Source organism: Miscanthus floridulus, chromosome 1 (assembly GCF_019320115.1).
Source record: "Miscanthus floridulus cultivar M001 chromosome 1, ASM1932011v1, whole genome shotgun sequence".
NCBI lineage: Eukaryota > Viridiplantae > Streptophyta > Magnoliopsida > Poales > Poaceae > Miscanthus > Miscanthus floridulus.
The window spans coordinates 60,060,801-60,132,889 of NC_089580.1; the positions used below are offsets into that span (position 1 = coordinate 60,060,801).

A 72,089-nucleotide genomic window follows, 5' to 3' on the forward strand; every position below is an offset into this window, starting at 1 on the left:
GGCAGTTACTGCCCATTTTCTGGATGAAGATTGGAAGCTTAAAAGTTTTCTTATTAGGTAATAATAAATCACATTATTTTGTGTTTTTGTGGACAGCAAACCACCAGAGAAAAGTTTTCGTATTAGCTAAAAAGTTTTCTTATTGTTGTAGGTTTATTTATGTTCCGGCACCACATACTGCAGAGGTTCTTCATGAAGTTCTCCTAGATTGGCATATTGAGAGGAATCTGTCCACTATAACTCTTGACAACTGTAGTGTCAATGATAGCCTCATGAAGACCTTGATTGGCACTGATGGTGATGACCTTGCAAAGAACAAGGCTGCTGTGGAAGGCAAGTTACCACTCCTCTCTTGTATGTTGAAGGGCAAATTAATTCATATGCATTGTGCTGCACATATTTTAAATTTGATTGTGAAAGATGGAATGAGTGTAATGGAGAAGGGAATTGATAATGTGCGTGATAGTGTTGCATACTAGTCGGCCACTCCTAAAAGACGAGAAGTTTGAGAAAATGGCAGCACAAATGAAAGAAAAATATGAGAAAAGAATTGCTCTTGATTGTAAAACTAGATGGAACTCTACTTATATTATGCTTAGCACTGCACTAGTTTACCAAGATGTTTTTGAGCGCCTTGCTTCTCGTGCTCCTTGTGTTCCATCTCAAGATGATTGGAAGTTTGCTAGAGAGCTTTGTGATAGGTTAAAGATGTTCTATGATGTAACTGAGCTACTATCAGGAACTAAATATGTCACAGCCAACCTTTTCTTCCCCAAAATATGCAACATTTTTTTAACAATTAGGAAGTGGCAAAGCAGTGAAATTCCTAAGGTAGAAAAAATGTCTATTAAAATGAAAGAGAAATTCAACAAGTATTGGTCAGATGTGCATGGTTTGATGGCTGTTGCTGCTGTCCTAGATCCTAGGTTTAAATTACAATTGTTGAATGCTCTTTTTCTCAAAATTCATGGGTCAGAAAGTGTAGCTATGGAAGCTGTCAACAAAGTGAAAGACTTGTTATACAATCTGGTTTTGGAATACCAAGATTGTATGGAGGATGTTGCCACAACAGATGGTGCTCAAACTAGACCAAGTGCTCCTTCTCAGATGGATGATGAAGATTGGATTGACACTTTTGATGATTACATGTCCAAACAGTCAGCTGTGACCTCCACCTATGTGCGAACAGAGTTAGATTTGTACTTGGAAGAGCCACTGCTGCCTAGGACACAAGAGTTAGATATCATTCAGTGGTGGCAACATGCATGGCTCAAATACCCAACATTACAAAAAATTGCACGTGATGTCCTTGCTATTTCTGTGACAACGGTGGCATCCGAGTCAGCCTTTAGCACTAGTGGGAGAATAATTAGTCCACATCGTAGTAGGCTTGCACCATCAATGATTGAGGCACTTATGTGTATGCAAGCATGGTCTCATAATGACATGTTAGGTAAGTGCAGTTTCTATAAGTATGTGGTTTTCATTCCATATAAGTTATATAACTAATTTGTGAAAATCACATCAATGCAGGGTCTCACTCTACTTTTGTTGGTGCTTTGATGACTTGTCTTGATGAAAAAGATGAAGAAATGGTAGTGCTGTTGTTTCCTTGTATATTCAATTTGTGAATTTACAATGCGTTGAACATTCAAGTAATGAGCTACTCTCTATTTTTATTTCACAGGATGAAGATGACTCCACCATAATTGATGAATGATGAACTCTATAATAATCTAGACAGTGTGTGTACTGTTATTTGTTTGGACTGTAATATGTGAATTGTACTGAACTTGGGTTGCTTCTCCAATTCTACCTTTGTGGCGCTGCAATATTTGTTTGGACTGTAATTGATGAATGTTTGGACTGTAATATTTGTTTGGATGTTTGGACTTTGCCACTTTGGACTAACTTCTGTACCATGTACGTCTGTATATGTGTGTAATATCTTTTGTTTGGACTTTGCCACTTTGGACTGTAATACTATTGTTTGGACTGTAATATTTGGACAGTGTGTTCTGTTAATGGCTGGACACAAATGTAGCTGCTACTTGCATGTTCTGTACAATATCCTCAGGTTTCGGTTAATCCGTCGGGTTTCGGGGATCCGCGGGTTTCGGTTTTGGGGATGGATTTTCACCCGAATCGATTTTCGGGGCGGATTCAGGTTTCAGGTTCGGGTTTCGGTTTTGGGTGCCCAGACACTCCACCCGATCCGAACCCGCCCCGTTGCCATCTTTACGCACACCACCGCACCCGGTAACCAACGGTGCAATAGCAATAGAACTCGGATCAATCGTTGAAGATTTATCGTATACTAGGCCGTGTGTCCATTGCTACAGAATAACTAAACTTTTTTAATAAAAATACACGGATCACACGATAAGATAACAATATTATAAAATTAAATTAGACGTTAAAGTGATATTTAATCAAAAAACAAAGTTCGTGAAATTTTCACGATCACAGAGAGCGTCACATGCTCACCAACTCTACTGTATAGACTTTTCCACGCGTTGCAATGAGAATAAATAATACCCTGAATAATTTGAGCATGAACGTGTTGTGTTGTTAAAAAAACGTTCGGAATGTTAATATTACAATTGAATTTTATGCATGGCTAAAATTCTCATTGATGTTTGCAATCATCAAGGTATGCATTTATAGTATTATACATTTGTCGTGTGGGTATATAAAGAATTCTATGATACTGTGTCACACGAATAAAACATATAAAAATCTTATGACGTACAATCTCTGGACTCATGACAACTAAATGTACTCCCTCCGTTCCAAAAAGACCGTTGTTTTAGAAATGAATCTAGAGAAGTAGATTGAAAAATTGATGTAACCAAGATCTAGCAATTAATTTCATCTTTATGAAATAGTAATGTGGTTTAAATTACCAGCACAAAAACTCAGGGAAGTCCACCCAACTTCTTATACCGAGTAAAAAAGTTCACTTCATATGTTAGAAATTGATCTGGCTATCTAATTCACTTTCAAAAAATATCAATACAGAACGCAGGCACCATGGAGTTGATATCAGAATACTGTTAGTAAATTGGAGCAATAATGGTAACAATGCGGACATATTTATATCTTCAACAGCACCATGCTTAATTAGTGCTTGGTGTCTAATTGGGGTCTTCTTGCATACGCGGCGCTGGTGGCAGCCTACGCGGCCGCGCCGAGGCTGGGCCCAGGTTGCCGTTCTCGCGCCAGGGTAGAGTCAAGGGCCAGGGTCATTTGGTGCCCGTGCCCATGCCGGCACCTAACCATTGCTAGGCACCCGCGTCATGGTCTCCCGCCGCGCGATGGCTTCGACAACTAACTGGGGTGGAGGAAAGATTTGGATTAGGTTGAAAACCGAATTAAACCTTAGAATAAGGAAACCATTCTTCTCCTATTTTGATGTTGCTGGTGGCCGCTGCCACATGATAAGGTAACTTCAATTTCATCATCAGCATGCCCCTAACGCAGAGTTCTAAAATCAGCACGTAAGCAAAATTTCTTGAGTGGGAAACTTTCAGTGCACAGAACATTCAGTGCAACGCACACAGAACTGCAAGCGCAGATGTAGTAAAGGGCATGGGTGTGCACATGTACGCATGATAATCTTTGAAACGGAACGAAGTTAGTAGGCTTAAATACATGTCCGACCACCTTCGTGTGGGCCGACATCATGTTGCAAGGGTGATACATCTATGTGATGTTATTAAAGAATCATCTTAACCATTCTCTACTAAAAGGATCAAGATGCCCAAGAGGGAGGGTGAATTGGGCTAATTATAAATTTCTTTGCAATAATCAAATTCTATGGTTAGCCCAATTAACCCCTTTTGCCTAGAAAATATTTCTATTAATCTAACACACAAAAGTTTAGCATCCTAAGTTCCAATCCTACTCTAGCATGGCAATTCTAGGAATATAAAAGACAAGTATTGAATTACTCAAAGTAAATGCTTAAAGTAAAGAGAGAAGAAGGAACGTGACGATATTTTGCTAAGGTATCAGAGAGTCGCCACTCCCTACTAGTCCTTGTTGGAGCACCCGCGCAAGGGTGTAGCTCCCCCTTGATCCGCGCAAGGATCAAGTGCTCTCTACGGGTTGATTCTTTGACACTCCGTCACGGTGAATCACCCACAACCGCTCACAACTTGAGTTGGGTCACCCACAAGCTCCGCCGGATGATCACCAAACTTCCAATCATCACCAAGCCATCTAGGTGATGGTGATCACCAAGAGTAACAAGCACGAACTCTCACTTGACCATGACAAGCCTAATGAGAAGGGTGGATGCACACTTTGCTACTCTTGATCTCACTAATGAGGGCTCTCTTTGGGATTCTCAAATCTTAATCACCTCACTAGGACCTTGCTCTTCTTGGCACTCTTAAACATGTTTCTCAGCTGTTGGAATGAGCAAAAGTACCCCTATACACGAATGGAGATGGTATTTATAACATGAGCTGAAAATGAACCGTTATGTGCCTCTGTGGAGTGACCGGACGCTCCGGTCATATTGACCGGACGCACCGGTCAGTTCACCCCGAAACCCAGTGTTTACAGTGTGACTGGACGCTGGCCAGCGTTTGGTCAGTACTGACCGGACGCGTCCGGTCACAATTTACCCTCACTGGAACCTTACTGATGTCGACCGGACGCTGACCTTCAGCATTCGGACACTTCACTTCTCAGCGTCTGGTCACTTCCAGACGACTTCACCTTGATCAAATGAACTGACCGGACTCTGAGCCAGCGTCCGGTCACACTGAAGCCAGCGTCCGGTCAGTATTTGACCCTCCATTCACTTCCAACTCTCGATCATATGTGAATGAAGTTTGCTCCATTAGATCTAAGAGCTATTTTGGAGCTACCTAGCGCTAGTTTAAGCAAGTGTGCACCACACCTAACCCACTAGACTCACCTAGGTCAAGCTATCTGTTCGTGCCCCCCTTAATAGTACGGCCAAAGGAAAAACAAAGTCCTAAACTACTCTAAGTGTCACTCCAACTCCAATCGACACTTAGAACTAGTCCATCCTTAACCTTGTCGTCCATCCTTTGAAAACCAAAATGATTTTTATCATAGGGGCATGACCATCATGATAGCCCAAACGATCTCTATTACCGTGACCTAACATAGTTACCTCTGCAAAACACACGTTAGTCATAGTAATCACGTATTATCATTAATCACCGAAACCCAACTAGAGGCCTAGATGCTTTTAATCTCCCCATTTTTGGTGATTGATGACAATACCACCTCGAGTATGTGAAAGAGATGAGGTTTTTAACATACTTGGTTCATATAAGCTTTTGGCAATAAGAACAAAAGTGTTAGGCAAGCTTATATGACCCAAGCCAACATGATGTACTCAAAAGATATGAAATAAGCATGAGTACAAGTAATAAAGCTCATTTGCATCGAAGTAAAAACGTGGAAGCAAGGCAAAAGAGCATAGCACAAGTGATATGACATATAAATGATTCAAAGTAGAGAGCACACATGTCACATATCACGATCATGTAGATATCACTATCACATAGATATAGTTTAATGCATAGAAGTAAACACACGACAAATGCATAAAAGTGTATCACACATAAAACTCCAAATGTACTAGATAATAAGCTACTAAGTAAGCTAAGCTCCCCCTAAATAGTCGCTCCCCCTAAGACTATCATACTCGAACCCTCTCCCCCTTTAGCGTCAAACACCAAAACCTAAGGGTCGGTCAGTGGGGCTGCAGTGAATGAGCCAGACGCTGAGGTACGAGGAGCAAGCTAGAACTAGGCACCATCATCATCTAACCCTGAGCTCTGAGCAGTCTAACCCTCTATAGCTGGAAGCGATGCTGAAGCAGTCTGGGTTGGATTAGGAACATGAGCTGCTATAGGTTGTGCTGGTATGACTGAAACAGCTGGCTCTAATGATGCCACTGATGAAGGGAGCATCTCTGTAGTCTCGGTAATAGGTGCAACGATAGAAGGACCCGGGACATGTAGATATGGAGGAGTAGGCTACCCTGTCAACTCACTGAAGGATGCACCAAGCCTCCTAGACACTATAGTCTCTAGCACTAGCAGCGAGGACGTCTCAGCCGATGTGAAGCCCGTCTGAAGAGGTGTGGACTGCGGGGCTATCACTGGTGAAGCAAAATACTGGGACACCTGCTCTGTAGGTGAAGCAAACTATGCTAGTGGCTGTCCCTGACTCTAAAGCCCACTAGGCTGTAATATTGGAGTCATCAAAGTGGTGGTAGGCTGACCAAGCTGGGGCGAAGGCTGTGGCGGTGGAGCCCCAATCGTTGTCACTACATGCTGCATAAATCCAAGTAGCTGTTGCTGCATGAGGATCTGTTGCTGATGCATGGCTTGCTACTGCTGCTGTAGAGTCTACATCTGCTGCTGAATAGCTAGCTGTTGTTGCTGAAATTCGTCCTACCGAGTTTGGACCTATGCAAAAGTGGCAGCGGTCTCCTGAGCCTGGCGTGTCTAATCCTGCCTCATCCGCTCAAGTATAGCAAGGAGAGGGGGATCTATCTACTGTGTAGGTGGAGCTAAACTAGAGCTATCGGCCTCATAATCATATCGACGTGTAGGCATCTGAGGAATGTCCTGGTAGTCCTCGTCTAAGCTGTCACTGGGGTCGCTCTCGACCATCCCCTCCTGCTGAGCAAGTTGCTCCTCCTTAGTAGCTGCAATACCTCTGATAATAGCATCCTACCGGGCTATAGTCTCTAGTACATGTGCCTGTGGTGTACTATGGCGGATCATCTGAGTCAGGTTGTATATAGGGAACTCTATAGTAGCACCACTATACTCAGCTAACATCTCAGGCGACCTCACTATAACTGCCCTGTGAATAAGAAATGTGATCCAATGGGCATAGGGCAACTGTCAATGACCTCTGAACCCCTCAGCAATAGTATCCTCCATCTTTGAAAGGATATCCTAAATGTTAAATATGGTCTGCTGCATCAAGGAGTTGAGAAGCCATAGCTGCAAGCGAGTCAAGCCCTCGCGATACCCCATCCTCAGAATCAAGGTCCTCCTCATAATGGCATCCAGCACTCTAGCTATAGGAGTGAGATCACTGGGAGTCCTGCTCGACCCTTGGCCAAAAGGCTCCTTGAAGCAATGGTGAACCAAATCTATGGCAGGCACCATACCGCCATGAGGGCGTCTGGGAGGCGCTGTTTGTCCATAGCAAACATCATGTAACCTGACAGGCTGCTTCTAAAGCCTGAGTATCTCCCTAACTCTAGTGCTCATTAGCCTATAATCCCTACCTCCAAATGCAAAGTGAATGTATCTGTGCTGTGGGTCAATCCATAGAGTAGCATAGAATTGATGGACCCAAGATGGAACATATAATCATGTCCATCCAATCAAGTCTGTCAGCCCTAGCAGATATGTAAGGTAGGGGCGAATATGCTCTCCAACTACTACAACTATAGACTCAATGTGGCACACCTTCTAAGGTCTGAATACAACTCCACTGTTAAGATATGCATTGTAGAAATCCACCTGGAGTGGTGTGTAGAAATCCTCTAATGCTCTGTCATCCCTCCTCAGCGGGAACCACTGCTCAAACTCCACAAACCTGAGCTGCTGCACCTGCTTGGCCGTGGCGGCCCCCAAGTCCAAGTGTGTCACAGGAGGTGGACCCTATGGTCTGGGCGGTGGACAAGAACCCCTCTGCTATGTATCCACCCTCGGCGTGACTAGAGCATGGGTACGACCAGAGCGGCGAAGCTATGGCTGAGGTGCCTGCTCGGTCTCCTTGGCCTAATGTCCCTCCTGAGTCTGCTCTGCTAATGGTGCCTACTGCTATGACTCCCCCTGAGGCTAATCCTCATCGATGGCAACACACCGTCCTCCAATCATGAGAGTCCTAGGTGGACCACCATGAAGGCGCTCAACCCGCTCAAGTGTAGCCCTTGCTTCTAGTGAAAGCTAATCTGCAATCCAGACTCCACTGCGAGCACCTCCTCTCTCGGCATGCTCTGCAGCCTCTGCAACTACAGCTGCTCTAGCTGTCTCTGCATCTGGGTACTTGCGCTTCTTTGTTGCAGTCTTCTTCGTCGCCTTGCCTTTAGGATCTACAGGCAAGCGAGGTGAATGCCTTGGATCCTCATCACCTAGACTACCCCCAACATTCTTGATGTGAACCATTGATTGGATATGAAGAGAACAACTGCCGCTGACAAGAGACAACTACCGACTGTCACTTCTGAGGCTTGGCCTCGATCCGTACTCACGAGCTTGGCCCCGAGTTAACTAACAACTGCCATTGAGACCTCAACAACACTGACTCGCTGCATGATAGAATAGATAGGATATACAAATAGTTTTAATTATGCATCTAGAGATACGAAACCCTAAGAAAGCAAGCAATTAGGTATGAAATTTAAACATGGGCTTGCTACCTGACGAACCAACAATCCGAGAAGAGAAGAGAAGCGACACGCGGGGAACCACCGGGTCAGTGATAGATTAGGGTTGCAATGCGGCGAGGATTGGTGATGGAGGATGCAATGAGGGCACTATCGCGTGGAGAAAAGTGGCAAGGGAGGCACTAGCGTGAGCTAGGGTTATGGCGGCAAGGATTGGCGATGGAGGATGCAATGAGGGCACTATCGTGTGGAGAAAAGTGGCAGGGGAGGCATTGGCGTGAGCTAGGGTTATGGCGCTCGGTGGCTGGCTCTGCGGTGGCACAAGGCATGGAGGTAGGGTGGAGTTGCGGTGGTGCATGGGAACGGTGGCGCGGCGGCTTGGTGCGAGCAGGGCATGGTGCCTCGAGCAGTGAAGGCATAGGGAGACTAGCATGGCGGCGTGGGGAGCTACGGGTGGCGTGCGAGCATGGGCACAGGAAGTCATAGCTACGGCAGCTAGGGCAGAGGTGAGCTCAAGGCGATGACGACGGATGCGACTAAGATCGAAACACCAGCGATTAAGTAGTGGCCCCCAGTAGATCAGAATAGGAAATGGGAAAAAAGTTCTGAAACCGCACGCTTTCTACTGACCGGACACTCCGGTGGTAGCAACCGGACGCTGCCACCCAGCGTCTGGTCGATTCTAGAGAGGTCCAAATCCTCTGGAATTGTGACCGGACGTGTCCGGTGGACACCGATCGGACATAGCCAGACTCCGGTCACCTTGCCTTGACGCCTTCACGCTTGACCAGACGTTGGACCTCCAACTGACCGGACGCTAAAACGTAGAGTCCAGTCACTCCTTTGCAGTGAGTTCACCTCCTGTGAACTGACTCGACGCTGGACTCTAGAGTCCGGTGCAGCATCTGGTCTCTCCTTTTCCAGTGAATCTTCAAAGTCCTTCGTGCTGCCTGTTCTTAATCAAGTCCCAACTTGAATAAGATCCAAATAAACACCAATTGGGACTGATGTGAGTGACCTCTCTTAAACCCTCAAGTTTTTAAAATATTTTGCCTTAGGCTATAATTCTTTTTAAGAAAATAGGCAATAAGAGGGCAATTTGAAGACAAACGACAAACAACAATCATGCATATGCAATGCAATACTTGAAAATAAATCTAGTTGCTTGTCAAGTTTGATCCAAGGTTAAGCTTCTTCACACGCTTTTTGACAGTTATCTTAACCATGTTAGACAAGCCCTATATGCATTACAAAATATTAAACATGTTGTATATTACAATGCAAGGCAAGGGACAACACAAGCTCATTTTTTTGTGAAGTTACTAAAATCAAGCACATTGAGCTCATTCTGCAATCTACAAAAGTTGTCTCATCTAGCGGTTTAGTGAAAATATCTACCAATTAATCCTCGGTCCTTACACTTCTAGTGATATATCATTTTTAGCAACATGATCTCTAAGAAAGTGATGACGGACATCTATGTGCTTGGTGCGAGAGTGTTGAACCAGATTATTTGCAAGTTTTACCGCACTTTCATTGTCGCACAAAAGAGGTACTTTTTCTAGAACTACACCATAGTCTAGCAAGGTTTGTTTCATGTAAAGTATTTGTACACAACAAGCACCCGCGGCAATGTATTTCGCTTCGATGGTGGACAAAGCCACACTATTTTGCTTCTTGGAGGACCAAGACACAAGTGATCTACCAAGTAAATAGCACCCTCCGGATGTGCTTTTTCTATCAACTTTGCAACCGGCATAATCTGAATCGGAATAGCCAACTAACTCAAATATAGCTCCTTTGAGATACCAAAGACCAATGCTTAGTGTGTGCTTAAGATACCTAAAGATTCTTTTAACGGCAATCAAATGAGTTTCCTTAGGATTAGCTTGAAATCTAGCACACATACACACACTAAACATGATGTCGGGCCTAAATGCGGTCAAATATAACAAGCTACCAATCAAAGAGCGGTAGAGAGTTTGATCAACCGGGTTACCTCCCTCGTCTAGGTTAAGATGTTCATTAGTTGGCATTGGTGTCTTAATTGGCTTACATTCATCCATCTTAAATCTCTTGAGAAGATTATTTGTATATTTCTCTTGAGAGATGAAAATCCCTTCTCTCATTTGCTTGACTTGAAAACCAAGAAAGAATGTAAGCTCTCCAATCATTGACATATCGAACTCCTTCGACATTAATTCACCAAACTCTTTGCAAGAATCTTCATTTGATGATCCAAAGATGATATCATCAACATACACTTGACAAATGAAGATATGCCCATCAAGCTTCTTGGTGAATAGTGTGGTGTCGACATTCCCAATGGTGAAGCCCTTCTCAATGAGGAAGTCCCAAAGGCGCTCATACCAAGCTCTTGGGGCTTGCTTAAGCCCATATAAAGCCTTGGACAACCTATAAACATGATTAGGATATCTAGGGTCTTCAAACTCAGGAGGTTGATCAACATAGACTAGTTCATTAATAAAGCCATTTAAAATGCACTTTTCATATCCATTTGATAAAATTTTATTTTATGATATGATGCATATGCAAGGAGGATATGGATGGCTTCTAATCTTGCAATCGGTGCAAAGGTCTCTCCAAAATTCAAACCTTCAACTTGGGAGAACCCCTTTGCTACTAGTCTTGCCTTGTTCCTCACAACAATGCCTTGATCATCTTGCTTGTTTCAGAACACCCACTTTGTTCCAATGACTCTTGCACCTTTGGGCCACTCTTCAAGAGTCCAAACTTTATTGCGGGTGAAGTTGTTCAACTCTTCATGCATTGCATTTATCCAATCTGGATTTTGAAGAGCTTCTTCTACCTTAGTAGGCTCAAAGCAAGAGACAAAAGAGTGATGAGCGATAAAGGAAGCAAGTTTTTATGAGCGAGTCATTACACCCTTTGATAGACTCCCTATGATGAGATCTTGTGGATGATCTTGTACTAGAGGGGTATTTCTTCTATTGACCACTTGAGGAGGAGGTTGTGGAGCATCAACATCTTGTACTTGTACCATCATTTGATCATGGGAGACATGAGTGTCTTTATTTTCTACTCTCCCATCTTTATCACCATCTTGTGGCACACTTGATGAAGAAGGTGGATCAATCACTTGTACATCATCTTTAGGCTTGATGTCTCCAACCAGAATGTTCTTCATAGCCTCCCTCAATGGTTCATCACCTACATCATCAAGATTCTCATGTGCTCTTTAGGAGCCGTTAGATTCATCAAATTCCACACCATATGTTTCTTCACCCAAGCCGGTGGCATGATTAAATGCTCTATATGCTCTAAATGCTCTATAAGCAATAAGAAAACTAATATCACAACATCTTTGAAACTTCTCTAGGTGTTGTCGCTTCTTGTAGATGTAGTATTTACAACCAAACACCCTAAAGAAGGAGATGTCTAGCTTCTTTCCATTGAGCAACTCATAAGGTGTCTTGCCAAAGAACTTTTGAAGGAATAGGCGGTTTGAAGCATAGCATGCGGTGTTGATAGCTTCCGCCCATAGAGCTTTGGATGTGTTGTACTTATCAAACATTGTTCTTGCAAGAGTGATCAATGTCCGGTTCTTCCTCTCAACTACACCATTTTGTTGAGGAGTATATGTTGCGAAGACCTCATGCTTGATCCTAACTTCATCATAATAGGCTTCTATGTTTGTGTTATCAAATTCCTTCCCATTGTCACTTCTTATCTTCTTAAGCTTCACTTCAAATTCATTTTGTGCTCTCTTGGCAAACTTCTTGAAACAAGATGCAACTTTGGATTTGTCATAAAGAAAGAATACCCATGTATACCTTGAATAGTCATCAACAATCATAAGACAATAAAGATTTCCTCCCAAACTTTTGTATGTTGTTGGTCCAAATAAATCCATATAAAGGAGTTCTAGCACTCTTGCGGTTGACGTGAAAGCTTTTGTTGGATGGGTATTTGCAACTTGCTTGCCGGCTTGACATGCACTACAAAGCTTGTCCTTCTCAAACTTCACATCCTTCAACCCTCTCACCAAATCATTCTTCATTAGCTTCTTGAGTGAGCTCATCCCAACATGAGCAAGTCTTCTATGCCATAGCCACCCAAGTGTTGTTTTGGTGAATAGGCATGTCTTCAAGTTTGCATCTTCAGAGGTGAAGTCTACTAGATATAGATTGTTGTATCTAAATCCTTTGAATATCACATGATCATCATCCTTCTTGGATACAACAACCTCCTTCTTGGTAAACAAGCATTGGAAGTTAAGATCACATAATTGTCCAACGGATAGCAAGTTGAAACTCAATGAAGCAACATATAGCACATTAGAGATAGAATGATCATTTGATATAGCCACTTTGCCCAATCCTTTGACCTTGCCATTTGAGTTATCTCCAAATGTGATTCTTTCTTATCCATCTACTTCTTCATCTAGTGAGGTGAACATACGAGGATCACCGGTCATATGTTGTGTGCAACCACTATCAATAACCCAATGACTTCTACTGGTCTTGTAGTTCACATACACACAAGAGATAAAGCTTTAGGAACCCAAACTTGTTGAGGGACCTTCACCTTCTCAACAAGTGACTTTGCAACCCAAATTTTTTTAGGCCTATTCTTGTTGGGAGGACCTAAGAACATGACTTTCATCTTTCCACTAGAATCCTTTCTAAGCATGTAGTGAGCATTAAAAGCAAAAGGTCTAGCATGCTTGGCCAAGGGTTGTGGTGGTGGAGTTTGGCACTCATGAGCAAAGTGGCCTTCTTGTCCACACTCAAAACATCTCTTTGGCTTTGGCTTGGACTTATGTTGTTGTTGAGCTTGAGCCTTCTTCTCTTGGTTTGCCAAGTACCCAATGCCACTTCTATCCATCTTCATGACGGTGTTCATTAGTAGCTCACTTTGAAGATGCTTGCCTCTAGTGAACTTGCTCAATCCAATCTTAAGATGCTCTTTCTTCAACTTGAGCTTCTTGTTTTCTTCCTTAAGAGCATCATTATTTTTCTCTTCCTTGAGCTTCTTGTTCTCATCTTTGAGCTTCTCATTCTCAAGGATCAACCCATCATCATGAACAATAGTTTCTAGCACAATAGACTTGGTGGTTTTGAGTTCTTCAAGATCTTTCTTGAGCTTTTCATTGTCATTCTTGAGCTTGACAAACTCATCATAATCATCGGCTTCAACCACTTGCTTGCCCTTGCTACTAGAACTTTGCTCAATGCTCTCAATAATCAAGTCATCACATGATGTAGCTATATCAATCTTAACAACATCGTTAGTAGCATCATGTGGCTCATTAGATAAGAATTCTTGAGTAATAACAAGATTATCATGATTAACCTTAAGAGTAGTATATTCTTCTCTTAGCTTGTTGTGGCTAGTGATGAGCTCATTATGTGTCCTCTCAAGTTTATCATGTTTTTCTTTAAGCTCTTTCTTAGAAGATTTGAGCTCCTTGAGTTTGGATGATATAGCATCATTTGCTTTTTTAAGCTCTACACTAGCTTTTTCCGCTATATCACATTTGGCTAAAAGAGAATCATTTTTAGCTTCTAGCTTTTCATTTTTTGCTCTAGTTTTTATAATGATCTTAGTGTATTGTTTTAGTAATCTAGCAAGATCATCATAAGAAGGTGATTCATATTCATCATCATCACTATCGCTATCATCATCACTAGCATGCTCATCATCACTACTATCATCATTGTTAGATACCTTGCGGTCACCCTTGGCCATAAGGCATAGGTGTGTAGTGGATGATGGCGGTGGTGGAGATGAAGATGATGAAGAGTCGATAACAATTGCGGCCACCTTCTCGTTGTCACTATCATCATCGGATGAGGCACTAGATGAATCAATGTCCGTGAGCCAATCACTAACAATGTATGCCTTTCCACTCTTCTTCTTCTTCATTACTTGAGTCATCTTTCTGGCCCTTGTATTTGTTCTTGAACTTATCTTTCTTGGGCTTAGTGCATTGGTGTGCTAGATGACCAAGTTCTCCATAATTGAAGCAATCCATCTCGGAGATTGGCTTCCTTCTAGAGCTAGTGAAGAACTTCTTCTTGCCATCAAACTTGATACCACTCTTGTTGAGCTTCTTTAGCATCTTGGCGGTCTTCTTCACCATGAGAGCAAGACTTTCATCATTACTTGAGCTCTCATACTCAAGTCTTGCTTTACCCTTCTCTTGGCTAGCTTTGAATGCTAAGTCCTTATCTTTCTTCTTGGTAGAGGATGAGCCATCTTGTGGCGTGATGTGTATGTACATCTCATGAGCATTGATCTTTCTCAAGATTTGTGTCGGTGTAGCGGTGGAAAGATCACCTTGATGAAGCATGGTCACAATATACCCATATTTATCAATGGGGAGGACACTCAAAATCTTTCTTACAACATCGGATGGTTGCATTTGAGTGAGTCCAAGCCCATTGACTTCCTCTATAAGAACATTCAAACGTGAATACATCTCATTAGCACATTCTTTAGGAAGCATTTCAAAAGAGTTGAGCTTTTTCATGACAAGATGATAGCGTTCCTCACACTCACTCTTAGTTCCCTCATGGAGCACACAAACGTCCGACCATAGTGCATGGGCGTCTTTGTGGTTCCTCACCTGATTGAACATATCTTTGCAAAGGCCTCTAAAGATGGTGTTTCGAGCCTTTGCATTCTACTTCTCATAGTTCACCTCATCGCCTTGTAGGTGAGTAGCATCCTGAGGTTTTGGGAAGCCATTTGAGGCGGCTCTAAGAATACCAACATCTAGAGCTTCTAGATACGCCTCCATGCGAATTTTCCAATAAGGAAAATCATCTCCCTCAAAGATATGAGGAGGTCCATCCCCGTGAGACATCTTGCTCTAGTAGGTTAAGCCTAAATATGTGAGCATGAGGCTCTGATACCAATTGAAAGGATCAAGATGGCCAAGAGGAGGGGTGAATTGGGCTAATTACAAATTTCTTTGCAATAATCAAATCCTATGGTTAGCCCAATTAACCCCTTGTGCCTAGAAAGTATTTCTATTGATCTAACGTACAAAAGTTTAGCACCCTAAGTTCCAATCCTACTCTAGCATGGCAATTCTAGGAATGTAAAAGACAAGTATTGAATTGCTCAAAGTAAATGCTTAAAGTAAAGAGAGAAAAAGGAACGCGGTGATGTTTTGCCGAGGTATCAGAGAGTTGCCACTCCCCACTAGTCCTTGTTGGAGCACCCGCGCAAGGGTGTAGCTCCCCCTTGATCCGCGCAAAGATTAAGTGCTCTCTATGGGTTGATTCTTTGACACTCCATCACGGTGAATCACCCACAACCGCTCATAACTTGAGTTGGGTCACCCACAAGCTCCGTCGGATGATCACCAAACTCCCAATCATCACCAAGCCGTCTAGGTGATGGCGATCACCAAGAGTAACAAGCACGAACTCTCACTTGACCATGACAAGCCTAATGATAAGGGTGGATGCACACTTTGCTACTCTTGATCTCACTAATGAGGGCTCTCGTTGGGATTCTCAAATCTCAATCACCTCACTAGGACCTTACTCTTCTTGGCACTCTCAAACGTGTTTCTCAGCTATTGGAATGAGCAAAAGTACCCCCACACACGAATGGAGGTGGTATTTATAACATGGGCTGAAAAACAAACCGTTATGTGCCTTTGCGGGGTGACCGGATGCTCCGGTCATGTTGACCGGACGCGCCGGTCAGTTCACCCCGAAACCCAGTGTTTATAGTGTGATCGGACGCTGGCCAGCATTCGGTCAGCACTGACCGGACGCGTCCGGTTGCAATTTATCCTCACTGGAACCTTACTGATGTCGATCGAACGCTGGCCTTCAGCGTCCGGTCACTTCACTTCTCAGCATCCGGTCACTTCCAGACAACTTCACCTTAATCAAATGAACTGACCGGACTCTAAGCCAGCGTCTGGTCACACCGAAGCCAACGTCCGGTCAGTATTTGACCCTCCATTCACTTCCAACTCTCGATCATATGTGAATGAAGTTTGCTCCATTGGATCTAAGGGCTATTTTAGAGCTACCTAGCGCTAGTTTAAGCAAGTGTGCACCACACCTAACCCACTAGACTCACCTAGGTCAAGCTACCCTTCCGTACCCCCCTTAATAGTACGACCAAAGGAAAAACAAAGTCCTAAACTACTCTAAGTGTCACTCCAACTCCAATCGACACTTAGAACTAGTCCATCCTTAACCTTGTCATCCATCCTTTGAAAACCAAAACAATTTCCATCGTAGGGGCATGACCATCATGATAGCCCAAACGATCTCCATTACCGTGACCTAACATAATTGCCTCTGCAAAACACATGTTAGTCATAGTAATCACGTATTGTTATTAATAACCGAAACCCAACTAGGGGCCTAGATGCTTTCATCTACATTTATGTATGTTACCCGCTGGAAGAAAGGGATCATCATCGCCACCATCCGCTATGACCGGCACTGCTAAGTGTTGCCATGATGCACTCTGTTCCCATCATTACTGCATCAAAGAAAGGCACTTTGATCAGCAAACCAAGAGGTACGGTGAAACTAAGATGGTTAGAAACAAAAGAGATAAGCATATACAAATGCTTACTGTTAAGCTACCAAGGCAGCCAGGAAACATCAATATAGTTAGCGTCTTTTTTCTGATGCAACGATTTGCATGGCATATTAGTTGGAGACAGGGTACAACGTTAACTCATTATCGTATTCATATTGTTCCAAACCAAATCATTGAAATGATGCAACGGTTTGCATGTTGTGTTAACTGCAGATAGGGTACTGCTCACCTTCATTTGACACACCATTGTACCTACACTGAATCACCCATCTTCAACACGTCAGCCATTACAGTATAGAAGGTTGCAATCGTGATGTTTGAAACATCAATATTACATGTCTATAATAAAGATTCAAAACACATGCAGATCTGAACTTTTTTCTTCAGATTCAAGCCAACTAAATCACATGTAGCCAAACTATTGTATTCTAATATCGTTCAGGGATAAACTATGACTCAGAAGTTCATAAAGGTGAATTCATAATCACTGGAATGGTATAACTGAGATAGTGCACAGCTACCCACTTTGCGTTTTCATTCAGAAATAAATTAGAACATGTCAATTTGATATTCTCGATTATCTATTATATTCTTGTTCACATCATAAAAAATGGTCATTAACCTTCACAATTTGCGTGACAAGTAAGCAACTTCTAGCTTTGTGTCCTGACCGTCAGTAAAACATAAGTTCGGTGACTTACTGCCAAAAGAAAGCTGACATATCTGAAAAAAACCTAAGCACCTGAACCTCATCAAACTTATCTGCTACTTCATAGTGGATTTAGAAACAGGTAAGCACAGGGGAAAATAACTCTGAGTTTTCCCTACCTGACCATATCGTTTAGTAACTGATGGATGAGCTTTCTTTATTTATCTTATATGCTTTTAAGTAGCTGATGTTCTTCTGTTTATCTTGAACAACTCAAGACATGTACTAATTCATCAACTGTAATGTAAATGTGCAAGCATGATCTATGACTAAAAATTTAGAACAAATTGAGTACTCTTAATTTTATCCAATATTTATGGTTTATCATTGTTTTTTTCTTATAAAGAAGCCAATATAAAATCATGCTAAATAATTAATGTTTATACTTTGGTTCAAGAAAAAAAATGTTTATACTTACATGCATCTTAGTTGAATATAACATGAATAGAACACTTGCAAAAAGCTCAAAAAAATGTTGTACAATAGGAAGATGTTAGTGGAGAAGATGCAAGCTCATGGAGAACATAGTGCAGATACATCAGACATGTATACATTCAGACAGTGGGCAAGCAGAAAGAAAATAGTAATGAAACTCTCAACTCTGTAACATTAATCTTTATAAACAGCATGTGATAATTAGTTAATCGCAGAACATTACCTCTGCACAGTCATATTCTTGCAATCTTCAGTCAACCTTCTTCACATCTCTGCAGCTTACGCAAAATTGTGTCGACTTTATTCCTGCAAGAATTATATTCACATTTCATATTTATATTCAAAATTCAGATTAAATTATTATTTCAAACTTGATGAAAACAAGAAACAATAATATTTCAAACTTCTTATTGTTACGATCAAAGAAGAGCCGACTACGGCTTGCATATCTATATAATATTAGAACCCAAAGAAGAAATGTCCTCACCTATCTATATGCTCAGAAGCACCATTGAAGAAGCAAAGTTCAAATTTCGGCAAACTGAGCAGTCATCTCTAGATAATAAAAAAGTGCCATCTCTACAACTCTACCTGGGCGCCGCGGAGGTCGGGTGCAGCGTCATCCAAGAGCTCCTTCCGAGTGAAGACCATGGCGAGGAAGATGTTGACAGCGTGAGCAATCCGAGAGTCCGCCGTGATCGATGACCAGATGGAGGCCGTGATTGGACGCTAAAATGGAGAACACTTGTAATTGGATCAGATCCCAATAAACATAATCTGCAAAGCATATCAAAGCACACACAACTGTAGGCACGCATCCAATAAAGGACATTTGGTGTGCACATGAACGACTGATAATCTTTGAACGGGATCAAAGTTAGTTCACAGCGAAGAGAAGGGGTGGCATACCTATTGGGCGCTCGTTTCCGCCTAGCGATTGGCGCCCGACGGCGTGGAGCAGCAACGGCGCGAAGCAGCGAGCCAGCGATAGCAGGGCAAGTCGTGGAGGTGGTGGTGTTTTTTGACTGGACAATGCACATAAAAGTAAATTCTTCAGGAAGCCCCATTCATTCCTAAGCTAAGAGCAGGGGCACTACAAGTAAATTCTTGGTGCAGTGGCAGTGTGCCACCAAGGATAGCCAGTGGGGACATGAAGTGGTTGTCCATTAAGCGATCTAAACATGACAGTTTGATTTTGGAGAAAAGGGTTAACTTCTATCTAACATATTATTATCTATAAAATATTTGTCCAATGGAACTTACAGAAATGTCATGGACAGAGTGCTGGTTTTGGTGGCTTTGCCGCTGCTATGTCCAAGCTTCCATATTGGGTAATGAATGTTGTTCCTGCAAATCACAAAAAAAAGAATGTTGTTCCTGCAAATACAATAGAAAATAGTCATGATGTCATCTATGAGTGTGGTTTGATTGGAACATACACTTAATGGCAATGTTAATGAAACCTTTTTTTCTAGAAATAAATTGATACTTCGTAACTATACAGTCAGATATACAAAATAACTCTACATGTTGCTTCTTAATATAGTTTCAGGTGCCTTCTCTGATTATCCACGAACATAACATCTTATACATGGTAATGGAATCTTCAGCACGCACTGCAGTAGCCGCCGAGAAAGATTTGGGATCTAAGGAACACATTAGTGAACCGACACCATGGGACGAGACCAGGGATCCACGCGGACAGAAGGGATCCCGGCTCCACGGCGAGCGATCCGCGAGAAGGAGAGAAGGAACGCAGAGATCTCGGCGAGGGAGCGGGTTTACCAGATCTGGATAGCCAATTTATAAATACTTACAAATCGGTGACATTGAGGTCGTCCTTAATTAATTTCCAGAGCGTTGTATCAAAATTAGATATGTCAGCTAGCTTAACTACAATTGAGACGCAGTAATGTCAGCGATTTGCACTAAATAGAGAAGAATCAGATAAGGGCATGAGAGTTCCTAAAACAACGACTAAGTAAAACTCGGACATGAAAATTGATTCTTCAAATAGCTAGCAATTAGTCATCCATACATTGAGAGAGCAGGACTTTGTTTCGAAGCCTAAATGACATAACGCAAGAGCCCAGTCCAACCAACCATACCTAGTGACACGAATGAGCTAAGTTTAGTGATGGATTTGGGTAACAATGAAAAAATATACAGGAGACGGACACATACGATTTGATATTTCCATACAAAAACAGTAGGGTTAGATGATAGAGATGAAGAAAACAGCTACAATGCAAAATCATTGTAAACTTGGTAACCTGTTTATCAATCTGTGGCGCTTTTTTCTTCATACATACCCCACACCAGCCTTATGTGGAATCGACACATCCAGACAAACCCTGCTGAACTAAACATATCCACGATCTTGTTCTCTGTAACCTGCAATTCACACACACACACACACACACACAATTGGCTTATCTGCTCTAGAGAAAGAAAAAGAAATCGGAACAGTGACCGCTTAACCAAGCACTCTCTGTACTGTATATAGCTAAACTCAGAAACTCTATAGCTTCTCATATTGCACCCCTTAAACGATTTTTCGGAAACTATTAAAATTAATGCCCTGTATATTTAGAAAGTATTTTTGGCTTTCAGATTGTTGTTGCCACTGACATTACAAAATGCAGAAGGAATAACCAGGATACGAAGCAAAATTCTCCAAAGGTGCAATAATGTGAATGTCTGAACATTGAACCAAATCAAACAAGAGTTGAATGACTAGCATTGACTATCCCTTTTTGCTAACTGAAGCTGAGAACTTGTTCAATGACTATTGTCGTGTGCATAATTCTGAACACGGATCATCAACCAAAACCAAATTAAATTGCACAAATTTGTACAAACAAAATCCCTATTATTAGCTATGATGGTAAGAATACGTCATTGCAGTCCACAATATTTTTTTCTCCAAGTAATTGTATGTGAGTTAATTAGAGTACATCTCTCTACTGAGATGGGTTTCATGTTGGCAAAAAAAACAAGAAATCAAATAAAGTTCAAATTTAAATATTTATCCACTCATGACTATTGCACAGCTCCACTCATCCTCTGGTTGTCCTAGAACAGAGATCACAGCTTTTTCATGCCTAGCTATGGGATGCAAGAACACTAACCCTGATGAAGACGTGTATTTTCCATGTCACAAAAAGACTCGTTAATGTTATGACCTCTCTCCTACATATGATACAATATGTTCTTCTTCACAAACTCATTTATACACATCTTTTCTATCCACTTTCCCTTGCCACATGGAAAATGTGAAAAGCATAAAGTGCATATCAGCCTGTGTAATATTGACACATTGTCATGAGCTTTGTGTCCAATCTGCGTGAAGTAGCATGGGGTCTGTCTAGATGCCCAGGTTTTGTCTGCACTGCTGAGCTAATTGTTTATTTAGGTGAGTTCTCTTGATCATTTATCATGATGCAACTGTGTGCCTAAACATTTAGTCTAGACTTTCAAAGTTGCAAGTATGTCACCTTCATTAGTTTATTTCATATAAAAATATATGAGAGCTGGTAGTAGATTTTGCTAAAAACATGTATAATCACCTAGCCTCTTCAGCATAATAGCTATAACTCAATAACCTATTATCTTTATATTTTTTTCAGGATGCAATTGTGTCTATGCATTTAGTTGAGATTTGCTTTGGATAGTAGGTCCATCTCGAAATACTCTTGTTCCTTTTTGATAGAAGAGTATGGATGATGCTCCGATTGCTAAACTTATTGATTGTAAATAACCTTTTAAATATTCAAAGGCACCAGATAAGGAATAATAGTTTTTCCTTTTAGTATCCATGTACTTTCCTGTCATTTAAACACTGACATTAGGCTTCTGCTTTGTGATTGTTGAGGCCAACTATTGCAAAGAAATGATAGTGTAGGGTCTTTCATGTCAAGTTCGTTGCACGGTGGTTATGCTATACTGCTATTTCTTATACGTCAAAGGAGTACTTGGTGAAAGCATCCTTGGTGGACACAACAATATTTTTAGTTGTATAATTTGTCAATTACTTATGCCTAATGTTTCATATCAGTAAGGCAATTTTGCTTGTGCAGAGTGTAAAAACTATAAGGCATGTGATTGAAGGAGACAAGTAACAAAATAAATGGCAGCAGGAAGGGGTTGGCACACCTGGTGGCAGCAGCGAGCGATGGTGCAGGATGTGCGAGGCCTCCTCCACCTGCTTCCTATAGTTCTTGTTGCTTCCTCTTCTGCGAGCAGGATGTGCTTCCTCTAGTTTCGCTCAACGGGATGCGGCGTCGTGGTTAGAACAAATAATCACAAACTCCTTTGTAACAGATAAGATCATAAATACCCGACCAAAGCTTCAGGAACAGCAACTTCTACCCTCATCAGGTGCTTTATTCATTCCAAGCACTAGTCATATGTTGAAAAAGTCATAGGATGTTTCAATTGCACAATATACAAATGCTGACACTTTTTAAGGAGGGGTATTTGGATGAGCTTCTCATTCATTAAACAACATCTTTGACAAAGCAGTATGCTGCTACTTTGCTAGTCGTATCACAAGCGTTGCAAGCTAGTTACGAGGTATATAGAATATAGACGAAATCAGAAATTTGCAGCCTCGGTTTTCTATGGTTAACCCTCAGGTTCAGTCACAAAACATCCAGGAAAGATGGAGATGGAGATGGAGACATAGGAGGGAGGACAAAGCAGTGAGGGGATTCAGGTACCTAGTGGTGACACTCCAGCGACCCAGATCCGAGAGAAGCTTGACCTCGCGCTGTGGATCCATGGTCGCCGGCTTCCGACGAGGTGGACGGGGCGGAAGCGGATGGGGCGCACCGCGGGGATGAAGGATGCTGCGTCACTGCGGGGAGGGAGGAGCCGCGCTACAGGGCGCGCTGCAGGGAGGGATGGAGCGCGGGGTGCCTAGAGGGGTGGAGCTCGTCGCGGAGGCGAACCGGAGAGGGTGGGCACGTGCGGCGGCACCGCGGCCACCTGTGGGCTGGCGCGGGCGGCGTCGGCACGGCCACCTATGGGCGGGCGCGGGTGGCAGCGCAGCCAGCTCCGGGCGGGCACGGGGGCGTCGGCGCGGCCAGTTGCGTAAGGGCGACGATTGGGGTGCTCCGATGCGAAGGCGGGCGGATAAATCGCGGGATCGTGGCTGAATCACGGAACGCTTTCCTTTTGTCGCAGGTGACGGATGTTGAAGCGAGGCTGTAGGGGAACGTAGCAGGCAGGGCGATGGACTCACGTTGAAATATCGTACAAAAAATTATCCACACTTTATTCTTTTAGGAGATTAGGAAAGATCTCATGGAATCCGCCCAAACGAGCCGTAACATCGCCCTTGAAAATTCCTGCACGACGTAAAGGCATGTGCGAGACGTGTTCGGCAGCCTCAAATGAATCATCAGCGTGCGCGCGTCCGAGTTGGAGCCTGACCGGCACCCCGACATGCAGGCATGCTATTGTGTGCCCATAATCTTTCCTTAAAATCTTGGATTCATTGACACTAAAAATTAGCTACCTAAGTACTCCGTAGCTACACACACAAAAAAAAACTCCGTAGCTAATAGCGTCTAATTTTTAGTTAGCTAATTAACGAAGATCCGCACCTGCTAATAGATGATTGGATGGTAAACTAAAAGTACATATGAACTATTAGCAACTCTAAATCTGCTAATAGAACTAATATATAGTTAAAAGCTCTCTAACTAATAATTACTAGATTTATTAGCAGGCCTGCTTCGATCCACTAGTAATATTTTTAGCTGTAATTTTTAGTGCTAATGATAAAACGGGCCCTAATTCTTTCTCTCCGTTTACTCCACTTCTCAAGAGTCGCTTTCTCTATGTCCTAGCTAGCCCCCAGGAGACCATTAGGCTATCTCCAACAACAACATCTAAAATACAAGATCCATTCGTTTTTTGGGTAGCGCTATAGGCAAAAAGGTTCAATACATATTCGCCATCTTCTCCAATAATAAGACCAAAAAGATAATCTTTTCTGCAAATGAGTTTCTAAGAGAGAGGATACCCATATTTGGGTTGTGCCTCCTAAAATAAGTTTCCTGTATAGATACTCTGTTGAAGGCTGATTTTAAGTCTCTTGCTTTCTATTTTAAATTTAGATGTCCATGTAAGTTTCTTGTTGGAGACAGTGTTAGGCACGTTGCCGAGATCATCATATCACTGTCTTTTGCGTCCGTCGTCATCAATTAATCAGACCACCATAGCTGGACTGCAGGCCGCTGTTAATTAAGATTAGAGAGTCCTATTATTATATTAATATTTGCACAATGAAATGCTAGTACACTACTGATTGGGTGTCCGTGAGACAGAGTCCTGTCTCCTCTGGGAGAAAAGGTACCCGTTCGTTTGACTGGTTCGTATTATTGCTGATTTGTAAAAAAGTACTGTTGATTGGTTTATGTGAGAGAAAATATTGTTTCGACTGAAAATTTATTATCGTTTACAACAAGCCATAGCCAAACGAACAGGCTGATTAAAAGGTGGAGCCGTAGAGCTCGCGCACCATGTTAATCAGGAGAAAAGGCCTTCTCGCGCGGACTTAATTAATTTAGGCTAGAGCCCGTGCAAGTCATCAGTCATGAGATGGTTTGACCCGGGCTACGATTCAGCCGTGTTCTGCTGCACTACTTCAGCAGTACTTCTCAGTGGATCAGTAGTGTTTTTTTCTCACAGTATTTTAGTATAAGCATTAACATAAACTAAATTTCAAAGAAACGAACAGGCCGAAGATTACAAATTGACTAACAAACAAACCTGCCGAGAGAATGGAGCTCTTGCGTCGTCCCTAACAAGCCCCTGATCCTGATGAGTACTGCTCAGCTTTTGGTTTCGGTGTTTACGATCGATGGCAGGATGCAAACTGCCTCGCACGTGGAAGGTGAAGCTCATGTAGCCATCTTCAATAGACCCTTTTTTTCTCGTGCCGTCGTGCGTGACATACGAATCAGGTGGCGTGTGCTCGCATAGTTGACACCTGAATGGCTGAATGTCTAATTCCTCAGTTTTTTCGTCGCACGACTTCTTCCTGATTTGGCTGCATTTTCTTCCTCTGCGCTTATAGCTTTTAGCTTCAAGGGCGCGCCGTCGTGCCGTCGTGCGCGACATATGATGAATCAGGTGGCGTGTGCTCGCATATATATAGTTGACACCTGAATGGCTGTATTTCTCTATAAAATTCTGCTGTTTTTTCGTCACACGACTTCTTCCTGCTTTGGCTGCATTTTCTTCCTCTGCTTAGCCTAGCTTCAAGGGCGCGCGTCTTGACTTGAAGGGCGGCTCTACGGACTTGGTTACCTGGTGACCCAGTTAATGTTAACCCCGTTAAAAGTTTCAAAAAGTCGGCACTCTCAAGTCTTCCTTTTCCAAAAAAAAAAAATTGTTTTTTTTTGTTTTCATTACGGGTTACGGCAAGAAAGGTCTAAGCCATTCTCCGTGACCCATAAAATTTTGTTCTTACGGCTCATGCAAACACGACGCTTGATCGTGCGCACTGTCTGTTGCTCCGATGCGGTGTACGTACTTCAGACCAGAATGATACTGTAAACTACTGGGGTTGAAACAAACTTTTTTTTTGACAAGGGGTTGAAACAAACTTTGATGCAGAACAAACACATAACCGGACTCATCAGAGAAAAGGTAAAGAAAAAAAATTTGTTTATGGCGTGCGTAGTGTGTGCGCGCACGGAAAGAGACGGGCAGATGCTCAAAGTTATTTAGGCCATGTTTAGTTCCCTAAATTTCTGAATTTGGCACTATGCAAAAAAAAAAAGATTTTCCGTCACATTAAACTTACGGTACATGCATGTAGTACTAAATGTTGACGAAATCAAAAATTAATTGCATATTTTAGTTGTACTTTGCGAGACAAACGTTTTGAACCTAATTAATCAACGATTAAACAATTATTACCAAGTACAAACAAAATGCTATAATGCCATTTTAGTGTCATGTGTTTTCGGCGGCGCCGAATCCGGCCAAAACTAAACGTGGCCTTATTCCAAAGCTAACCGCAGTCAGCACTCACCGGTCACCAGACAGCAGGTGACTTGTCGACGTCTCATCGGAGAAAGCGACGTAGCTTACCGATCCTACTAGACCAGATACTCCCTCTGTATAAAAAAATGTAATCGCTCTGTAAAAAAGAATGATGTTATGAGATGGTTAAACTTTCTTAAGTTTGATTAGCTTTATAAAAAATATTAACAATAACTATATCACTAAATCAATTTATTATGAAAATATATCCAATCATTAATGATACCAATTATGCATTACAAATATTAGTATTATTATAAATTTAATTGGTCAAAGTTAAAAAAATGTTTGACTTTTTGAAAAATGAGAATGACATTCTTTTTGGGACGAATGGAGTACCTATAGTTCGAGTACTTAGTAGTCAAACTTTTTAAGTTAACCAAATACTTATGAAAAATATTAATATTTGCGATGCATAATAAGTATTAGATTATTGATCATGAAATATATTTTTATAATAAATTTATTTGAATATATAAATGTTGATACTATTTTCTATATATGTAGTCAAGCTTAAAAAGATTAACTCCTTAAGAAGCGATATATATATTTACTTCCGAACTAAGAGAGTACAGATTATATGGTATAAGATAAGATACTCTTCCCCTAAACTACTGCCGTGTAGATTGGTGTTGTAGTAAGAGGTAGTCCCTCGACGTTCCTAAAAGAAGTCATTTTGGACTGGGTTTCGATCAAACATTGGAAATATAAAAATCATGAATAATTTTTAAGTTGTTGAGTTTGGAGATGTGAAAATCATATGAATATATTTGTCTTGAAAAATACTTTCATAAAATGGAGACCGTTTCGCTGTCCAAAACGACTTCTTTTAGGAACCTGGAGGGGTATCTAGAAATAGGGTAAGGTGGTCATGCCTAGAATGTAACTTGTAGCTTATTGCAGCTTAAAATATTCATGATTATTTTTTCGAACAGTCTGATGTGCTCCTGGAGTCCGCAAGTGCATTCCCCAAGGGGAGGGTTTTCGGAGTTGAGTCACGGTGTTCCCATGGACAATCCAATGTTCTTTCGAGTAGTCCAACAAAACATCAGATAGTTCAGGAGAACAGTTGTTTTGGCTCTAAGTGATTCCGCGGACAACCCGGCGTTCCTCCGGACAATCCGTGAGAACGTTGACAGAACCTACGTAGGTTGTGTTGTTCTTGGGGTTTGTTATAGTGTTTGTGGGTGATGTTTCCTAGGGGCGTTAGGTGATCATCTAGGAGTGTTTGGGTGAGGTGTTGGGGTTGTGTAGCCTAGAGTTTGGTCTTGCATATAGAGGTTTAAGCTAGTGATTGGAAATTGGGCAAAACATGCATAAAGACAGAGATATAATTTATGAAATTGGACTTTGGTAACTTAACTTTCGCCTTGTTTAGTTGGACCCCAAAGTCCAAAAAGTTGCTATAGTACCTGTCACATTGAATGTTTGCGGCCCATGCATGGAACATTAAATGTAAACGAAAAGAAAAACTAATTACACAGTTTGGTGGGAAATTGCGGAACGAACATTTTAAGCCTAATTAGTCAATGTTTGGACACTATTTACCAAATAAAAACGAAGGTGCTACAGTCGCCCCAAATTCCAAATTTTGCCAACTAAACAAGGGCTTTGGTGGATTGGTGACCTAGGGTCACCTAGACTAGACTGTATATATGCATATATGCATGCAGCATCTTTATCTATGTGCACAGCCATGCCACATGTGATTGGACCGGAGCTGGCTTTGTGGCTGGCACGAGCTCCTGCGGCTCCTTGTCCCCTCCCACGTTGATTCCTCTCCAACGTTAATTGAATATACGACGACGAGTCTTAGTGATTGTTTAGGTTTTTCTTGTGACTTAAGCCATGTTTGGATGATTCTAAAATCCAGATTCTGTATAAACATAATCTCTAGTATTTCTTGGATTCTGTGCCAGTGTGTTAGAATCCTCTAAAATCCTATGATATTTGAAAGCGATTCTAGGATTCTGAGATTTCTTTTATCTGGATTCGTAAAATTCCTATGTATTCAAACGGGACCTTAAGATTTACGAAGATAATGCAGACATCTTGCGTCTACCACTAAAAAAACAATATCATAAATCATAAAATGAATAAAAAAATACAAACATCTATGTCATGTCGAGAACTTCTTTGGTGAGCGTGTTGGTTCTACCACAAGAAACCCAACTAACTGGCTAAAGTTTGCTAGTGGTTATTAAGATGAGTGAACTAAACAACCTCTTTTAAGTCTAGCTAAATAGGAAAAGTGTATCAATAATAATTTTTTTAGGACAAACATATATTAATACAAATATTGATAATATTTTTATAAATAGAGTTAAATAAAATTTTGATTTCTCGAAAAACAAGATCTAACACTATTTTATGATAGAGGGAGTAATCACTATAAACATTTACTCTTATGCTATCTAAACGGATGGACTAAAAGGTGTACTAGATTTTAGTTTAGTTCAACTAGTTGTTAGTCTCTTATAATAGTTCGCATATATCTAAACAGTATAAGACTAAATTTTAGCGCCTAAATTTTACTCACTAAACTTTAGTTATACTAGCAACTAATTTCAATGATCTAAACAGGCCTATGCTACATAGCACGCGCCTTTTCTGCTGTGACCCTAATCGGAGGTCTGGGACTCTTCAGTCTTCACTGATTAACAGCCTGTTCGTTTGGCTGATTCGTGAAGAAATATTGCTGACTGATTTATGTGAGAAAAAAAATATTATTTTAACTAAAAATTTACGATCATTTACAACGAGTCACAGGCTAGTAGTAGCGGAGATAGTGAACGCGGATATGAATATGATGCTCGATCACCGGCCGGCAGCTCGGCCCCTGAGATGTGTTCCACCCACTAGCCACTAGGTACAGGGCTGGAATTGATGCTCTTCATCCATGTCGATAGTTTTAAGCCATTGTGTGGGGGGCAAGCAGGGGCTAATCTACCAACTTAAGTATATGTTAATTTTTTTAGACAGCCTGTATAATAAACCTATAAGTAGGTAGGTATAGGTTGATGAGTTAGACCACTTACCACGCAAGGAAGCTTCAGTAACACTCTGGTCTATTCTTTTTCCCCCCCTTGTTTTGGAGCTGCTTCTGCTGTATGCTTATATCTTGTGCTCTTGCTCTTGGTGGGGAAAAGAGACTGAGGGCCCGTTTAGTTCCAAGCCAAAAACCAAAAATTTTCAAGATTCTCCGTCACATCAAATCTTGCGACACATGCATGGAGTACTAAATGTAGACGAAAAAAAAACTAATTACACAGTTAGCCGAGAAATCGTGAGACGAATCTTTTAAGCCTAAATAGTCCATAATTGGACAATTTTTACCAAATAAAAACGAAAGTGCTACAGTAGCCAAAAGCCAAAAATTTTTGGAACTAAACGGGGCCTGAATTTAGTCCGCAAGTCTGGGCCCTGTCCCCAAAAGTTTCAATGCGAAAGAACAGCCCGGGGCTGCTGCAATGATGCTGGGCCGGGCCTACATTTGTTCATATGCTTAGCTCACTCATGCTTTTTTCCTTGGCGTTTGGTGAGTTATGCTCGAATCCAAATTTCCGGTCAATGCGATCCACACTATGGTCGATCCGAAACAATCCTAAGAATAACTTCATCACTCTCAGTTTCACGATTCTCTATCGAAAACAAAAACGATACGATATCCTCGAAAACAAGAATGGGGTCCATATTTTAGTAATATCGACACTGTAAGATCGAAAGTACATCGATAACGATTAGAATCAACAAAACGATACTTCAAGAACGATAAACACGTCAACTCTTAGAACATGATACTAGCCATGCAAGTATATGACCTACTCCATCTCATACAAATGAACTAACGACTAAACAGACCCCTACGATTTTGTGGCCCTAGCTAGAGCGATACACAAAATAAAGGCCCCTATATGTAGATAAATAAAATAACTAAATTAGATTCCACTATATGATAGGTTACAATTTTCAGTAATAAAAACAATAATATGCATTTAATAACTTTCTCAAGCATTCATTAAACCACTAGGCAAGAGCGCACACTATTATTAATTGATGAGAATAAAGAATTGAGAAGGCATGCATGTCGTTTGAGAAGAAAAGTAAAATTAACAAGCAGTGGAAAGGACTTGATGGCCGACTGGTTGTAGCTAGAAGGAACTTGTCGTGGCAAGTGTTGCCTTGTTGTCTGGTTAAATGTCATGGTGGCGTATGCAGTGCAGTGCCCGCTGAGTGACGGTCGATGGTAATGCCGGATGCATTAAATTGTCGCATGAAAGGCAATCTAGTCATGGTGAGCGACTCGAGAGTTGAAACATATGATAGTCATATAGGTGATCGGTAAATGCTTGCACGGTGATTCTTGTGAGCTGCGTCAAGTAATTAAAAAAAAACAACTGCCACTTAGGCTAACTGAGCTTAAACTAATTAGGCTTAATGACTAACTACTGATTAGGGGCTCCTAATTTTGGGGGCCCGGTGTGGTTGCGCCACTTGCGCTGCCCAATATATGGCCCTGCGATTAAAACATAGACATTACTTTAACCATGTCATGACACATAGCCTCCGCTCAATTTAGGCTTTGACTAGAGTGCAAGCGGACAGTGGCACAACTAGAGTTCGGGCATGTGGCACTTGGCAACTTGGGCCTAGGCTGGGCTTACAAGGTGTACGGTGTGTAGAAAAGCCAGGTTGAGAGTAATGTTGCTGGCCTGCTAGCCTAGGCCTAGGTTCTTGGAGCTAGAGGGAGAGAGTCTCTTTTTTCTCTAAAGAAAAATGGTATATTGGCCCTGTTCGTTTCGCTGAAATTTAGCTTATACTGATTTGTTGTGATAGGAAAACACTGTTCGTTCGCTAAAGAGTACCGCTAAAGTAGCGCTGCAAAACAAGGCGATTATCTCAATATTTTATGGTAGAAATACGATGACACACTTGTACAGTGGGAAACGGTAAATACTGCTACAATTATCGTTTTATATTTTTCTACCTTTACAGATACGGTATTTTTTTGTTTTAGTAAAAAAACACGGTAAAGCCTTGGTAAACTGATATTTTCCAGCCAATCCAACTATGGTACCCTATCATACCATCAGTATTAGGACAACGGAAAAAAAAAAGGAGACCTGACAACTTCCTTTAAAACTGATGCAAACCTTACAGGACGTCTTGTACTATCACCAATCCAATCTGCTATTTCAAGCTCGAGAAACAACACATTCTGTCATCTAGGCTCTAGCAACCCATCACCACCCCGGAGGAGAAAACGCAAAATGATAATTGGAATGCCACTTGCCTCCGTTACATCTTTCACTAGCACATTCCCGTTTTGCCGTGTTGTTCGTCGTCTACCACCACTCTAGAAAGGTAAGTGCGTACTTCGTACAAGCTACAGGCTCACCGGCCGGTGAACGCGCTCTTCGCCGTCCTCGGCATGTAGTCGAAGGTCTCCTCGCCCTTGTTCTCTGTCCGTGGCGAGCTCTTGGCGCCGAGGAGTGGTGCCGAGTCCTTCTCGCTCATCTGCAACAACGTATATCCATGTCGTCGTTATCGCCTCTGGCCTCCCGAATTTCACAGTTTCAGACGAATGAAGTGGGTGATGAATGCGCTTATTAGTTACCTGTGCGGCGACCGGCAGCGAGCTGGCGGCCTCGGTCTTCTTCCTGCTCTCGATGACGGAGTAGTAGGAGTAGAGGCCCATGCCGAAGATGGCGATGAGGATGCCTACCACGTTGCGGGCGCTGAAGGGGTCCTTGAGGATGATGTAGCCGAAGGAGAGCACCAGGCACGTCTTGAGGTGGCCCAGCACCTGGTACGTCACGGGCGACGTCGTGCCGATCACCAGGAACGTGCTGAAGTTGACGCACACCGCGATCGAGCAAGACAGCAGGATGAACGCCTGCACACGCGCGCCAGCACTGTTACAGTTGAAAACGCTGCAGATGTCTAATCTATCGGTCCGGTGAACCGAGATCTATTGTGCCAAGGTACTTACCACGACTTGGGTGGTGTAGCTGAAAGCGAAGACGTCACGCTTGGTGAGGAGCTTGTCCACGAACGGCCCAGTGACGAGCAGCACCGCGGACTGGTACGGCGACGACTGGTACAGCAGCTGCGTCGAGGAAACCTTCAGCCTCCTCTGGATTTGGTTGGTCAGCTTTGTTCAACACAAGGTTAAGGATGACAAGCCAGCATGTGGATGCAGTGTATGCAGGGTGCATGAAAGACTGTAAGATCCAGCAGCTCGCTTGGCTGCTGAACTGGTTCATGTCAGAACAGCAAGCACAAGGATACAATCTGTCCGACGCATGTCGCAGCTATGGTGAGCACGGCAATGATGGAGCCGAGGAGATTGAGCTGGAGATCAGTGACCGATGCGATGCCGACTCCCAGGAGCAGGACCATGAGGGAGGCCTTGATGGTCTGACTGAAAGGTTCAAGCTCGTTGAGTATGAGAAGTCATTTTCTCACGACATGGAACAAGAGCAGCTCAAATTACACATTAAGCAGAAAGTGGCCAGAATTTTGGGAATGACCTGAACTTCTTGTTCAGAAAGATGGTTTCCAAGACTACGGTGAAGGGTATGATGGCCAGCTTGGTCATCTGTTTCAAGAAACAATGGCAAATTCAGAGGCAAGAACATAATACTACTGGTCAGCAAATAGTAGCGTATTAGTCAGTGTATGCTTGCCTGGTAGAAGCCAACAGAGTTGAATCCGAGGCAGAGGTTGAGGAGGCCAATGGAGATGCCATTGAGCAGGCCGAAGGAGATGACGGTCCGCGCGTCAATTGGCTTTGGCTCAAAGAAGTGCAGCCGCTGGGCAACGTACAGAGTGAAGAAGGTCACCATGAGGTGCCAGCTCGTCAGCGTCGTCGCTGCATTCGACCCCAAAACGCCAGCAGCAACAAAAAATCAGAAACTTTGGCCAAAACTTTGCCTTAGGGGGTATCGTTAAGTTCTGAAACCTCTGAAACACGTGCACATACTGACCGAAGAAGAAGCCGAGAGTGCTGATGAGGTACTTGTTGCAGATGACGATGGCCACCGACGAGGTGACCGAGAGGCCGAGCGCGCCAGCGACGCCCGTCCGGGAGCCCGCGCCGTCCGACATCTCCTCCCCGCCGACGGCCCGTGACTTCCCTCCTGCTGGTGCAGACGAAGCCATGAATGAACAAGAACAACGATTGCTGTGGGCGAATCCCTAGACGTGCAGGCTGTGAATCTCAATGTCTCTTTTCTCGTTAGGAATCAGGATACTGGATACACACGCCCGCCCGCACGTGATGAGCTCGCTCCATAGCGTTGACATTGCCGCGTCAGACGGACCGGCAGCAAATCCCGAGGCAAGGGAGTGGAAAAGGTACCGTGTTCACGTGGCATGATCTGCACTTGTGTCAGTGTAGATAAAAAAGAAAACATTTGATTTGAACCGATGTTTAGTCGTGTGCATCCCATTCCCACAGCGAGACTGTTAGTGCATTGCTGCAAGAATCCATCGGCCATGAACTTGCATTTGGTGGCCTGAAGTCTGAACACATGTGTGAGTGCTACGTACTACCGTCCAACAAAAAGCAGAGTGACCTGGGCCAAATCATTGATTTGGTGCTTAGTGGCAAGGATACAATTGGAAGAAAGCAGGTTCAAGTAGGTAGCCACCTGGAGTGTCTTTGTGACAATTTGAGACCATTCTGTATGTCTATATTTCATTAGGTGGTTAGTCACCAGCACACCTGTCAGTATTGCAGTGTGGCAGTGGCACACACCAATACAACTAGGAAGAAAGATGGCGATGTATAATACGTCCGATTAGGCAGAAAGAAAAAAAAAAAAACTACGGTCACTCAGTCACCAATGTAAATCGGCTGGCACAAGGCGACATGGTAAAAAGATTAATATGTTCTGGAAACTTGGAAATTAGCAGTACTGGAGTACTACAATCCATTGATTAGTCGGTGCTGGAAAGCATTTCTCGAAGATCTCGGGATGATAATTAAGGCACGTACTCTCTCTGTCCTAATTAACTGTCGCTCTTGATTTCTGTCGCCCTTGATTTCTATGCCAAAAAGTTTGACTCGATTTATAAAAAATACGTGTAACAATTATATCTCTAAATAAATATATTAAAAAACTAAATCCAAATATCTATTTAATAATATTAATTATATACCATAAATATTAATATTAATATTATATATATATATATATATATATATATATATATATATATATATATATATATATATATATATATATAAAACTACTATCCTATAGCTGGCTGCAGAATAACTTATTCTGTAGCCACTTTGAGTTACGATAATTACTATGTTAATTTACGAGATTTACAGTAACTCCTTACTAAGTGGTTTACTATAACGTTATGGTAAATATTCCCATGTGTTATAGTAACCCAACTATCGTAAATATGTATTGACATTATGGTAAATTAGTATATAAAATTATGGTAAATAGAGGTGGCTACAGAATAACTTATTTTGTAGCCGGCTGCTGAATAGCCTCTCCCTATATATATATATATATATATATATATATATTATGTCAAAGTTGTTTCTCATGGAAAAAAACGAGCACATATTTAGACCCTACCAAGAAGCGGCAGGTCAACAGCTGCCCGGCATGGAAACCGGCGGGATCCGGGTGTGGATGCGTAGAGCTTCGGTGCTGCGGCCGGCTACTGCGTGCGTGCACGAGGTGGAGCCCGCGGTCGATGTGCACGGTGTCAGAGAAACTTCCATCTGCCCCAGATCCCTGTGCAGTGTACTCCAGCGCAGCGGCAGTGATCCTAGGGCCTAGGCCTTGGCCATTTCAGGGCGAGAACACGAGGCACGGCAGCAGTACCATTTGCAGACTCTGGACCATTTCCGCGAAATTCACGCATTGAGGGCGTGTTTAGATCCGATTTTTTTTTTGATTTTGGTTACTGTAGTAGTTTCGTTTTTATTTGGCAATTAGTGTCTAATTATAGATTAATTAGGTTCGAAAGTTTCGTCTCGTGATTTCTCATCTAACTATGCAATTAGTTTTTTTCGTCTACATTTAGTACTCCATGCATATGTCGCAAGATTTGATGTGCGCAAAAAAAATTTTGGGGCCCTGAATCAACGGACGAACAGAGAGTGCTGTTCACAAGGAACGCAGACAAAGCAGGGCGGTGAGGACAGGAGACATTTTTCTTTCCAATCTCCATCACCGACGGCGACGTCTGCCCGGAATTAGGCGCCGCCCCCGCCACGCACGCGATGAGCGAGGCGAGGATGGCGCAGGGCCGAACAAGGGACTCCTCAGGCCAGTGCAGCGCTGCCACGTCGAACTAGACACTAGGGCAGGCAGGGCCTGTGCTGATCCTGATCCCCTTCGTTGGTTTGACTACCAGCTTGGCAACAGTGACGAGGCACGCTTATGTGAGCAGAATACCCCGGTTGTTTTAGCTGCACACCCATTGCCTGTCTATCCAGAAAGTTTGCTACTGCTATTCAGCCTGTTCGTTTGACTGAGCTGGTTCGTGAGTAAGTACCGCTGGCTGGTTTGTGTGAGAGAAAAATACTATTTTGGTTGAAAATTTACGATCGTTTATTGATTTGCAGTGCATAACTAATGACGACCACGCACCCTCCTTGTCTGTCTAAGTTGGTTTAACCAAGATTATTCTGTAACTAATACCAGTACCAACTTGACCTACTTCATAGTAGTTCATACGGATTATGGAGGGAACACACACGTTATGCATTTTGGCCACCAACCTCCGGGTTGTTAACTCTATACACCACTTGCTCTGCAATATGCAGAACAGATGCACCCAGATAATGCCCAAAGCCATACGCACGCTCCAGTAGCATGACGCACAAAAATGCACATGCACCTTCTCATAAATATTTGTCTCTATGTAAATAAATGGCAATGTATTCTTGAAACGAGCGGAGCTTGTGCGCGTCGATCATCAAAACAAGCCCCAGTAACTGAAGGCATCATCGGACGGTAGCGGCCACAGGCCATGTCCAATCCGAGATAGGGTCAAGGAGGTGGAACGAGGCGACCAAGATGTTCCGAAAATTTCTAGGTAGACAACTCGAACACATGACATGTCCCCCCATCAACAGAATCCAGATTCCGCGAGAGGAGGAACAGAATCCTGGTTCTCGACGAGCGATTCAATCAACCAAAATAAACAAACGGGCATGTATCGTATCGACGAATGATGATGATTGGGACGAGCAGACAGAAGTAAACCAGCAAGCGATCCGGAAGCGGGGAAAAAACATGGGGGAACGGAGAGGAGGGGGATGGCATCGTACGCACCTCTTGCGCCTCCGGTCGGGAGGATCCTTTATTTATCTATCTAATATATGCGCGGTTCTTCCCGTCCGGCGACTCCTCGTTGGATCGGATCTTCGGGCGAGGAAGGAGAGCGGGAGAGAGACAGAGAGGCGAGCCGTTCCTCGTCTCACTCCGAGGAGGGGGCCGCGGGTTTGGGCAATTGATGGCCGGCCCCGCCCGTGTGTTTTGTGAATTGGATTGGAGGAGGGAGGAGCCGAGGAGGGGAGGTGGTGGAGGAGATGCGTGAGGCGGAGGAAGTCTCATCCGGCGAATGGAGGGAGGGAGGGTAGGTGGCGAACGGCTCAAACGCCCACCGTCGGTCGCATGATCGCGTCGCGTCGCGCCGCATCACCTTCACCTTCTCCTCGCCGTGTCGAGGTGTGGTGTCCCACCCACGAGACCACGATTTCATTCGATCCTAGGTTAACTACTAGCATTATAATGTTAGTCACCGACTAATACTATTTTATTATGAGAAAAAAATACCGTATCATGCCAAACGAACAGGACATCCACACAGCAACTCGACAAAACAGAGCCCCGGAACACGTACCTTTTTTTTTTTCTTTTTCCTTTTGGGTATATATAAACGTACAGGTATCGTGCCACTTCGACACATCGACTGGCTCACCCCAACTGCTGTTTGGTTAGAAGCCGGCAAGCCGCTGTTTCAGCAGCATCACGTACGCGCACGCTGCGATCCAACCTTGCACTATGCAGCCCACCAAGGCACCAATTGCATCCTGACAAGCGCCATGCACGACCACGACGGGTTCCGTTCCGGCGATCACGTCAGATGAAAAAGGAGTAGACTACTACTGGAATCTGTACAAGTCTTCTGTTCGTACTTCGTAACATCGATCGATGGACGAAGTTTTCATGAAAACGACTGATACTGAATTTTTCTGAACCGCAAAACTGGAACAGAAACACGATTGGTGATCCAAAGCGGAGACAGTAGACACACCCAACTATCAGAGCAAGTACAAGCTAATTAATATTTTAGCTGATATGAAAGAGAGAAGGAAGGAGAGAGAAGAGAGCTCGGTTCTTATGCAAGCACCGAGCTAGACACGGAAGCATATGCAGTAATGGGTCCTAATAGAGATATATGTGCGAAGAAATATAAAAGAGAATGAAGACATATAACTTCATAACTCACTTATAGTCAAGCACTTCTCTATTATTGACCTTGCTCTCAGGCTTCTCAAAACTCGCCCAACCTCTGGAATCTGAGCGATCAAAGAGGGCGAAGCCTTTGATCGCTGAGAGGGAGGCAGTGGCCAGCGAGCGCCCGCTGAGGAATGACAAGCCTAGGCTAGATCAAAAATGATTTTGAACCTGCTGCCAAATCTCGTAGAATGAAATGTAACAGCGCAAGTTGCAAGCAAATATTCGTCTACAAGAAGTTGGAAGCAAATACGTTATTCATCAGCTGGATATTGGGACCAGGACCAAACACTTTGGAATCATGCAGAATTCTTCGCCTGATTGACGGGCAGAATATCATTAGTTGTTCATAAACGACAAAATGCCCGTTTGGCAGCCTAACAGCAAGGTCAAGCGTAGACCGATGCAAATTTGTATGCAGTATGCTCGAACCTAACCTACAACGTCTGTCAATGCTAAACGACAGAAATGTTTACAACACGCAAGCCGAACCTACATGCCTCCAATGTCTCCATCCAGCGATACCCTCAATCAAAAATTCAAAAGTAAACAATACGGAACTTTGTTCGTTTCACACCAATGCAGATGGCACCAAGAATAACACAGTACAAGAATATGGTTTCGTACAATCATCATATGACAAAATAACAAAGTTGTAGGTGCCACCGGGCCACAGTCCAGCGAGACCTTACAGATCAGTCTTACTATACAGGTAGGTTTGCAGTCGCTGCACACAAAGCTTATTGGTTCCACATTGCATACTACTGATACAACATCGGTATGTACAGTTCTCTTATGAGGGGAAAAAGAATATCAGGAGCAGTTAAGGGGCGGGATTTCAATTGGGAGGCTCATCTTGTTTGTTTTTTTGGTACACTGTTTCTAGGCACTCCTTGGCCCGGTGAACCTTCGATTGGAGGTAAAAGCTCCCAGATTTGGCGTTTCTTTCAAACAAGTTATCGTATCGCTGCATAACACATAGTTGTTCACATTGATGTGAGAAGTGTGCGTCCGAATAATAACAAGTCAAGAATGCGAAATGAAACAAAAGGGAAGTAGCAGACCTGTACAATCTCTTCCCACGTTGAATTCTCCGAGACACCCAGTATCTGCCTCGCTTCTTGTTCGGTCATTGTTTTGCTCGCTCTACGAATATTGTTTATTGCCTCATGGGCCACACCAGTTTTATTTGCATCTGGCAGAGGTAGGAGGTAACAAAATAAGGAGGTGCAAATAGCAATTAAATGTCACTCTTTCCTGGAAAATTAAACGAATAGCAAAAATATCATTCAGAAGGTACTATCTGTCTATTGTTGACTCACAGTGACTGGAAAGCAATCAAAGCATCAGTGCGATACTAAGATGACAATGAAAGGTACTTCATACGTTATGTTAAGTTTTCATCTATAAGATGTACATGAAATGTTGCAAATTCTGTGGTCCACTCGATGATTAGCAGATTGGTAATATTTAGCAAATAATGTGTAGGAAGCAGCAACCATAAAACAGTTTGCCTGTTTGAACCAAAAGATAGTTTTACAACCCCCCCCCCCCCCCCCCCCTCTCACTACATGAAGCACACAGTATTTCGTTCACCAAAAGCTAATGAACTAAATCATTTAATAAAGCAGATGAAGTCCTGATCATACTAATCAGGACAACAACGGGGTTGAATGCAGCGACTCTCGACCAGGGCCGGTTCTATGTTTTCAAAGGCCCTAGGGAGAACTTGACAATGGGCCCTCATGGCTACATATATGTTTAATTATATATATGTGGGGTCATTTTCGACCCTGCCTTGTAAACCTCTCACAGTCACAAGTAGCATACCACGTTCCTCCACCAGGGAACATTGCAAGTTTGCAACTATGGTCCTTATATATTGTATCTTCCATATATTCTTTTTTCTAGAAACCACCTCGTTTACTGAATAAATTGTCTGCACATTTCTAAGCCAATGAACTGACATTTGTCCAGAGGGGAGAGAGCATTCAATATACAACAAAGAAATGCAGAATTTCCTAAATTCAGTTTCCCAATTCTTTATGTACACAAACAAAACCTGGAGGAATCAAAGGATTATTTTTAAGCAGTACATACTAAAATTTTATAGCATTTAAATTGACTCATTCTGGTGATTTCTTTAAGTCGAGGAAACAAAGCTCTCATGAAATTCTTTTTTGTCATCATAAATCAGAATGCAGAGGACATGGTGTACTTCATTCTAGGGATTTCTTTAAGTCGAGGAAACAAAGCTCTCATGAAATTCATTTTTTCTTTGGATAGATATACTTCAATTTGATCCAATGTAAGTGAAAGCAATACATAAGTTCGATATCAAGGCAAGCCTCATTGTATCCATATATCTGGCGTACCAGGCATAACCCAACTCTGAGCATAAGTGTTGGCAGTTCAAGTATGTCTGACAGGCTTGGCTACATGCTGAAGCATAAACATACTTGGCATATCAGTAGAAAAAATTTGGCAACTAACAGACTAAGCTACCGAAAACTTATCAGGGCCAGAGATCTATTGGTAAACAAAACAATGATTAAAAAATGGCTCCAAGCCAAGAGAAATAGAGAGACCTATCCATTCTGGATTGTGCCAAGATGATTAGATGAGAACCCAAAAGGTCCAGTAAGTTATGACAATAACTTTGTCTATCATTCATTGTTATGGAACCGATCCATCATGCCACATGTAGTAAAAACAGAATTACCAATTTCCCCATCAATCAATGTACCAGTTAAGTAACCTTTGATTGCAAAATTGATGGACGCCTTCTACCACCTATCATTTTTATCTATAAAAGGAACAGGCAGCTGGCAGAGACTACACGTGGGTCATGAAGAAGCTCATGGCATCAGAACTTACTATCAAGTGCTTTACGATATGCCTGAAGCATAGCTCTTCCTATAATCGTAGAGCCCATGACAATTAGATTTGCAATAAGCTTCCCAGCCTGAGAAATAAAAAAAAGAAGTACATAAATGAGCATCCAAATGTAAATGTGTAAATCAAACATTTAAATATGTCCAAATCTTCTTTCAGAGGGTATGGGTACAACTCAACAACCTATCCAACACAAAACGGACCAGACGGGAGAAAGTACACCTTGGAAACCCATGAAAACGAGAAGTTGCCATCGAATATGATAGATCTATTTTGGTTCAAAATATTATTGCGGCCATAACCTTTTAGGGCTAAAAACCACAAAGCACAAGGACACAGGTCTCGGCAATTTAATTTCACAGTAGCACGCGAAAAGTTTGCTCCAACCTTATGGTGCAAATTTTTAGCTTATTTAGGTGTCCCAAATTTCTTTGTTTCCTTGAGGCGATTGCTAATGTAAAATCGTATTCTGTTTCTTTACATGTTGTCGAATTCAAAACTGTCATACCCTACAGCGTGAGCGCGTAAGACCATGCAAAGATAGTAGCAGCTTATATTCGTCTACCCAGAAATGTACCGAAAATCCCATTTCGTCCCATCGCGCTGCCGACCACAGCGCGCCCGCCCACATCACGCCAAGAACGCCAGCAATTCGAACGGTCAGCAAGCAATCCGCGACCCAACGGACCCTAAATCTCGCGAACGGTAGCCTATCCCCAACAGGAGCAAAGCAACTAGGGATCGCATCTCCTCTCAACCCAACGAGGCGAACGCTGGAACAGGAGATTGAGAACAAAGCCAGGGTGGTTTTCTACCGCCGTCGCGTGCATAGGAAGCACGGCACGGAGATTGAGCGGGGGAGGGGGAGAGAGGAGGATGGCTGACCATGGTAGCTCCGACGAGGATGCGATCCAAGCCAAGCCGTCGCGCAGCTGCCGGAGCGAGAGACGCCGAGGGCAAAGGGGAGGGGGAGGGGGAGGGGGAGGGGAGGTACGCGATTGGTGCGTTTCGTGCTGGGCCGGTTTGGTTGGGGAGGAGGGGAGAAGGTTCCAGAAGGGGGCGAAGCATCTCGCTCCGCTCGGTCGACCCGGCCCGGCCCAGGTCCAAGTGCCCCCTTCCCGGCTCGGCTCGGTAATTCTTCTTGTATGGGCTTCCGATCCAGTTCGCTGCGGGCTCGTGTGCACCTCGGCACCTGACGCAATTCGCCTTTGCTTGAAGCCGCGGCTGCAGCAGCTCCCGCTGCACAGCATCAGCTACAGGTGAAGCTGTGCAGCCGCAGCGGCAGCTGTTCAGATGAGGCTGAAAAAAAGTAAACAACTAGTACTCCTACTCCTGGAAAGTGGCAACGACAACTATAGTTCTTTTCAGGATTAGCGGTTTCGTAACAAATTCAAAAACTGACTGCATAGCGCTATTCAGAACCGTGGTCGGCACATGTATGGCAACGTCGATTGTCTTTTTTGGTTTATGGGAGGAACACAACACTAATTACAGTGCAAGATTAGAGCAACAGAAACTCAGAAAAAGTCTGCAAAAGAGAGAGGGGGGGATTTCGATCCAAAAGATCTGCTGAATTGTATTACACACTTGCTGAGTTGACTTGCTGTATTCAATCGAATTCAGCATCTTGAAGCTAACATACATAGGCAGGTACTGGCTGCTAATACAATTACTAGAACGTACTACAGCAGGGAGGGGGGGGGGGGGGGGGGGGGGGGGTTGGAACCGGTTAAGTTTCTTTTTACTGCTACTACAAACAACACTGCAAAGTGCAAACCATCATCGATCCTCAGTGGAAGCAAAACACAAGGCATCATATACAAAACCAGCACATACGTACGTACTCCTCCTAGCTACTACCCCAGCCAAACCCTTTTTTATCTTCCTTCGGCGCTCCAAACCGATCTGCTCCATCAAGTTAAAAACAAAAAGAAAAATCCCAATCTGACGGCTAGCATTTCCCAATCCTTAATTCCCCGATCGATCAAATGTCCCAATCGCCTGCCTGCCTGCTTCAGGCGCTGCCGCGCTGGCTCTGGCGGCTCTTTGCGTGGGTGGCAGTAGTAGTGTCAGTAGCCCAGCTGGTGGCCCATCTCCCAGTTGAGCGTGGACGCCACCCTGTCGTGGTAGGGCTCGTACTCCTGCACATCGATCGCATTTGCACAAGATGCATGACGTACATTAGCAACGGATGATGAACTGAATTTGGGAGCAAGTTTTGGTCATCGATCCATGCACAAACCTCGAGCTTGTCCATGAGCTCCTGCGCGGTGGGCGCGAGGACGATGATGCGGCTGGCGCTGGGGTTGATGAAGCCCTCCTCCACGGCCTTGTCGATGAAGGTCAGCAGCGAGTTGTAGTAGCCGTCCACGTTCAGCAGCCCAACCTGCATGCATCACAGGAGAAGAAGGTACGTAGCGCGGTCGTTCGTCAGAGCAAACCAAAACCTCTCGGTGTGCTGCATGTGCATGCAGGAGCTAGCTAGCTAGCTAGCTAGTAGCAGCAGCAGCAGCAGCACAGAATGAACGGCACATGCATGCGCCTAGCTAGGCAATTACCGGCTTGTGGTGGATGCCCAGCTGCGCCCACGTGATGACCTCGAGCAGCTCCTCCAGCGTCCCATACCCTCCTGCATGCATGCAACGAACCCATCTCGATGGGCTCAGCTCAGCTCTGTCTTCAAGTTCGAATGGAACAGTCCATGCGTCTCACTCAGCTTTACACGCCAGTCTACCAAGACTACATACTACGTAGGAGTGCTCTGTGCTGTACTCATGCTAGCTCCGGGTGAACAACGTGTCTCAGCTCTGCGTCCATGATTGGCCACGCTATTACGCTACGTGCCTACGCACTGTACATGCATGATGCATGTGAAGCGCTGCGTGCCACTATATATGCACGCCAGATGAAGAGGCACGAGTCACTGTGCTACTGGTACACATTAGAGAGATCCATCCATCTACATCTACTACCGGTGGTACTTGTAATACTCCATAAAACAGTAAAAACGCAGTGCTGCTGCATGGATGATGGACCGTGGCTTATTACCAGGCAGGGCGATGAATGCGTCGGATTGCCGCGCCATCTCTGCCTTCCTCTGGTGCATGTCGGCCACCGGGCGCACCTCCCCGACTGTCTCGCCACTGATCTGCATGCGAAGAAACACACGCAATGCAATTTACCTCCTGGCAAGTTCAGAATTCAGATACGATACGACCCGACCACCGCGAATGCTGCTGCAGCGCTGCGTTTACGTTTGGGTAATGAGAAGCATGGAAGTATTTGCTTGGAGGGATCAGAACAGAAACCGGCCCTGGAACTTCACCCCCTTTGGACATGGTAAAAAGGTCGGTGAGTAACCAGGAAGAGGACCACAGCAAGCTAGTACTTAGTAGGCGACAAACATGAGAATGAATTATGAATGAATGCCCACTGCAGTCTGGACCAATGGTTTAATAATTATATATGACATGCGAGTACTAGTAGAATTCTGTAGAGAGACATGACAGTTGAGCAGAAGTAAAAAAAAAAAAATCTCAAAATATTTCAGTGTCCGTTTCTGAAACTGGGAGGCCAGGCCGCTAAATAAAGCTTGTTCAGACCCTGCTGGGAATACAAGGCAGTGTTCGGCTGGTAGGGAAAAAATACAGTTCTTGCTGAAAAATACTGTTTATGTTGATTTATTGTGAGAAAAACACTATCTCTGCTGAAAAACAAGCCGAACAAACCGGCTTCTTACTCAGCCGAACACTTAGCAGCCTAAATAAAGCAGCACTAGTAGTACATGGCTTGTTCGCTGGAACTTATTAGGAAAACAGGTTCGGTTGACTTATCAGCCGAACATGCCTACGACCATTTCCCCGGCGGGACGACCAGGCAGCTGGGGACGGATGATGCCACCGCAGGACTTTTGGGGGAAAGGAAAGGAATTCCTCAGCCCCCCTAATTAAAGCGGCGCTTTTCCTAGCTCACTAGTTTATCCTCACGCCAAGATCTGGGATTCGTGCCAAAAGCATGACCGGCTCTCTCGATCGCGGCCTGCTGCTGGTCATAAGTCCGATTTTTTTTTATGCGTCAAGTGCCATGTCCCCCGGGACTCCAGCAGCAGAGCCCAAACTCCCAAGCCCCATTTCATAACCACTTCTACGACGCCCTACACGCACTCGGAATGCTAAAAACAAGTCGCCAACGTGAGCGCGTGCGTGCTCATGATTATTATTGGGAGGGCCCGGCCCGGCCCGGCAGAGAGGCATCAGATTTGACGAGTTTTTTTTTTTTTTTTTTGCTTCTTTTCTCCTTGTTAAGCAGCTTTTTATGTGACACTGACATGCAACCGATCGAATAGGTAGTGAGTGGTGTGTAGTGGGAGTGCTAGGCGTCGTATGCAGGGCAGGGGGACGGCAGGCAGGCAGGCAGGCAGACATACCTCTGGTGTCATGAGCGTCTTGGGAATGACCCTGCGCGTGGACAGCAACATGACAAAAAGAAGCGATCAGCACGGGAACAGGCAAAGGCAAGCCACACACACACCACACAAAACATTCTTCTGGGGATGAGGCGACGGTGACTGCTTGCAGCTTGCTTACCCGATGACGTGCCGGCCGCCGTCGTAGACGGCCTGGGAGACGAGCCCCATCAGCCCGATGCTGCCGCCGCCGTACACCAGGTCGACGCTCCGGGCCACCTGCAGAGCGCACACAGATAAAAGCCACCGATTACTACCAGTACTCGTGAGTTTTCACTTTGATTGCAGGCCGGCAGCCGGATGAGGCAGGGTGCAGTGGGTGCAGCCGTGCAGGGACCCCCAGGCCACAGGGCTGAGGATGGAGGAACGTGAGCTAGCGGCACCCAGAAAGCAGAGTACTCCTCCCGTGTGCCTTGGTTGGGGTCCAGTTCAGCTCTCAACAAAAGCTGGAGACGCGCCCTGCGCATGGCGTACGGGGACGGGCTGACGGAAGTGGAAGAAAGACAAGCTAGGGATCTCATCTGTCTGCCCAAAGTAACTAAAGCCGGTTCGCTTTGGTTGGTGGTTATGGTTAGCTTACTGTATTGCTGCTACTACTGCAGACGAACTTTGCATACGACTTTACTGTGCAAGTGTGTGTGCGCGCGCGCTACGGCACGAGAGATGGTGGAGAGTTCTTTTTGTTTTTTGAGACATGAAAGATGCATGCATGGATGGTAAAGTCATGCATACTAGCTGCAAGCCTGCAACTGCAAGGAGGCGATTAGCAGGCGACAGAACCTGCAGAGAGCGAAGTGGGGCGTGCAGTGGGTGTGTGAGTGACAGACAGGGCGAGGCGAGGCGAGGCGCGAGCGTTCGTTACCAGCTCGTTGCCGAGCTCAATGGCGGCGTCATGGTAGCTCCGCTTCTTCCCCTGGCTGCTGCCGCAGAAGACGCAGATCCTCTTGAACCTCGACTGCCTCATCGTCATGGCTAGCTGCCTCTCTCTCTCTTTCTTTCTTTCTCACTTGGTGCTGTCGTCGTCTATCTCTTGCGGCGGCTGTGCTTCCTAGCTTCTCGCTCCCGTTGCTGCGGCGGCGAGAGGTGGTGCACTGTGGCTGTGCCGCTGGCTAGCTAGCTAGTGCAAGCGAGCAGCGCGCACTACAAAGAGAAGATGGATGGGCTTTCTTCTTGGTGTGCTGACCAGCTGATGCCCGGTACCGAGTGCGCCACCCATGGCTTATATAAAAGCGCGGGGGAGAGGAGAGAGAAAACGCTCGGGGTCCGGGTCGGGTGGTGGTGGTAGCAGCAGGACAGGAGTGTGTGTTGTACGAGTGGAGAAAGAAATGCATCCACATGGTCATGGAGGAAACGAAAGGAAAGGAAAGGGAAAAAGCCCTCCAGCATCCGGCACAAGGGCCCGCGAGCGACGCTAGCTGCCGGCCGGATGGATGCGGTAATGGATCTTTAGGTGTGGCTGGTAACCCTTTTAGAGGTGGTTTGATCAATCGTTTCTATTGAACTATCTCTATAAATTATATATTTGTAGGGGCAGTTTTCAGGCCGTTCTTACAAATCGATTTATAGGAATGACTGTAGTACCAGCCGCCCCTACAAATACCTGTTTGTAGGGGCGGTTCAATTTAGAACCGCCCCTATAATACGTTTTTTCCGTAAAAAAAATTCAAATTTACAATTCAAAATCGCGTTGCCGAACGTCCCGCGACCGACGTTCCGAACCGCGTTCGTGTTGCCAAACGCCCAGCGACCAACGTTCCGAACCGCGTTCACGTTGCCGAACGCCCCATGACCAACGTTCCGAACCGCGTTCGCGTTGCCGAATGCCCCACAATCACGACTACAAGCACAAGAGTATTATATAAACTACAATTATAAGTTCAATTCACAAGAATATATACAATCCAACATTAAATATATAAATTCCATACACATTGTTATCAACGCCCTAGAGTTAGCCTCTCAGTCTCACGAAGGTGTTGGTACTGAGGATTTATACCTAACTCAGACTCTCGGTCATGGTAGGCGCCTTTGACGTGTACAATCTAGTCCAATATGAAGTTGCAAAGGTCGCCGACGAGCTCTAAGAGTTGGTCATCCTTGTATGGGTCTCTTTTCATTCCTTTCTCTTCTCTCTACTACAAGAGAATAAGTTTCGGTTTAGTATTTCGTATCATGTACGAAGTTTTTATACTACGGGTGAAGAGGTTCAAACTTACCCTTAAGGGGTGTCTCCTGTAGGCACCGGTGTTACTCATCATAGAACATATATAGTATCCACAATGTATACTCCCAGGCTTCTACTTGGGGCACTGTGTGTTTTACATACGAAAATATTAAGTAATGCTTTTAACAGTCATGTATTGGAGTACTGAAGAAGTAAGTTACACTTACCGCACATAATATTTTTATAGCCAGTTTTTCCTTCCCTACTGGATCATGCCTTCCGTGATGATAAGTGACATAGAACCTAAATGCCCTGTTCGTATTATTTTAGCAAATACAACTTGTTAGAATTCAAAAGTGAACGTTACAAGTACATATACAAACATATATCCAGTGACTTCGTCCCCACCGTAAAGGTCATTGTTCCCCATGAAGGCTTCGTCCCCACCGTAAAGGTCATTGTTCTTGTACTGGCTGGCCCCACACCGGGGATATTTATCCAGTGACTTGAACGTTTCACCACGGAAAAGTATACAGTGGTTGGGACATGCATGGATTTTTTCAACCTCCATTGTCAATGAACTTATGACCTTCTTCGCTTGGTATGTGTTGATAGGAACTAAGTTTAGTTGTGGCAGCATCCATGGCAGGAGATGCAATAGATCATTGAAACTACAGTCTGACCAACCATACTTAGCCTTCAAGATGAGCAGCTCAAGCACAAAACATAGCAATGTCCAATATATCGGACAATCCTTTTTAACACTATACACAGTTTCCTTTGATGCTTTTGTCACTTTTTTCAAATTTTCTAGACCTTTCAGGGTATTTAGTAAAATCTCTGGTCCAATGTCTCGAATCATGTCCTCCAAATCATCTTCATCCCCGACACGTGCTCTACCATCATTATTGGCACCACCTTCGTCATTACCATCCCAACCACCAGCATCACCACCTTGTTTATTGTCAAACTTGAAATCCATTCGTGCATCAAGCTCTACTGAATATTGGGACAATGATTCTATGGTTTCGTCGTCGTATTCCTCCTCATCCTCGTCGTTAACAATAACCGTTTCACCATGATAAATCCACACTGTGTAGTCCTCAACAAATTCTTGCATAATCAAATGTGATCTGATGATAGTCACATCTGTCCATGTCATACGGTTCTTGCAATCTTTACAGGGGCAAATAATTATATCCTTATTCTCTTTCAATGTCGTTGCATGCTTATTTGCGGCTTTAATGAATTTATCCACATCTTCACGAAAACCTGCCTTGAACCTTAACGAACCATACATCCAAGAGTTCATGTACTCCATCTTTTACAACAACAACAAAACAAACATTAAAGGACTACTTATTCAGATATATATAAAAATAAATCAAATTAATAATTACTTGAGAATAATTATATATACTTCAGATATATATGAATATAAATCTAATATAATTACATGAAGCCTACAAACACACCATGGTAGAGGAAAATTAATTAATGACCCATTTATCCATAAATAATTAAAATACATATTTATTGATTACAATAAACAATTTTAAAGACAATAATTAGCAACAATTATACTTTACCCAATATCTTTCATACAAACCCTAGTCCAATTTCATCAAACATAAATTTACAAAAACAAAATTAATAAAAAAACCAAACCCTAGATCTAGATCCACATACACATGAAATATCCATAAAACTAACTAATTGTTCACTAAAATCAAGAAACATGGACCAAATAAGGGTATGATCTTGTTTTCCTCCCTAATTTATCATAGTATATTTAAAACTTGGGTCTAATTTGCTTCATAAGTAGCTCAAGCACCATAGAAGAGAGAGAAAAACAAAACTCTAATTACTCACTAACCAACTATTAAAACTTCAAAAAAAAGTGTGAAATAGTATTTTCTTATCTTCTACAACTTCTCTATCAAAGGTTTTGAGACTAAAGCCTTCCCCCTAGTAGAGCAATTTTTAGGAGGTGCCAATGCCTCCTCACCTTTCTTTCACGGGTTGGAGTGAGTGATCCAAGGACAAAAAAGGTGCTGTTGTTGTTTTATATGTGGGTCATTTGTAGGGGCGGCTAGTGATTGAGCCGCTCCTACAAATCAGAGCTATTTATATGGGGGCATTTGAAGGGACGGCTCAATCACCAGCCGTCCCTACAAATAGCAACGTCGGGGGCGGCTGGTGAGTGAGCCGCTCCTACAAATCAAACCTATTTGTAGGGGCGGCTCGTATCACCAGCCGCCCCTGCTGTTCCATTTATAGAGACGGCTGGTGTCTAGGCACCCGAGTACAGCACTGTAGGGGTGGCTCCATCACCAGCCACCCCTATAAAAAATTCGAGCAATTGCTAAAAATCGTTTTTCACGTAGTGATGGCTGGCTTTACAGTGAAACGGACGGGCAGCTGGTTGGATTGGTTATTGACGGCTGACTCACCTTATCGGGTTTTGCCAGTGTAATTTGCGGCCAAGGCAAAATGCGTGCTTGGTTATCTTTGCTGATACTATATAATTTGTTAGGAAAAAGCATAATCATGGGGCAGATCGTGCGCTGACATACTTAGTACTTGATAGCTCCTGTCTTAATTTGGTTGAGGTGCTGTTTTGACTGCTGGTATGTTCCATATATAACATACGGAGTATAAATTAGCGAGCGGTGTGAGATAAGAGCATCTTTAAGAGTTTTTCTAAATCTCGTTCTCTAAATTATCGTTTGGAGAGTTATTTATATCTTTTTTATATATTTTCGCTAATGAGAAGTTTGTAATAGAAGATGACAATATTTGGATAATCAATTAAAGAAGTTGTTTGATGATATTTTTTTCATCAAAATCTTTACGCCTAGCAATTATGAACGATACATAGTCTTCTTTAATTATTATTACTCTTATTACAAGAGTATTAAAATAAGTCATCAATACAATCATACAAAGAAACAAAACCACTTATAAGAAAATCAAATGAGAGAAAAGGAAGATTTATAATGAAATTAAAGAAGTACCTATCCAATACGAAGTGGAACTCCAGATGGGAGATAGCACGCCTAGTAAAACTGGTAAAATGATAATTCACCAATGAATCTGATAGATACCTACTTTGGTTCAAATTATTATTGTGGCTATAAACTTTTAGGGCCAAAAACCACGTAGCACACTAGCATGATGCTATCGAGTCCGTGGGCGGAAAAGAACAGAAGTTTCGGCCATATCTAATCGAGTTACAACTTTATAGTTGATGACTGTGGGGGTATGGCCCCCAAGACATGGGCCGCACCATCGGAGGTGGCCCGGCCCACAAGATCAAGGCGTGCACGGCGCTGCTTGGCGTGCACCGCAAGACATTGTATAGTACCAAATAGGATACTTTACTTGTAACCCTGCCTCTCCAGAGTATATAAGGAGAGGCAGGGGTCCTCTACTCGACATCATGTATTCAATATAATACACTAAAGACACAGGACGTAGGGTATTACGTTGATCAGACGGCCCGAACCTGTCTAAATCGCTGTCTCTGCGCTGTGTGTCACCATCCGGTTCCTGATTACGCGCATCCCCACCGACAAATCTACCATCGTGGGATACCCCTCGGTGGACTACCGAGCATCTTTTGTCGACAGTTGGCGCGCCAGGTAGGGGTGTGCGCTTGATCCATGGCGAGCCAGATGGATCTCAAATCAACAACGCGTTCTCATCGTCAATCTCGTGGAGATCCATCCCGGTCCATGACGACGATTCATCGCTGCTACACCAGCCCCTGCGATAGCAGATCTGATCTCGGAACCACCTCCAAGGTCGTCTTCACCAACAACTAGCCGCCACTGCTCTGGTTGGCCCTCATCGACGACTCGCCACCAATGCTCTCGTCAGCCCTCGTCGACGACTCACCATTGCTGCTCTCGTCAGCCCTCGCCGACCACTCATCGCCGCTGCCCTCATCAGCCCTCGTCGACGACTCACCGCCGCTGCCCTCGGCGGCCCTCGCCGACAGCCCTCGCCGACATCTTTCGCCGACGTCCCTCGCCGTCGATTCGTCGTCACCGCTCGGCGGCCTTCATCGACATCTTTCGCCAACGTCCCTCGCCGTCGACTCGTCGTCACCGCTTGGCGGCCTTCGCCGACATCCTTCGCTGACGTCTCTCGCCGTCGACTCATCGTCATCGCTCAGTGGCCTTCGCCGACATCCTTCGCCGACGTCCCTCGCCATCGACTCGTCGTCACCACTCGACGGCCTTCACCGACGTCCCTCACCGTCGACTCGTCGTCACCGCTCGACAGCCTTCGCCGACATCATTCATCGATGTCCCTCGCCGTCGACTCGTCATCACCGCTCGGCGGCCTTCGCCGACGTCCCTTGCCATCGACTCGTCATCACCGCTCGGTGGCCTTTGCCGACATCCTTCATCGATGTCCCTCGCCGTCGACTCGTCCTCACCGCTCGACGGCCTTTGCCGACAGCCTTCGCCGACATCCTTCGCTGACGTCCCTCGCCGTCGACTCGTCGTCACGGCTCGATAGCCTTCGCTGACATCCTTCGCCGACGTCTCTCGCCGTCGACTTGTCATCACCGCTCGGTGGCCTTCGCCGACATCCTTCGCCGACATCCCTCGCCGTCGACTCGTCCTCACCGCTCGGCGGCCTTTGCCGATGGCCCTCGCCGACATCCTTCGCCGACGTCCCTCGCCATTGCTGCTCTCGTCAGCCTTCGCCGACCACTCACCGCCGCTGTCCTCATCAGCCCTCGTCGACGACTCGCCGCCGCTGCCCTCGGCGGCCTTCGCCGACAGCCCTCGCCGACATCTTTCGCCAATGTCCCTCGCCATCGACTCATCATCTCCGCTCGGCGGCCTTCGTCGACATCTTTCGCCGACGTCCCTCACCGTCGACTCGTCGTCACCGCTCGACGGCCTTCGCCGACATCCTTCATTGACGTCCCTCACCGTCGACTCGTCGTCACCGCTCGGCGGCCTTTGCTGACATCCTTCACCGACGTCCCTCGCCGTCGACTCATCATCACCGCTCGACGCCCTTCACCGACGTCCCTCGCCATCGACTCGTTGTCACCGCTTGACGGCCTTCGCCGACGTCCCTCGCTGTTGACTCGTCGTCACCACTCGACGGCCTTCGCCGACATCTTTCGCCAACGTCCCTCGCCGTTGACTCGTCGTCACCGCTCGACGGCCTTCGTCGACATCTTTCGCCGATGTCTCTCACCATCGACTCGTCGTCACCGCTCGGCAGCCTTCGCCGACATCTTTCACCGACGTCCCTCGTCGTTGTCTCGTCGTCATTACTCGGTGGCCCTCACTGACATCCCTCGTCGCCGCTGAGCTGCAAGTGAGTTGCCCACGTCGCCGACCAGATAACACTATACGCCGTTGACCAGACATTCTGTCTAAAGCTAAGTCACGCTTTAATATTTTTCTAAATATTCTCCAATCTTCGTATATCGCCATAATATTTCTCCGAGCTGTTTTCTCTATGTTTGCTCTCCAAACGATTTTCCGAACCCTCGAACAGCCGCGTTGATGCTCGGATGCCTCCAGAGACGACCCTTTCTCTAGCTCCTCCCTACACGTGCTACGGGCTCCGCGCTCTGCGTTATGGGTGGTCGGCAGCGGCTCCTTGGTCACGCCTGTTCCACCTACACGTGCATGGGCTCCGCGCTTGACGTTATGGACTATGGGCTAGCTAGGGCTGGAGACTCAGCTACACACTAACTGTTCGGGCAGTTTATATTAAACATAAATATATTTTCATGCCAACTGATCGTCGAACTGCATACGACGTTTCATCACCATTGCTGATTTTTCTCTAGAGTTCATTTATTTTTACATCATGTACTACCCGTTCTACATGTTTGTATTGCAGGGTCATCGTCTAGGTGATCGGATCACCTGGTGCTCGGGTTTCTCCACCGATCAACTGGTCGGACTACTTGGTTCATGGACTCCGTCGCCGACCAGTTGATCGGACTATTCGCCGGTCGTTTCTACTTAATGTTCACTTCACCGCTGACTAGTTGACCAGACTGTTCGCCGCTCGTGCTTCATCGCTAGCTACGTTGGTTACTCCTCAGTGCTCGGATTCTTCGTGCTCGAGGACTAAGTGGGCACACTTCACCGCACGGACGTCGTTAGCTACGTCGGTGCTCGGACCTCGCCGCCTACGCTGGGGACTCCTCGCTCCTCGGTGCTCGGTCATCGCCAGCGACACCGGGGACTCCTCGCTCCTTGGTGCTCGGTCATCGCCAGCGACACCGGGGACTCCTCGCTCCTCGGTGCTCGGACATCGCTAGTGACGCCGGGGACTCCACGCTCCTCGGTGCTCGGACATCGCCGCCTATGCTAGGGACTCCTCGCTCCTCGGTGCTCGGTCATCGCCAGCGACGCCGGGAACTCCTCGCTCCTCGGTGCTCGGACATCGCTAGCGACGCCGGGGACTCCACGCTCCTCGGTGCTCGATCATCGCCAACAACACCGGGGACTCCTCGCTCCTCGGTGCTTAGACTTCACCAGCGACACCGGGGACTCCTCGCTCCTCGGTGTTCGGTCATCGCCAGCGACGCCGGGGACTCCTCGGTGCTCGGTCATCGCCAGCGACGCCGGGGACTCCTCGCTCCTCGGTGCTCGGACATCGCCAGCGACGCCGGGAACTCCTCGCTCCTCGATGCTCGGTCATCGCCAGCGACGCCGGGGACTGCTCGCTCCTCGGTCGTTGCCAGCGACACAGGGGACTCCTCGCTCCTCAGTGTTCTATCATCGCCAGCGACGCCGGGAACTCCTCGCTCCTCGGTGCTCGGTCATCACCAGCGATACCGGGGACTCCTCGCTCCTCAGTGCTCGGACATCGCCAGCGACGCCAGGAACTCGTCGCTCCTTGGTGCTCGGTTATCGCCAATGACGCCGGGGACTCCTCGCTCCTCGGTGCTCGGTCATCGCCAGCGACGCTGGGGACTCCTCGCTCCTCGGCGCTCGGACATCGCCAGCGACGCCGGGGACTCCCTTGCTGCTCGGATCTTGCTACGTCTCGTCGGTGTGCTATCAAGTTGCTCCATGCTATTCGGATTAGGGTGCTGATCTTGGGTAGCACGTCTAGGGTCTTGATACGCGCATATCAGACAACGTCGGCAAGCTTTCAGACTTCTTTGACCCTGCTACAAGATTCATTCTTCATCTTCCAACAGACTCGGGGACTAAGTGGGCACACTTCACCTTGCGGTGAATGTGCTTGTTCTTATCTCGAGGCTACGCCTCGAGGACTGGCTGCCTGCTCGGCTGGTCTTCTACTTTATGATCCTGGCACTACGTGACTATGTCACCTACTATCAGGCTCAAGAACTAACTGTGGGGGTATGGCTCCCAAGACATGGGCCGCACCATCGGAGGTGGCCCGGCCCACAAGATCAAGGCGTGCACGGCGCTGCTCGGCGTGTACCGCAAGACATTGTATAGTACCAAATAGGATACTTTACTTGTAACACTGCCTCTCCAGAGTATATAAGGAGAGGCAGGGGTCCTCTACTCGACATCATGTATTCAATACAATACACCAAAGACACAGGACGTAGGGTATTACGTCGATCAGACGGCCCGAACCTGTCTAAATCGCTGTCTCTGCGCCTTGTGTCACCATCCGGTTCCTGATTACGCGCATCCCCACCGACAAATCTACCATCGTGGGATACCCTTCGGTGGACTGCCGAGCATCTTTTGTCGACAATGACGATTGTAACGCCCCGACCCAGAAAGACGATTAAGGCCCACTCTATACATTGAATGAACCACACCTACTAATTAACTCTCTTGCGCTTTCGTCATCGCTTCGCGCAAAAAGATCGATTCGGAGTTAACAACCTCCCAAGTCCAGACTTTTAACTTGGCTCTCAGCTCTCATCCAGCTTCTACTATGGTACTAACTTTTAACTTGGCTCTCAGCTCTCCTCCAGCTTCTAGTATGGTACTAAACTTCGTAGCTACGGTGTTTTCCGCAGCTACAGTAGCCCGAATTCAGTTTGTCCTAACTGGCCCAATAGGCTGGGTCTCACATCCACTCACCCTCAAAGGATTCGACGTCCTCGTCGAATGCTGAACCAAGCTACCCTAGCAGAACAAATGTCCATGATCGACTCTCTAGGCCATATCCGTATTCCCAGCTCCCCGGCCTAAGTGCCATGCTCTTGCTGAGCCATGCGCAACCTGTTCGAGCTCCCGAGCCATACGTCCGTGAAACCGTGAGAGTTGGCTCTGATACCATTTGTAACGTCCCGACCCGAGAAGACGGCTAAGGCCCACTCTACACGTTGAATGAACCACACCTGCTAATTAACTCTCTTGCGCTTTCGTCCTCGCTTCGCGTAAAAAGATCAATCCGGAGTTAACAGCCTCTCAGGTCCAGGTTTTTAACTTGGTCCAGCTATCCTTCAGTTTCCAGGATGTTACTAACTTCCGTCGCTACAGTGTTTTCCATAGCTGCAGTGCCCCCGAATTAAAGTCCAGCCCAACTGGCCCAATGGGCTGGGTCTCACAACTGTTTTATTTAAAATAATTTATGCTCCTAAAATTCTATTTAAAGTTCTTATATTTTAAAATTCAAAAATTTTAAATTGTTCAAATAAACACGAATGAAGAAATTACCAAAACTAAAGCGGTTGGTCTTGAAGAGATAGATATCAATTTCATATTTTTGAACTAAAAAGAAATATTTATGAATTATAACGATTTACTTATTTTATTATTTTTTTCAAAATAAATATAATCAAAACCATCTTTGAAACCAGAACTGATCTCTTTCTTATTTCAGAACTATGGCATTCATGCTTTCTTATTTGATACCACAAACATTCATGCTTTGCTTATTTGACAACACATAGTTCTGATATAGAGATGGGCATATAGGACATTTTTGTGGCCACTTAAGGGAAGGAAATGTACGGTAGAAGAAAGACTACTTTCTTCAGTGCCAGACAGGAAATCCTATTTTTGTAGAAATGAGTGCATGAGTCTATTTATAAACTTTTTTTGCATTCATATTACATAATTCGGCAAAAGAGAGAGAGAGACTATACTCTTCCCCATAGTGGTTGTTCCCTTATGTATCTATCGATTTATAGTTTTGCATGTGCGGGCATGGATCTAAATTGACAAATGTCAGCGTGCTCATAGTTTCACCAAACTGATATGCATGATAATGTGTTACTCGTAGATTACCGAATTTTTTTATTTCTATTTATATTAGATTTTTTTCACCAAGCTCCGTTGGCATAGAAATTCGGCTATATATAATGATGATATATAACATGTGAGCGGAAGCTTAGCAACAAGTAGGTCAAAATAGATAAATCGTCTATGGTCCCCAAGCTTTCAATACGGAAACGCGCTCCACCCGTTCCCATCACGATCTTATCCTCTTTCTCCCCTGATAACCTCCGCACACACCGCATATGCTGCTGGCCTGCTGCCAAGCCGCCGCCTCCTCCCAAAAATCCGAGACGCAGTGGAACGAAACCCATGCAAGAAGTTCATATTGGTGATTACTATTACCGCTGTTTCAATTTTTTTAAAATTATAATTCATTCGGGTTTTTGATACATATTCCATCTATTCTAAATTACAAGATGTTTCTGTTTTTATAGATACATAATTTTTTATATACACCTATATATAGTAAAATAATTTATTTGGTTGCTTGCTTTCTGCCTCGTAGATGCTATCGCTCTCTCGCACGACCCACGACACGTGTGCACTTGCGCCCCCACGAGACAGGCCAGAAGAAACCACAACAATTTTCGTTTCCTCATAGCCAGGCTGAGCAGGGCGTATTGTATGCCGCCAACCAAACCTTGGTGCTCGTCTTGGCAACCAATCACCACGAAGCTGCACGTGTCAGCCTAGTACCATCAGAAGGCAGCCTACCAATCATGACCTAAAGGGTCTATTTGGACAGAACTCTAACTTCTCCAAACATACATTTAGCTTTGTGTTTTTAAAAAGTTACAAATCCTAGTTCCTTCTTCCCAGTGTAAAACGACTCTCGCCCCTTAAAACTTCGCTGTGAAAGCTATTTTCTATGCTATCATTTTGTACAACTCTTGTAGAGCTGGAGCTCTCCTAGAGCCATACCAATGACCCTCTAAGATAGTTTTATGACATTAATAAGAGTGCGAAGTAAGTAAAATAATTATGTAACGTTGTGATAAAAAGAGGAGAGAGATTTTTTTAGATAATGGATAAAATTCGGATTCATAGCTCTTTAAAGAAGAGGCATGAGTCCAAAATTATTACTCCCTCCATTCCGAATTATAAATCATTCCAAGAATCTTAGAGAGTAAAAACATCTTAAGTTTGACCAAAATTGTAGAAAGAATTATAAAGATTTATGATATCAAATAGGTACACTATAAAAATATAATTGATCAAGAATCTAATGATACTTAGTTGGCATCATAAATATTATTACTTTGTCATATAAATTTGGTCAAACTTGAGATGCTTTGACTCTCCAAGATTCTTGGAATATCTATAATTTGGGACGGAGGGAGTACAAAGTTTGACTCACTCCATACAATGTGTTTAACATTAATATCCAATACGAAAAATAAAAGGCCATCCATGGGAGGTGAAGAACTCCATCGACCTTGCTTCTAGTAGCTGGCAAGAGTATACTAGGTGGTTCTTGAGTTCCTCAGTGCGCTCTATGGCAGATCCCAGAACCGGTGCCAATGTGTCCCCCTGAACAATACATGCAAAAATATTTTCGATTGGCAATTGTTAAACACACGGTCATTTCTTGTGAGCCAAATAACCCAACTCCACAGTCGCATCCCCTGTCAATAATAGAATATTTTGTTCTCGTCCTCCCCCACTTTGACCTAGTACCAGACAAGTGTTCGACATTGGTGGGTGGGGGGAACCCAAAACAATATAGATGGCACACCAAAGAAATTTGGCATAATGACAATAAAAAAAGAGATGTATGAAAGTTTCATGTTTGCTACAGAAGCAACAAAATTTACTACCATTTCACTTCCTTTTTGCTAAGTTATCTCTAGTTTGAATGTCCTCCTTTTTTTAAATACCATAAGAAAATCTTACTTTTTTAGTGGCACTTTCATATGCCAAATTTCCTACGACACCTTGACCCCATTATTGACAAGAAAGGTATACATTGACTTAACAGAGAGCACTCTATTTTAATATAACCGTCAAAAAAAGAGGGGAAGGATGAAAATGATTTCTTGTACAAAGCACAATACTCACTGTGTCCCGAAATGATAATTACATTTTCTCAATTAAACTGAAAAAAGTCAGACAAAATAGATTGTCGTGTCCTAACATGGTCGGGATTAAAAGGACTTCTTCGTTGTCGTTGCTGCCTCTGAGAGCAGAACGGAACGCCGGAACGGGTTTAACCCACGACATCATGAACAAAGCCCGAACAAACATGCTCTCCGGCACGAGCCCACGACAGGCACCCATGCGCGCTCCATCGGCATGGGAGGAGCGACTAGCGAGCCATTCCCCCGCGCAGGAGGAGCTGCGCGCCGCCACGGGACACACAAAGCACGCACGCACACACACACGCGGAACGCCCGCGTGCGAGGCCATCTGCCCGCGCCGGCGCGGCACTCGGGCCGACGCGCGCCCGCACTCCTGGCCATGCCGTACGTAAACGTAGCCAGAGGGGCCTGGAGCGAGAGAACCCGCGCCCGCGAGCGCGCGTGCGCGTGCGCGGAACTGCCGGTGCCGGCACGGGAGGATGGGCGGGCCGCGGGCGCCGCGCGGTGACGGGAAGTCGGGAACGGGGCGGAGTGGGGTTCCGTGCGTGCTGGCGCGTTCGAGTCCGCGCCCCGGGGCCAGGGGGCCGGTACGGCAGCGAGTACGCCGCCTCTGCGACTCTTTTTGGACGCGCGTGGTGCGGCCCGTTGGCTGGTCGGCGGCCGGCCGGTCCGGGGCCGTGTGTGTGTGCGGCGTCGTCCTGGATGTACCGCCTCGCCTCGCCGGGCGGCACGGCATCGGCATCTGTCCATCTCCTCGCTCGCCCATACGTGCGTGATGGATTGGAGCCAGCCAGCGCTGGACAGATGCCGATCGAGATGCGTGTGAGGTCGGAGTGGTGTGTTGGGGCTGTGCTTGCCCGTGCACATGTGTGATGTTCGCGTGTCGTGGTCGACGGGAATCTGTCAGCGGGAACTCCCGCGCGGCCTGCGGCCAGGTCGATTACCACACCCGTTTACTGTTTACGCCTGTGCATGTTGCCTTTTTCATATACTAGCCCCGAAGCCCGTTTTGATAGAGCCACGGTACAGTTCGTTCGGCCGGAGCGCCGCGCCGCACGCTTGCCGCCGGTGGCTGGCTGCCAGCAACTGGCCCCAGTTCGGCTCGGGCAGCCGCTGGCACGGTGACCCCCGCCCCCCGCGCGAGAGACGCATTTTCCCAGGCGAGGACCTCTCTACGACGGAGTGTCATTTCTTCTACTAATCCTTGGAGTAGTTCCTTTATTTTATTTTGAGACAAAAAGGAAGACTGAGATCACAGCATCAGAAAAGCGGAACTGAACTTTTCTCCTTCCTTATTACGATCGACTCATCCCATGACGTTTTGTTTATTAACAAGAAAAAAGAAACTTTTGTTCATCACCAAGAAACTTTTGTTCATCACATGATCTAATTATCTTTTTCAACATAAGCCAACCACACCTCACCGCCCACACAGTATCGGCAACGATAACTATGCTAGCAGAAAATAAGACTTGGACCATAACCGGGGTCTACGGACCACACAGTGATTCGGATAAACTTTTGTTTCTCCGGAAGATCACAGATTTGCGCACACTTTGCCTACCAGGCTGGCTGGAGCTGGAGACTTCAACTTAATCCTAAATGCGCAAGAGAAAAACAACGCACGTCTTAACCTGCCAATGATCAACAGATTCAGATCAACAGTAGGCGATCTAGAACTCGCTAGGATTGATCTAAGGGGGAGGAAGTATACCTGGTGCAACGATCAGCAATCTCCAATAATGACAAGAATTGACCATTTCTTTGCATTCGTGGATTGGCTTGAATTGTTTCCAAGAACCGACCTCCGAGCGGTGGCCTCGCTTGGCTCGGACCATAGCGCCTTATTTTTACAAGGGGATGTTAGCCTGGATTTTTACGGAGGTTTTAGATTTGAGTCTCACTGGGCGCATAGACCAGGTTTCCTGGATACCATTAAAGAATCATGGATCAAACCGGTGAACACTCAAGACGCCATCCTTCGGCTCCATGTCAAAATGCTACATACAGCCAAAGCTCTAAAGAATTGGCGGCGAAAATCCCTCGGTGGTTGGAAATTGAGTTGGGCCATTCTAACTCTAACCCTAGCAAACTTGGAAAAGGCACAAGAAGAGAGATCTCTCACACAGGAAGAATGGGAGTTCAAGAAGTATCTCAAAACAAAATCCATGGGGATCGCAGCTATACAGAAATCACGAGCTCGCCAACACTCAAGGCTAACTTGGATTCGGAAGGGAGACACCAACACGCGTTTCTTCCAACAGCATCCAAACATGAGGAAAAAGAAATCATTCATTGCCACCCTGAATGGAGACTCGGGACACGTCATCTCGCGGGAAAACAAATCGGCTCTGGCTTTCAATCATTTGTCAAACCTGATGGACTCTCCCAGTATAAGAACCAGAGCAATTAATCGGGAGGAGTTAGGCTATGAACACCATGATCTGGAGGATCTCGACGCACCCTTCACCTCGCAAGAAATTGAGGCTGTAATCAAAGATATGCCATCTGAAAAGGCGCCCGGTCCTGATGGATTTATAGGATGCTTCTACAAGAAATGTTGGTCAGTCATCAAAGACGATGTGATACAGGCGATCATGAGTTTTTTCAATAACCAAACATCGAAACTACACCTGATCAACACTGCAAACATTGTTCTGTTGCCTAAAACCCAGGATGCAGCCGCGTTATCAGACTACAGACCTGTAAGTCTAATCAACAGCTTTGTGAAAATCATTATGAAATTACTCGCAAACAGACTGGCGCCTCACATGAATGACCTTGTGTCTAACGCTCAGAATGCATTCATAAAGAAGAGGTGCATCCATGATAATTTTATCTATGCACAACGGGTGATCCAACTACTACATAAGAGAAGGAAGCCGACCCTATTCATAAAATTAGACATATCCAAAGCATTCGATTCCATTGGATGGAGCTTCCTGCTAGAGGTACTTGAAAACTTGGGGTTTAGCACAAAATGGAGAGATTGGATCATGACTTTACTTGGCTCGGCAACCTCAAGAATTCTGATCAATGGTCAGCCGACGAAGGAGATAAGACATGAGAGGGGGCTCAGGCAGGGGGACCCCTTTCACCACTGCTATTCATCTTAGCTATTGACCCATTACAGCGCATCATCGAGGTCACTGCGAATAGGGGCATTCTGAATCCAGTTTTACCAAGGGCAGCGAACCTTCGGTGTGCACTATATGCGGATGATGCGGCAATTTTTGCATCCCCCAGTAACCTGGAAATCGATCATTTACATAGAATCCTTAGTTTCTTTGGAGAATGCTCTGGACTCAAAATCAACATCTCCAAAACAGAAATCTACTCGATCAGATTAGACACCAACATAATCGTGCAATTACTTCAAAACTTCCCTGGCAAAGTTTGCAACTTCCCTGGCAAATACCTCGGCCTCCCTCTCCATGTGCGGAAACTGAGGAAAATAGATGTGCAACCCCTTTTGGATAAAATTGATGCAAGATTGCCAGGGTGGAAGGGGAGATTCTTATCTTCAGTTGGGAGAGAGACGTTGGTAAAAGCGGTGCTCTCCTTTAAACCAATCTACCACATGACGGTGTTCCCCGAACTCAAATGGCTTATAAAAGGATTGATCGAATGAGAAGAAGCTTTGTTTGGAGGGGAGAGACACCCGACAAGGTCTATGGAGGACATTCAATCGTCAACTGGACTACATCATGTCGTCCCAAGAGTAAGGGAGGGCTAGGAATTCTAGATTTGAAATATTTCGCACGAGCGCTTCGCCTACGTTGGCTATGGTTCTAATGGCACCAAAAGGAAAGGGCATGGAACAAATTAGAACTACCGTGTGATTGCCGGGACAGGGACCTCTTCACAGCATCGACGATAGTAACTATCGGGTACCATAAAAAGGGGTCCCCTAAGCAAAAACCAAAAAAATCGCTTAGACCCTGTCAAAATCAAAGCCGAGAGATAACTACTGGCTAACCCCCACGTTGTCCGAGGCTACCGATTCTCCGCCTCGCTCGAGGCCTCGCACGAAAGGCCTCAGATGGGGTACCGATTCTCTGTCTCGCTCGAGGCCTCGGACGGGGTACTGATTCTCCGTCTCGCTCGAGGCCTCGGACGGGGTACTGATTCTCCGCCTCGCTCGAGGCCGGCTCGGCAACAACCCCATCGCCTCCGCCTCGACCGACTTCCCTGACAGAACGTCACGTCCAACTAATGCGACCAACCACTCCCGCGACGTCAGCCGGACGACGGCTCGACACAGCAGAACGACTGACGAAATGGGAGTCACATCAACACCATGTCGTCCGGGACAGGATGGGGCAGGGGTTACCGGCCGCTGTGTTTGGTACTGTGCCCACGACTGACGCCCGCACTGCACTGTGCTACCCAACCCCTGCTCCAAGAACAACGTGGCGTGGGGAGTCAAGTCTAGGTCACTGTAGCCTCGAAATCAGTGTACAGGACCAACTGCTCCCTCCGAGCCTCGGCAATCCACTTCAGGGTCTCGGCAGCCTTGGAATTCGCACCCGCCGAGCCCCCACGATGGCTCGGCCCCGGCACCAACTGAGCCTCGGCTCTTTACACTGTCAACACACAGCGACCGGCATGACGTCTGCCATGCCCTGCGTCAAGCTATCACTGGAGCTTCCACGTCGCACAGGATCGGGTGTGACCGACGCGTTGCTTCAGTGCATCAAGGACAAAGACCGCTCTGTCGACCATGCCGCCACAGTGACAAGCTACAGGGCTCAGAAATGCCACCTCCGCTCACAGGACGCCGCGTAGCGAACACATGTATCACCCCTGTCCCCCCTTCAACTATAAAAGGGAGAGACCGGGGCCGTTTCTAGACACGCGCAGACAGACAGGGAAAAACACAGACAAACACTCACGAGACACATATAGGTAGACAGACAAGCACGCGAGCTCACGGGTTCACGAACTCACGCATAGACGCTCAGACGAACACACGCTCAACACTCTGTAATCCGCACACTCCTCCACTGCCTGAGATCAACATCTCAAGCAATCCACACCGCTCCACGCAGAGACCTGGGGCCAGCTCCCTCTCTCGCCCTACTTGTAACCCCCTACTACAGGCACCTCGGTGCAAGGAATACAAGATCGATCTCACAGACTGGACGTAGGGCATCTATCGCCTGAACCAGTATAAACCATGTGTCTCTTTGCATCACCATCCGGGACTAGGGACACGCAGTACATTTTCACTAATTGGTTGAGGGCCCGCCGGTCCAAAACACCGACAGTAACAATCAGCGATGGCAAAACGACCAAATTCTGGACTTCATCGTGGGTGCAAGGAATGGCGCCTAAGAGCTTTGCGCCAACCTTATTCAAGAAAGCCAAGAGGAAGAATGTCACGGTGCAAAAGGCAATACATTTCAATAAGTGGATTTCTCATATCACCCTAATCCTGTCAACTGCCGAAATTCAGGAATACGTTCGACTATGGGAAGCTATATAACAAGTCCAGCTTGACGCTAGTAGGGAGGACAACATAATATGGCGCTGGATGGCAGATGGAGAGTATACATCCAAGAGTGCATACCGCATTCAATTTGAAGGATCATACAACAAGCTATGGATCATGCCGATATGGAAGGCTAGGGCTGAGCCAAAATATAGATTTTTTGCGTGGACGTTGCTACATAAGAATATCCTCATGGCGAACAATTTGATAAAGAGAAATTGGCCAAATGACCCTATATGCAAACTATGCGGAGTTGATCCAGAAAACCCCACGCATTTGTGCAAGGGCTGTCCCTTCTCAAAACAAGTATAGTCCATCTTAAAAACTTGGTTTGTGCTCTCAGCAATCGACACAATGGGAGACAATGGGTCGCTCCATGGTTACTGGCGCAGATGCAGGCTGCGGATAGATAAACTTCACAGGAGAAACTTTGATGGCCTCATGATCTATTTTTTGTGGAACATATGGAAAAGAGAGAAATATAAGAACTTTTCAAAACAAAAGCTTGCAGCCAAGGGAGGTGGCATTCTTATGGAGGAGATCGATCAATTCGGATTGGCCATGAGACCAAACGCAGAAGCTCATCAGTAGCATTTTTTTCCTCGGTTCCCTTTCTCTTTAAGAGTTCTACTGGTTTTATTTTCTTTCCTCAGTAGAGTGGTTTGGTCCGTATGCCTTTAGTAGAGTTGAGTCTGATGTTGAGGTTGTAAAAACGTTGTAACACTCTTTTTTTCCTTTCTATCATCTAATAAAAATCTGGCAAAAGCTTTTTGCCGCCTTTCGAGAAAAAAATGATCTAATTATCCAATCAGTTGGAGCTAATAAACAATTAAACACAACCGGGCAGGAAGGATCAGATACACCGGAAAAAGCCGCCGTGGTTGCCTTTGGCAGCTTCGCTTCGCTTTAACCATCCATGTAGGATACCCTTCTGAATTTCTGATGGATCGCCCATTCGCTCCCAAATCGACGGAGTGGATGGACGACGCCACTGCGACGGTGGCCTCTGTTGCGCCAGGCTCACGCATCGTAGTAAAAAACGCGGTACCTTTTCTGATGAGAGACAGACATGTTGCTTCAATGTTCCACCCACCACCTGCGGGAAGCTGAGGCTTTGCTCACGGTTTCCGGTGCTAATGACGATGAAACCATCAGAAACCGCATTATTTTTGTGCTTAGTGTTCGGGCAGGGCGGTGATGGACCCTGGGATAAGAATATCGCGACACGCCGCTGCACGCCCTGACACCAGGATTTGACTGACGTTTGACCGGCGGGTCCCGACACCGCTCTTAGCCCTACTGTTACTTCATTGCATGCCTATTAGAGCGACAGAGCATGCAACGGCCACCGACAGTGTCGTCGTACACCGACCAGTTTCCAATGATTCCATCTACCCGTAGTAGACAACAAGTTTTAGTACACTGGCTGTGCGCTTGTGCCACTGCCACTGCCGCGACGAGACGAGCTCGCGTCGCATCGCATGCCACAAGGCGCCAAACGCAGGTAGCTTGGCCTCTAATCTTGCAGTTACCACTAGTCCATGTCTACTTACTGTGCGTGTTCGTCTGAGAAAACAACCGATGTATACCAGCTAGTAGTGTGTAGTACAAATCATGCATGCAATATTACGCTACTGATGACCGGAGAGAGTAGAGGGAGACAGCCATCTGCGGAAAGGGCGCTGGCGTGGTGAGTGAGAACATGACGGAGAAACCGTCGACCGTCCAATGATCGTGGAGGACAACAGCGGTCGCCGGCTGGTCAGTAACACACACATTCATCAGGCACCCCCATCCATGGCCCGTGGCGCCCACGCATAGCCAACCAAAGGAGCTAGCGAGGAGGGAGGGGTCGGAGGGAGAGAAGAGAACGAAGGCGGCACGCGATCGATGACACTACTATGGGTGGTGCTGCACTGCATTAGCATTAGCATTAGCATTAGCCGCCTAAGTAGCTAGGAGCAGTCTTATTCTATGCGCCGGCTGCCCCCCTGGTGCCCCGGGGATAGGGGACACGCGCCTTTTGGGTAATGCTGCGTGCAGGATGAGCCTCGCCCCATTCCACTCGCAGGTCGCGGCACCCCCTGTCCTGATCGACGTCCTCGTCTAGCGTCCTGTACGTTTCCTCCATCGATAGCCATGGGCATACGTCTGCGAGCAGGCGTGCGTGCAGCTTCCCTTTGGTGGAATAGTGGAATGGAAAGAAACTTGCACGTTGCCCCGAGCGGCAATTATGCGCACGTTCGTTCCTGCAGTAGGCCTTCTTCCGGTCACACACGGCACACCTCACACCTGGCTTGCTCGCGGCCAGGGAGAGATGGAATTACTAGAACCAGTCGGTTGCCAGGACTTTTGCATGCATGCTGCCATTTCTTTTTATCCCTTGTCGCTCTCCCCTAGAGGCAATTGGAATTTTCAACGGACTACGATGACAATTGGGCTCGACTTTTCTGCAACTAGTACTGTACGTATATGAGATGATGAGACACACCCTGCACAAGGTGCCTCTCAGTCTGAATTGGTGCGCCCGCTGGGAGTCACACAGCACGACGCAGACACAGGGACACCAACTAGCTACCCTGACTGAAAGAATAATCAGCTACCTAGTAGCCGCCTTCTTGTCAGTTTGGGACAGCAGCCAATGGAGCTCCGAGCTCCTTGCCGTTCCCAACATCTGCACCTGCCGGGAATGATTCGGCCCCCTAGCTAGTGTGCTCGGCACTATAATATTGAGAAAATCATAGGGCTCAATGCAAGAATCTCCAACCAAGCCCCCTTCCCTCCCTTTCTCCCTGTGAAACCTTTTATTTCGTCCCTTTTGTCTTTACTTTCTCTAAGATGATGATGATGATTAATTTGTTTTCCTTGTGATGATATGGTGTACTGCCAGTTCGAATGAGCTCGTTACAGTATGGATGCTAGGCCATTACTGCTACAAAATGCACATATGTATGTTAGGCCGTTACGGCCGTATTATTGACTTCTATAAACTCTAGCCTCTTCCCAGCCAGAGATGAGTAATAAATAGTACACAGAATAGCGAAGGATAAGATAATTTTTTTGGGATTATTTGTTTATTTACTTTGTACCGGGTTGAAATCCTATCTCCCTATTTTTTTTGTTTTCTTTTTTCTTTCCCTTTCTTCTTCCTAAATATATATCGTGCATGGAAGGAAATAGATTAAGTTCTGGTAAAATAAATTAAATATCTCCCACACTACGGCTTTAGTTACGGGCGCCAACTTATGTTGGATCTATAATTCTACACTTGACTTGTACTAGAGTTACAATCACTATTTCGATGTAATTTCTTAGTAGAATTGGTGCGGGGAAGGAATATTTCACCCGATTCCTGCAACACCTTTAATCTAGGTGTCAAACTTCTCTAAAACATCTGAATCCTTTCTTATAACATGCTCATAAAATTCAGATGTATGAGGGACTTTTTTTCAACAGGGCATCATGTAGCAGAACTGTAAAATTTTGTTGACTCCGACAGCTGAGAACAGTTGTACCTTTTCTAATTGGAAATCATGTGACATTCGCATTCACATTCCACCCCTAAAACTATGGCATAACTTTGAAAAGGTGCCAACACAAAAATCTAGCTCACTTTTGAGCCACCATGAAATCGGATAGGTTAAGAAAACGACGTCTCCAGTTTAATTGATCAAAGAAGTGATGTCCAGGAGAAAGCTATTACCCTTGCTACGAAACCACTATATTTCCCTTTAAACAAGATTATTTGTGAGATGGTTCGCAACATATGTTCACACCACATGTTCGCTACGAAATGATTATATTTCCCTTTAAACAAGATTTTTTTTTTGTTCCTTTCCTCTGTGGAACAACTTTTTTTATTGGTAGGAACATAAATCATTTTACTCCAGGGAGAAAAATTGTTGCATAGGAGAAAAACATGTTTAGTGAAACCATGTATATTTCCCTGGTACTTGGCCAAAATTCTGAAAACAAGTAATTTTAAAAATATTTAGTTTGGGGCACTTAAGGCACATGAAATTTTTGTCTTGAAAGACACTTTTAAAATTTCATAAATTTCACACCTATTCCTCAATCAAAAGCTTTCAATACTACAGTTGAGTTCGATGTGTTGAATCTCAGTTGTCGGGATTTAGAAAAGGAGTCTCTTCGTATAGGCTAGTTGGTTGAGGCTTGAGAAGACCAAATTTAGAGCATCTTCGGGAGTTTTGTAAAACAACCCCGTATTTTTTATTTTTATTAAAAAGAAAAAAAAGTCTGCTACAACAGTTTAGTAAAATAGCTCCTTTAAAATAAAGAAATTTCTAATATCTTCTCCAATTCGTAAGTTTTTGCAGTCGAGAGAACTCCGCATCCACTCTCCATCCGATGTTTTCCTCGGGATATTATAGTACATTGGATGCATAAGTAAATTAAGAAAATAAAGTGTTTCAGGTGAGAAACGGTAAAAGTCAAAGAAACTATTAAAATAGGTTTGGTTGGTTAGAAATAGTTCAGGGCTTCCAACTCAAAATCGTTTAGAAAGCTAATATAGCAAAGTATTGGAGAAGGAAAATAAATTAATAAGGTTGCTAGTTATTTTGTTAACTCGCTAACCTTTTTTGATTTAGCAAGTTAATTATATGAAGCACCTAGAATTGCTCTTAGACACTGTGTAGGGTGCTATTGGTTGGGGAGGTAGATGATACATTGGGGAGTTGTGTTGGAGTGCAAAATTAATTTGTTGGTATAGTAGAGTCGTAGAGAGCGGAAGGGAACAGACGATGGTGTAGCACGTAGTATTGTTAGGAGAGCCTTCGAAGACAGGTGGATGCGTGTGGGTAGAGGAGTTAGCTCCAAGCTATGCAGAGCAAGAAGGGACGTGTTGTAGCGAACGTGTATTGAAGGAAAGTGGAAGACCCCTTTGTTGAACCTGTTTTTCTTCCTTTACTAGCGCCCAGATGTTCGGACAGAAGCACACGTCTGGACACCAACAACACGCCCGCCGCTCAGTCCAGCGCGTGCTCGCCCGTGTGGCCCACGCGGCGCACTCGCCCCTGCAGACTCGCGGACGTGCGGTCGAACAGTTAGCGGAGCGCACCTCCCTCGGCTGCAGCTGGGCCCACCAGCGGTGAAAACTCTAGTTTGGTTTTGGTGAATTGATAAAACCCTTAGTGCTAACCTAGTTTATCTATGTGATCAATGAGATAGGTAGCACATTCCAAGTGATGGAGCATATGAGGATCATGATGATGGTGATGGCATGATGATGGTGATGGCATGGTGATGATCATGATACTCGGACTTGGAAAAGAAGAAAGAGAAAAACAAAATAAACTCAAGGCAAAGGTGAAATTCATAGGGTCATTTTGTTTTGGTGATCAAGACACTTATTGAGTGTGATCACATTTAGGATTGATAGCCGTACTATTAAGAGATGTGAAACTCGTATCGAAATACGGTTATCAAAGTGCTACTAGATGCTCTAACTCATTGCATATGCATTTATGATCTAGTGTAGTGCTAACACCCTTGAAAATATTTATGAAAATATGCTAACACATGTGCACAAGGTGATATACTTGATGGTTGGCACATTTGAGCAAGGCTGAAGGAGTTGGAATTGAAAAAGAGTTAGTCGTGCTGGTCACAAGATGACCGGACGCGTCCGGAATTGGGACCGGACGCGTTCGGTATGTTACACCAGCTCGGGCAAGTGCTAAAGATGTGACCGGACATATCCGGCATTGGGACCGGACGTGTCTGGTATTCTGGCCAGGCGCGGGCATAGTGGCCGGGTTGATCGGACGCTGGCTCGGTTGTGATCGGCGCGTCCGGTCACCTTTTGCTACAATGGAGCGACGACGCGATCGGACACGCAGGGGCTACGTCAGGTCGTGGTGACGTGGTGCGCGGGAATTGAGCCAGGAAGGAGCGGACGCAGGGAGCTCTCTGGACTCGACCTAGCGCTGCTTCGCCTGTGTCCGTTCGGTCTCTAGCATCGCACCCGATCGATTGTGTAAGAGTGTGACAGAGAGAGCCGTTGCGGCGCCAACGGCTAATTCATTTGAAGGGAACACGTGGTTCTCGTGGAACGACCGGACGTGCGCAGATAGCCCAATAATAGAGGTAATGACTCTATTGTTTTGGGGTGTTTATAAATATCGTTTGGCCAGCTCAAGCTCACTCTCTTGGCCATTTGCATTGACATAGCAACCTTATGAGCTTAGCAAAAGTCATCCCACTCATCTCCATCATTAATTCTTTATCTTTGTGAGATTGGGAAAGAATCCAAGTGTATTGCTTGAGTGATTGCATCTAGAGGCACTTGGTGTTCATGTTTCGCTGCGGGATTCGCTTGTTACTCTTGGTGGTTGCCGCGCACCTAGACGGTTTGGAGCAGCGAGGATCATCGAGCGGAGGAAGGTGCTTGTCTCCGGCTCCGATCATGGTTATTGTGAGGGGTTCTTGACCTTTCTTCGGCGGAGAGCCAAAATATACTCTATTGGATTGCTCGTGGCTTGTGTGATCCTCATCTTGTGTTGGTTGTGCGGCACCCTATTAAGGGTTTGGCGTGTGATGTCAATTAGCGCATGAACCTCCAAGTGAGTGAATCGCCACAACGAGTACTACCTTACTGGCAAGCAAGTGAACTCTTTAGTGTAGCTAATCGTGAGAGCTTGTTAATTTGGTTAGTGTGGCTATTTAGTTAGCCTTTGAGAGCACACTAACTTAGTGTAGTAACATAACCATTGTGTGGATAGAGACTATAGAAACTAGAATTGTGGTAGGTGGCTTGCATTTTTAGTAGGCTAGCGCATCACTCGCTTCGCCTCATATTTATCTAGCCGGTTTGCTAAGTGTTGTTGTAAAATTTTTTAATAGGCTATTCACCCCCCTCTAGCCATTAGGACCTTTCAAGCGGCCAAAATGGATTGGTAGAAAACGGCAACACTCTAGCGCCCCTACCTTTGTGATGGGTCCCACGTCGGGTGGCTGTCTCCCACACGCTCCCTCTAGTTGTCCCCGTTCACGGACGCACATTGGAGCATGCATGCCCGCACTGCTGCTCACCGCGCCCTGTTGTTGCTTGGCCGCGCCTGCTGCTGCTTGTTTGTGCCCTGCTGCTCGCCTTGTTGTGCCCCTCTTGCGCTCGCTAGCCCCGTGGGGACAACCTACGCCCGAGGGACCGCCTGTGCCTCATGAAACACTTTCAACATAGAGGACTTGCCGCAACATACGTCTAAAACAGATGAAACATTTAGAACATATGCTTGCAACATATGTGTGTAGCCACTACAACATATGTTTGAAACAACTGAAATAATTTAAACACACACTTGCAATATGTTTCTGAAACACTTGAAAACACTTGAAAATCTTTGCAAACGTACAAAACATCCAGATAAAACACATGCAACATATGTGTGAAACATGTGCAACATCCAGATAAACACACTTGCAGCATACGTTCAAAAACACAGATGAAACATTGGTAATAGACCTTTACAACATACGTGTACAACCATTGCAACGTATGCAACATCTTAATCTATTTTTGCAACGTCGATATAAAACATTTACAACATACTCCCTCCGTCTACAAAAAATGCAATTCTCGCTTCCCAAGAAGTCAATTAGTTTGAACTTTGACCAAAATTATGTAAAAAATACTAACATTCCTGATGCAAAATTAGTATCATTAGATTAGTCATAGAATATATTTTCATAATAAATTTATTTGGAGACATAAGTTTTAATACTATTTGCTATAAACTTGGTCAAACTTGAGCTACTCTGACCATCATGGATCCCATAATTATATTCTTTTCTGGATGGAGGGAGTACCTCTGAAACACCTGAAACGCTCGTAATATACGTTTGCAACATGCTCTTTCAGTGCAAACATCTCCTTACCGCTTTACAAATGGCGGCTCATCGGCGCAGAGGTCATCGGTGTGTTCGCCGGCGACGCAGAGCTCGCCGACAATGCTTGAGCTGGGCGCCGGCGCACAGAGGGCGGGTGTGGGGGCAGCACGAGCACGCGGTGTGCGCAGAGGGTGGGTGGTTGGCGCGTGGAGGTCACAGGTGTGCTCACCGCCGGCGCGGAGCTCGCCGGTGTAGTAC

The 72,089-nt window shown here is 45.1% G+C and overlaps 3 protein-coding genes across 4 annotated transcripts; all 3 read right to left on the reverse strand.

Moving 5' to 3' along the window:
- Positions 1–31,293: 31,293 nt before the first annotated feature.
- Positions 31,294–36,805, reverse strand: LOC136528348 (UDP-xylose transporter 1-like). Of its 2 annotated transcripts, none has more exons than XM_066521382.1 (8): positions 36,488–36,805; positions 33,164–33,319; positions 32,864–33,048; positions 32,708–32,775; positions 32,466–32,598; positions 32,167–32,328; positions 31,792–32,070; positions 31,294–31,691 (listed from the first exon to the last, which is right to left on the reverse strand). In XM_066521382.1, the coding sequence occupies exons 2-8, from the start codon at positions 33,282–33,284 to the stop codon at positions 31,569–31,571; spliced, it is 1,071 nt and encodes a 356-aa protein (XP_066377479.1). In that variant the 5' UTR covers positions 33,285–33,319; positions 36,488–36,805; the 3' UTR covers positions 31,294–31,568. The 2 variants fall into 2 exon arrangements, with proteins under 2 accessions (XP_066377479.1, XP_066377433.1); XM_066521336.1 differs by having other exon boundaries at positions 33,164–33,316; positions 36,488–36,804.
- Positions 36,806–38,291: 1,486 nt separating this feature from the next.
- LOC136528577 (mitochondrial import inner membrane translocase subunit PAM16 like 2-like) lies at positions 38,292–41,653 on the reverse strand. Its single transcript, XM_066521562.1, has 4 exons — positions 41,456–41,653; positions 40,553–40,640; positions 38,740–38,870; positions 38,292–38,642 (listed from the first exon to the last, which is right to left on the reverse strand). The coding sequence occupies exons 1-4, from the start codon at positions 41,636–41,638 to the stop codon at positions 38,514–38,516; spliced, it is 531 nt and encodes a 176-aa protein (XP_066377659.1). The 5' UTR covers positions 41,639–41,653; the 3' UTR covers positions 38,292–38,513.
- A 467-nt stretch (positions 41,654–42,120) lies between these two features.
- Positions 42,121–46,232, reverse strand: LOC136528487 (probable cytokinin riboside 5'-monophosphate phosphoribohydrolase LOGL10). The gene is made up of 7 exons (XM_066521487.1): positions 45,898–46,232; positions 45,157–45,254; positions 44,997–45,027; positions 43,619–43,718; positions 43,129–43,199; positions 42,813–42,956; positions 42,121–42,711 (listed from the first exon to the last, which is right to left on the reverse strand). The coding sequence occupies exons 1-7, from the start codon at positions 46,003–46,005 to the stop codon at positions 42,640–42,642; spliced, it is 624 nt and encodes a 207-aa protein (XP_066377584.1). The 5' UTR covers positions 46,006–46,232; the 3' UTR covers positions 42,121–42,639.
- Positions 46,233–72,089: the final 25,857 nt, after the last annotated feature.

Coding starts and splice junctions, on each gene's coding strand:
- LOC136528577 (XM_066521562.1), bottom strand. CDS start 41,638: ATGCTTCGCCCCCTTCTGGAACCTTCTCCCCTCCTCCCCAACCAAACC. Junction 38,871..40,552: donor ATATCGTAAAGCACTTGATA/GTAAGTTCTGAT, acceptor TACCTCTGCCAG/ATGCAAATAAAACTGGTGTG. Junction 38,643..38,739: donor CGTGGGAAGAGATTGTACAG/GTCTGCTACTTC, acceptor TGTGTTATGCAG/CGATACGATAACTTGTTTGA.
- LOC136528348 (XM_066521382.1), bottom strand. CDS start 33,284: ATGTCGGACGGCGCGGGCTCCCGGACGGGCGTCGCTGGCGCGCTCGGC. Junction 32,329..32,465: donor CGACATGCGTCGGACAGATT/GTATCCTTGTGC, acceptor TGTTGAACAAAG/CTGACCAACCAAATCCAGAG. Junction 31,692..31,791: donor CGCTGCCGGTCGCCGCACAG/GTAACTAATAAG, acceptor ACGTTGTTGCAG/ATGAGCGAGAAGGACTCGGC.
- LOC136528487 (XM_066521487.1), bottom strand. CDS start 46,005: ATGACGATGAGGCAGTCGAGGTTCAAGAGGATCTGCGTCTTCTGCGGC. Junction 45,255..45,897: donor TTGAGCTCGGCAACGAGCTG/GTAACGAACGCT, acceptor TGCGCTCTGCAG/GTGGCCCGGAGCGTCGACCT. Junction 42,957..43,128: donor TGGGCATCCACCACAAGCCG/GTAATTGCCTAG, acceptor TGATGCATGCAG/GTTGGGCTGCTGAACGTGGA.